The sequence below is a fragment of the Camellia sinensis genome, chromosome 2, assembly GCF_055761805.1.
Source record: "Camellia sinensis isolate YWXY chromosome 2, ASM5576180v1, whole genome shotgun sequence".
Classification (NCBI taxonomy): domain Eukaryota; kingdom Viridiplantae; phylum Streptophyta; class Magnoliopsida; order Ericales; family Theaceae; genus Camellia; species Camellia sinensis.
This window is the reverse complement of record NC_138962.1, coordinates 93,995,986-94,068,074: the sequence shown is the minus strand read 5'-3', so window position 1 is coordinate 94,068,074 and position 72,089 is coordinate 93,995,986. Positions and strand designations below refer to the sequence as shown.

General features: G+C 32.9%; 1 protein-coding gene across 1 annotated transcript; it reads left to right on the top strand.

The window, feature by feature from the left end:
- Window positions 1-42,011: 42,011 nt before the first annotated feature.
- Window positions 42,012-60,502, top strand: LOC114269336 (protein BONZAI 3). The gene is made up of 16 exons (XM_082915097.1): window positions 42,012-42,340; window positions 48,743-48,790; window positions 50,199-50,347; window positions 50,464-50,512; window positions 51,453-51,509; window positions 54,469-54,648; window positions 54,740-54,874; window positions 55,167-55,228; window positions 55,337-55,436; window positions 55,523-55,637; window positions 55,756-55,832; window positions 56,581-56,718; window positions 58,276-58,440; window positions 58,527-58,640; window positions 58,712-58,808; window positions 59,949-60,502. The coding sequence occupies exons 1-16, from the start codon at window positions 42,056-42,058 to the stop codon at window positions 60,080-60,082; spliced, it is 1,905 nt and encodes a 634-aa protein (XP_082771223.1). The 5' UTR covers window positions 42,012-42,055; the 3' UTR covers window positions 60,083-60,502.
- Window positions 60,503-72,089: the final 11,587 nt, after the last annotated feature.

Sequence of the window (72,089 nt, the reverse complement as noted above, 5' to 3'; positions counted from 1 at the left end):
TCTCTTTTTAACCCAACCTCAATTTCTTTTACCATACAGCTCACAAGTCTTTTTTTTTTTTGATAAAAAAATTCTCTTTATTTTCTTGCTATAATCCAAAACCACCCCATTACCACTTTAGTCCACCATAATCATCAATATAAGCGAAACCTTAAATGAAAATAATTTATTTTCACTTAATATATTCAGTTTTAAATATTGAAAGTAAAATGAAACACCGGTAAAAAAAATTAAAAAGCATCACATTAAATATTGCTAGCTACCATGGATGTTATCTATCTCATTTTAAACTCCTAAGAACAGTGTTCACATGTGAAAGGTATGATTTCGATTATAATACTAAAGAAATTAAAACGCAGAGAATGTTTCATTAAACATAGATAGACGACCACGAATCTTTCTTTATTAAATTTTTATGTCTTTGCTTTGGTCGTTTTTAATTAATACAACTTTATCTCTGGGAGCCTGTCTTCCCATTGGAGCATTTATCTCTGGGTACTTTTCTTGAGGATACCTCTAAAATAATATAATAAAAGGTAAACGACACTAATAGTGTCCACATTTTAGTTTTGCCTCATTTTGGTTTGTATAGTTTTAATCAGCTAATTTTTAATTCTTAATTTTTGTATCAATTAATTTGTTCAATTGATAAATGTCGTTAGAGTCTTTGACAAACAATAATAATTGATTTAGTTAAAATTAACTCACTGAATTAAACAAGTTTATAATTTTTTTTCCTAAAAGCATGATATATTCTACTCATAAACGCATTTTTCCATTTTTAAAAAATGCTAATTGTTATTATTAATTAAACCAAATTGAGACAAAATCAAATCAATTAAAATTATAGAGACCAAAATATAAAAGTTACTGGTATCATTGACCCTATATTAAATTATATAACATTCACACTCAACAATTTTCTTTTGCTCCGGATAAGATAATCTCGTGTTTTGGTGATCCATGCATAGCATTAGTGATGTGGTGATCAAATCAAAACCATTTTTTAGTAACATCAAAAATAAATAAATAAAAGAGTCATTTTTTAATAGGGTAAATTACAAATACACTCCCTGATATTTGTTTAAAATACAATTTGTCTCCCCGTGATTCTGAGATGTTTCGAATTTCACAACAATTGACCTCTTTTATTAATAAATTATCAAGTCAATTAACAATTTGTAATGATATCAAAAATTTACTTTAATTAATAATTCAGATAATTTTATTATTGTATAGAAAAACAGTTAGAAATTTAATTTTTCAGTTAATTCTGTTAAATGAAATTTTTTGACAAGAGAATATTTGTAATTTTTCAGACCACATGGGGCAATCCCTATTTTATGTAAATTTCAAGAGTGTATTTGTAATTTACTGTTTTTAATATTATCCATATATTTTAGGATAAATTACAAATACACCCCCTAAGGTTTGTTTAAAATATGGACTGTCCTCCTGTGCTTTTGAAAATATGGACTGTCCTCCCGTTGTTCGGTCAGCTTGCGCACATTTCGACTGATCCTTAGGAGACCAATCTCATTGTCCATTAATAGAGGCCCAACCAAAATCAGAGCAGAACTTTGTATGGACTGGGCCAACGTAGGAATTGATAGCACCATGAGGTTTCGAACCTGAAACCTAGAGAGAAATAAACTCCCAAGTCCCAAGCCTATGCCAATAGGCCAACCCCTTGGGGTTTCCTGCCCCTTTAAGTTTATAATTACATAACAAATGATACATTTTATTAATAAATCATCAAATCAATTAATAATTTTTAATGATATCATAAATATATTTTAATTAACAATTCAGATAATTTTATTATTTTATAAGAGAATAGTAAGAAATTTTAATTTTTTTATTAATTCTATTAAATAAAAAATTCTAATAAGGAGTATTTATAATTTTTCAAGTCACATGAAGTAATATGTATTTTAAACAAAACTCAAGGGGTATATTTATAATTCATCCTAAATGTTCTTATTTATGTGTTATTTATTGATAGGGATTATCCATATGGAACTTACTGATAAGTCCCATGTACCAAGTTCAAGATCCAGCTAATCCCAAAACAAAACACTTGCACCAATTAGTCCAATACATTTTTAATTGTTACCAAAAAATTCTTTTTTTTTTTTTAATTTACAGACACTGTTCACATCTTACTACCGTCGGATTTTCATTTAACGGTCGTCGAAGACTCACCGGAATGTCTAGAATATTGCCGGAAAAAAAAAATTAAAAAACATGTTATGAAACTGTAAAATTTTACAGTTCTAAAGAATGTTATAAAACTGTAAAATTTTACAGTTTTAAACCATGATTCATTCCAGCACCAAAAAAAAAATTTGAAACTGCAAAATTTTACAGTTTTCACCGCCTGTAACTAAAACTCGAAAACTACTTGTTCAGAATTCGAAAATTTTCTCTATTAGAACAGAAAAACAGAAGTGTATAGCAGAGGGAAAAAAAAGAGATCGAAGGAGAAAGGCGGATGTAGAGAAAGGATTATACTCCGATAACTATTTTTTGTTTAGATCTAGCCAAATCTGATGTAGATCTACTCAGATCTAAGTAGATCCACTCATCTTCTTCATCGAAAATATATATCTTCGCCATCGGTGAGAGTGAAATCACGAGTTGATTTCGATGGTTGGCGGTTATCAGTAAACCCTGATCAATGGAGAAAGACATGAACACTTGCACCATCGTCTATGATGAAGACGATGAGAGAAAAATGTAGAAAAAAAGATAAAGAAGAAAACGTACAAAGGGAGGAAAAAACCAGAGAGATGGAGGACAGGACTTTTGGGTGTACCCAAAAAGTTATGGGATTAAATGGTGTCTACATGTTCCACATGGGACCTGTGGGTAATTTCCCCAAATTTAAAGGGTACTTCGGTTGATTTGTAAAAGGGTCAACACCCATGCGAAGGATCAGTTTGACATACAATTCAAACGTCAACTAACGTCTTTTTTAGTTGGTTCGTTACAATCTGTAGCCCAAATTCCACATAATTTACATACCATATAATTGAATGTTTGACAAGGGCCTAGTTCCATCTTAAAAAAAAAAAAAAAACACATGGGCGTAGTGTGTATTCTTTTGGCCCAATTCCATGTATGTGAAAAGTAGAGGGAGAAAAAACTACAAACCACCGCATAAGTTTTTTTTTATTTTATTTTTAGTGAATAATTTTATAATTTTATAGCAACAGAGGTGAAAAGAAAGAAAATAATTACACATGGATGAAATCTACATCTCGTTTTTGTTTGCAACTTTGATTGCCAACTAATCATTCAAACAAATTAAAATTTGAGAGACAAAAATTTATTCAATCATTCACATTTCAAGAACAAAATATTTTATATACTAAAAATATTTTTGTTATATTTTTAATGATAAAATTAAATATTTACTAATGAATTACTATCCTTTAAGAGTAAGAATTTTCGTTTTAAAAAGTAAAACTATACTAAAGAAATTAAAACGTAGAGAATGTTTCGTTAAACATAGATAGATGACCATGAATCTTTCTCTATTAGATTTTGATGTCTTTGCTTTGGTCGTGTTAACATATTAATATAATTGTTAATATAATATGTTAATAGTATGTACATAATAGGATTCCTTTAATATATTATAGTATGTATATAATAGGATTCCTTGTCCCTGCTTTCGGTCGCCCGCCTTCTTTCGGCCTCCTTTTCCTTATTATATTGAATTATATCATAATGATGTTTTGTATCCAGCTCCTATATTATGGAGCCTCTATTTGGTTTCTGAATACAGTTTCAATTACAGAGAGTTCTCTTTCAATATCACTCTCTCAACTCTCTCTCAACTTGTTTTACATGGTATTAGAGCACAGGTGTTTTTCCTAAGTCTCTGCATCACATTCTCTTTGCTTGGCAGATTGCTGCGTACCTTGTCCTTACCTAATATACAGATTGGACAACACCAGCACCTTCGTCTCTTCACGACGAAACCAACGCCACCAGATTCATCATCATCTGAAGTCTCACGCGCCTCCACGCGCCGCCAGAACATTAGGCAACGCGCTTCCTCGTTTCAGATGCGCTCTACGCGCCTCCTACACTGTCCGGTGCTATTGTGCGCCACGGCCTCATCTGCTAACGTGAGCCACGTGTTTCTGACGTCAGCCCTGGCTGCTTCCGTGCGCCGCGTGTTTCTCGTCTGCTAACGTGCGCCGCGCAACTCTATGCTAACGTGCGCCGCGCCTGTGACATCAGCCCTGCATCATCCTTGTTTGACCAGATTCGTTGACTAATCCATTTTCTGCCTTTCTGGTCATATTTTTGGTCCGTTCACTCCTTTTCTGATTGATTTTGACCATCTGAATTCACTGGTAACCTCGATTTTTTCAGATTCTACCTCAATTGTGTTATGTTTCTCTCATGGATCGCCTGGACTCCTCTAACCACCCTATTTCCGTTATTCTTGACGGGACTAATTATGTCCTATGGGCACAAGCTATGTCTGGTTTCCTCAAAGGAAAGAAACTTTGGCGCATCATCACTGGGGATGTGTGCAAACCCATTCAAGGGACCACGGATTCCGCTGCCACGGACTCCGCTGCCAAATATGTCGACCGACTGGAAGATTGGGATAGTAAAAACTATCAGATCATCACTTGGTTTCGCAATACTTCTATTACATCTATCAGCCTTCAGTTTGGTCGGTTCCAACTTGACTCTGCTTCCTCTCCTGCCAAAGCCATCTGGGAATTTTTACAAGAACGCTATTAGACTACTGGCCTTGCTCACCAATATCAGCTTCTGAGTCATCTTCACCGTATGCGCCAAGAAACAACTCAGAACATTAATGATTTCCTCTCCCAAATGTATTATGTCTGGGATCAGCTTGCTCTTTCTGAACCTCCATGGGATTGTACTAAGGATGCTGCCTTGTTTACTACTTACCGTGACCAACAGCGCTTGGTTTAGTTTCTCATGGCTCTCACTCCCCGATTTGAGCCAGTACGCGCATCTCTCCTTCATCGCACTCCTTTACCCACCCTTGAGCAAGCAATTTTTGAACTCCTGTCAGAGGAAACCCGATTTGGTACTCTCCATCCGCACCCTGTGGACTCTGTTCTTGCCACTCCCCAGATTCAAAGTTCTCCTTCCCCACCTTCACCACAGAAGTCCAATGCCTGCAATTTCCAGTGGTCATTTAGGTCATGTAAGTTCTGATGTTTTAGATTGTGTGTCCTGTCAACTTGCCAAACAACCTGCCTTGTCGTTTAATAAAAGTGACTCTGTTTCTCTTGCACCATTTGATCTCATTCATTCTGATATTTTGGGACCCTCTCCTACTCCTACTATGGGAGGCGCACGCTATTTTGTTGTTTTTATAGATGATTTTTCCCGTTTTACATGGTTGTTTCTTATGAAAAACCGCTCTGAGCTCAAACAACTTTATTACAATTTTGCTGTCATGGTTAAAACACAATTTTCTAAAAATATTAAGCTTTTTCGCTCCGATAATGCCATGGAATATAAAGATTTTGACTTTCTTTTCTTTCTTCAGCGTCATGGTACTCAACCTCATCGTTCCTGTCTCGGTACATCTCAACAAAATGGACGTGCTGAACGGAAACATTGACATATCCTTGACACTACTCGAGCTCTCCTTCTGTCTTCCTCTTGTCCGGAACATTTTTGGGGAGAGGCAGCTCTCACTGCTGCTTACACTATCAATTGTATCCCTACACCTGTCATTCATAATCACACTCCTTATGAGCGTCTGCATGGCACCCGTCCCCCTTACACCAACCTTAGGGTCTTTGGATCTGCCTGTTTTGTTCTTCTCCAACCTCATGAACGTACCAAACTTGAACCACGTTCTCGCCTTTGTTGCTTCTTAGGGTATGGTATTGAACACAAGGGGTATCGTTGTTGGGATCCTCTCTCCCAGCGACTCCGTATCTCTCGTCATGTAGTCTTTTGGGAACACAAAATGTTTTCCTCTCTCTCTCTCTTCCGTTTGTCCGTTCCCTCATCCTCTCTGTTTTTTACTGACCCTTCCACGGATCTGTTCTCTGATGAGCTTACCCCACCGCCCTTGCCAGCCTCTCTCGAGTTCTCTGATGAGCTTACTCCACCGCCCCTACCAGCCTCTCTCGAGCCTGCCTTGCCTACTGGTCTGTCCCATGCACCTGCTACCTCTGATGGTCCTGCTCTTGCTCCCTCAGGATCCTCCCCTCCTGGTGAGTCTTTCCCTCTAGCTCCTCCTACCTCTACTCGACCGCACCGCCGACCTCCTATCGTGAGGCTCGCTCTAATCCTCTTTGGCAGCAAGCTATGACTGATGAATTGCAGGCTTTAGACAAAACTCACACTTGGGACATTGTTAATCTTCCTCCTGGCAAGACTGCCATTGGTTGTTAATGGGTTTACAAAATCAAAACTTGTTCTGATGGATCTATTGAGCGCTACAAAGCCCGCCTTGTTGCCAAAGGCTTCAACCAAGAATATGGTATTGACTATGAGGAGACCTTTGCTCCTGTTGCTCGTCTCACCTCTGTTCGCAGCCTGATTGCGGTTGCTACCACTCGACACTGGGATTTTTATCAAATGGACGTGAAAAATGCTTTCCTTAGTTCTTCTTGAGGAGGTCTACATGCAACCTCCCCCTAGGTCTACTTATCCACCTCATAAAGTCTGCAAACTTCAACGTGCTTTATATGATCTCAAACAAGCTCCGCGCACTTGGTTTGCCAAGTTCAGCTCTACTATTCATGACTGTGGTTTCACCTCCAGTTCTTATGATACTGCTCTTTTTATCCGGAACACTGCTCAAGGGACCACCTTGCTTCTTCTTTATGTGGATGATATGATTATCACCGGTGACGATCTTGATGGTATTCTATGCCTTAAACAGTTTCTTAGCCATCATTTCGAGATGAAAGATCTTGGTCCTCTCAGCTATTTCTTGGGTCTTGAAATCTTCCATGATTCCACGGGGTCTTTTCTCTCTCAGGCTAAGTATACCTCTGATCTTCTCACCCGCGCTGGTCTTACGGATTGCAAGACTGCCTCCACTCCCCTGGAGCCTCAAAGTTATCTTACACCTCTTGATGGCACTTTTCTCTCTGATGCTACCCTATATCGTCAGCTGGTTGGCAGCCTTGTCTATCTCACTGTTACTCGTCCTGATATTACCTATGCCGTTCATATTGTCAGCCAGTTTATGTCAGCTCCTCGTACCCCTCATTATGCTGCATTAGTTCGTATCCTTCGTTATCTCAAAGGTACCTTGTTTCATGGACTTCATTATTCCGCCCGCTCCTCTCTCCAGCTTTGTGCTTTTTCCGATGCTGATTGGGCTGGGGATCCTACTGACCGGCGCTCTACTACCGGGTTCTGCTTTTTCTTGGGTGATTCTCTTATTTCTTGGCGCAGCAAGAAACAATCTCTTACTGCTCGCTCCAGTACCGAGGCCGAATATCGTGCTCTTGCTGATACTACTCAGGAGCTTCTTTGGCTTCGTTGGCTTCTTGCTGACATGGGTGTTTCCCCCTCTGGCGCTACTACCCTCTTTTGTGACAATCAAAGTGCTCTTCAAATTGCTCACAATGATGTGTTTCATGATCGCACCAAGCACATTGAGATTGACTGTCATTTTATTCGTCAACACGTCACTCGTGGTACTGTCCATCTCCATCCAATCTCCTCTGCTGATCAACCTGATGATATCTTCACCAAAGCTCATTCTCCTGGCCGCTTCGTTGAACTTGTCTCCAAACTCCAGTTGGTTGATGTTTGTCCTCCTTGAGTTTGAGGGGGGCTGTTAACATATTAATATAATTGTTAATATAATATGTTAATAGTATGTATATAATAGGATTCCTTTAATATATTATAGTATGTATATAATAGGATTCCTTGTCCCTGCTCTCGGTCGCCCGCCTTCTTTCGGCCTCCGTTTCCTTATTATATTGAATTATATCATAATGATGTTTTGTATCCAGCTCCTATATTATGGAGCCTCTATTTGGTTTCTGAATACAGTTTCAATTACAGAGAGTTCTCTTTCAATATCACTCTCTCAACTCTCTCTCAACTTGTTTTACAGGTCGTTTTTAATTAATACAACTTTATTTCTGGGTGCCTGTCTTCCTATTGGAGCATTTATTTTATTATAAATGTCAAAAAACTACTTTTCTTGAGGGTACCTCTAAGATAATATAATAAGAGGCAAATTATACAAGTAATGTCTACATTAGTATTTGTACTACATTAGTATTTGTATCATTTTGATTTGCACAATTTCAACCAACTAATTTTTAACTCTTAATTTTAATTTTATATCAATTTAGTTCAATTGATAAATATCGTTATAGTCTTTGACAAATAATAATCATTAAGTTTGTTGAAATTAACTCACTCAGTTAAGTAAATTTATAATTTTTTCTCTAAAGGCATGATACATGCTATTTATAAATGCATTTTTCAATTTAAAAAATATGTTATTTGCTATTATTAATTAGACCAAATTAATATAAATCAAATTAATTAAAATTATACAGATCAAAATAATGCTATAATTGACCCTATATTAAATTATATAACATTCACACTCAACAATTTTCTTTTGCACCGGATAAGATAATCTCGTGTTTTGGGGATCCATGTAGAGCATTGACGTGGTGATCAAATCAAAGCCATTTTTTAGTAACATCAAAAACAAATAAATAAATAAAAGAGTCATTTTTTTAGTAGGATAAATTACAAACACATTTCTTAATATTTGTTAAAAATATGATTTGCCTCATGTGATTTTGAAAATTATATCATATCCCTTAACGTTTCAAATTTTATAACAATTGGTTTCTTTTATTAATAAATTATCGAATCAATTAATAATTTTTAATGATATTAAAAATAAATTTCAATTAATAATTCAGATAATTTTATTATTGTATAGGAGAGCAGTTAGAAATTTTATTTTTCAGTTAATTCTGTTAAATAAAAATTTTTAACTAGAGAATATTTGTAATTTTCTAAACTACATGGGGCAATCCTTATTTTATGTAAACTTCAAGCGGTGTATTTGTAATTTGTTCTTTTTAATATTAACCATATTTTAGGGTAAATTATAAATACATCCTTGAAAATTTGTTTAAAATACGAAATGTTCCCCTGTGGTTTTGAAAACTACATCTTGTTCCTTCAAGTTTTTTTTTTTTTTTGATAACTTAGAGTGTTCGGTCCAGCTTGTGCGGCTAATCCCTAGGGGATCAATACTATCGTCCACTAACGGGGGGTCCAATTAAAACCAGAGTAGAATTCCGTATGGATTGGGTCAACATAGAGATTGATAGCACCATGAGGTTTTGAACTTGAGATCTAAAGAGGAGCAAACTCTTAAGTCTCAAACCTACACCACTAGGTCAACCTATTGGGGTTTCCTGCCTCTTTAAGTTTATAATCGCATAACAAATGATATCTTTTATTAATAAATTATCAAATCAATTAATAGTTTTTAATGATATCATAAATATATTTTAATTAACAATTCAGATAATTTTATTGTTTTATAAAGAGTAGTCAGAAATTTTATTTATTTTTGGTTAATTTTGTTAAATAAAAAATTCTAACAAGGGGTATTTATAATTTCTCAAATCACAGAGATTAATCTGTATTTTAAATAAATCTCAAAATGAATATTTATAATTTATCCTATATTTTTTATTCATATGTTATTTGTTGATTGGAATTATCATATGAAATTTAAAGCGTACTTTGATTGATTTCATTGCTTTTGTAAAAGGGTCAAAACCCACACGAAGTTGAATGTTGTTTCGTTACAGCCCACATTCCAAATTCCAGATAATTTACATATACCAAAAAAAAAAAAAAAAAAAAAAAGAGCGTAGTTTGTATTCTTTTGGCCTAATTACATTCATGTGAAAACTAGAGGGGAAAAAATTACAAACCAATTCATAATCTTTTTTTTAATTTTATTTTTAGTGAACAATCTTTTAATTTTATAGTAACAGAGGTAGAAAGAAAGAAAATAATTATACATGGATGAAATATACACATTCAATTAACCAAATTGCCCCCTTACCTCCCCCCTCTCTTGTTTTTGTTTGCAACTTCAATTGCCAACAAATCATTCCAACAAACTAAAATTTTAGAGATAAGAATTTATGGAAAAATTCACATTTTAGGAAGAAAATATTTTATATACTAAAAGTACTATTGTTATATTTTTAATGACGAAATTGAATATTCACCGATGAATTACTATCTTTTGGTGGTCAAAATTTTCGTTTCAAAAAGTAAATCTATTTTGCACAAAATTATTGTCTCTAAAAGTGTATTTAGTTGCAACATTTTTGAAGTTTTGTTGCTAAATGCTATTTTTTTGACTTTTCGAAAAGAGCTTTTAGTGAGGACTCTCGTGATGACATAAATTGATTTTCTAATATTTTTTGTAACAAATTTTTTACTTTTAGGGACAAAAAAGTTTAGACCCTAAATTCATAAATGTTGCAGTGAATATTGTCATACATTCCTTGCCATCTGCACCACTACTGCTACCCTCAGCACCACCCTTTGTCACTTCCTTGCCACTCCTAACCTTTGTCACACTCCAGATTTACAAGATCCAATCCACGAGAACAAATCACAAATAATAAAGAAAAGAGATATGACCAAAATACCTCTCATATATATATATATATATATGCATATATATTGATGTAATAATGTCATTCAGTATATGAGATTCTCTAATTACATACATCATATATTCAACATCTAAATGAAGTGAATATACAGTATGTAATTCAAAAGCAACAACATCATATGTAATTAAAATGCCCTAAGGCTTAAATCTTACAAAAGGGTGTATCACTTACAAAGATGGCACTCGACCTACAAGTCAAAAGAGCTCTCTCAGCTCATGCACATATCTTATGCCTTGCTTCAAGGTCAGAGCACACCATCAATACCTGAAAAAGATTTCAGCCACGTAAAGTGAACATATAGTCCAGTAGAGTAATCTTTCTGAAGATAATATGTTTCTACACATGTACATGATCGTGATACTATATATGTCCAGTATGTTGAAAACATGTTCCCATTTAGTTAACATTTCCCAATATCATTACTAAAGACCCAGTGAATCCTCTCAAATACACGTATCTGCCAATGGTCATTGCTAAGTATCACCTAATCTAGTGTGCTATTTGAAGCAACACTTTGTCAGTGACTATTGCTAAGTGTCATCTAAACACCACCAAATTTACAGACTTCTAACTGGCAGGACCTTGGCACCTATACTGCGCAAATTTTTAGTCTTTCACCATGGACTATCAAGCTAAATTATCTTATCCTCAACTGTACATGATTCGGATTCACTCTCATTATTCAATTAAAAATCATGATATTTTAATGTAATCGATGCAACGATGCAAATGTTTAGTTCTCATAAAATGTACTCCATGCACTTCAATTCTACAACGGGTTTTCATTTTCATAAATTCAACAATTCAATGGTATAACGAATATGGATTTTCGTCATCCTATTATATCAATGTCTACAACAATGATATTCTCCACCAATACCGAAAACAATTATCTCTAACAATAATATAATTTCATAAGTTATATTCATTTCTCTTCAATTTCAATAAGACATCATTTTTCTCCAACTAGTATCATTAATTTCAACATAACACAATTAATTTCTCATTTTGTGCAACATCACAAATTAGAGTTTTTCACAAAATTGAGGCTTTTTCATTTCTAGATACCCTCATGCAATTTTATATAAAGAAAATAGATTTGATAATAAAAATATAGAGAAAACCTCAACCAATTCATAAACCCTAACCTCATGTCATGCATTTCCAAAATCTCTATCAATAAATCTAAAGTTCTCTATCAAAATACCACACATACATCTGTAAACCCATATTAAACTAATGAAAGGAAACCCTACCTCAAATGGAGAAGAGGAGGAGGGAGAAAATGGAAATGTTGACGAAATGAATATTGACTTTGACCAAATCACAGCCTTTGTCATGGTCTAAGACTTTAATGCTCGAACTTTTGAATGATTTCCACTCTAGAACACCTAATCTAGCTTTTATGTGTAGTTATGTTGGAAAAAGAGAGAGAGAGAGAGAGGAGCTCTCTTTGCAAAAGTTGAAAAAAGGATTAAAAAATGCTAGGCTGAGAGGCTGCCACGTTGTAGCTTTTCCGCGTTGGCCGCTCGTATGAAGCTCAAGTAGAAAGGTCCCCAGACTTGGCCGCTCATGTGGAGCTCATCGCCGCTCATACAGTGCACCCAACCGCTTGAGCGGTGCCTAACTCAGGCTCCATTGCTTCTCGGCCGCTTGTGCAGCTAAATTCCAGGCCGGCTCAAGTTCAAAAGTGTTTCTAAGTCCCTGTTTTTTATCCTTATACTCGAAATGAAATATTAATAGTGTTACACGCTAAATAGGAATTAACGCCAACTCAACAAAAATACAATTCGTCAAATCAATGGTCCAAAAGTGTATTGGGACATCCATACAAGTGAGTTCAAATCAAGTTTAAGACTCGAGACGCTACACTTACCACTATAACCATTTAACCCCCATACTCCTTCTGTTCATGATCCTACATTCTACCCCTACTGTTACGCAGTGCAAGTGCTAAATGTATTCGTTACAAAGTAGAGGTGTTCAAAAAATTGATGGAATTGGTAAATCGATCCAATCTAATCCAAATTGCCAGTTTTTTAGTCTGATTTTTATTAGTTTCTGTTCTTGTTCTAACCGTGACATATTTATTTATTATTGTTTTTTGATATTTTTATATGTAAAAATTAAAATATATAAGTTTCTTATAAGATTTTAACACTAGTCTTTATCGTAAAATTGATAAACTCTAACCAACTTAACTAAATTCATTATTGTTAGTTTGATTACTAACATAGAATATATGTATCATATTTATTATTATATAAAATTTCTTAGATTGTAAAATCTAACCTAATCAAACCGGTTTTTATAGTTCAATTCTAGTTCAATTCCAGAGATTTATCGATTCGGTTATGGTTTTAATTTTTCTCGAACTATAGGAATGGTTCCTAGTTTAGTCTAATACTAGAATAATCTGATTTGTAAACACCTATTCTGTTCATGACCCCACATTCTACCCCTACTGTTACACAGTGAAATGTATTCGATACAAACACAATGATGGTGTTTGGGAAGTGAGTTTTTATGTAGATTTTATTAGATGTAGGTTTTTATGAGATAAAAAATTTTTGGTGTTTGGGAAGATAGTTGGGTTTTTATGTGCTTGGATGTGATATTTGTGGGAGAAAAAGTGAAATGATTATGGGGTTGGATGTGATATTTTGTTTGGATGTGTTTTTTTTGGTTTTGCAAAACTTTTGTCTTTTAGTAGAAAAAATGAGAAAAAAATTTGAAAACTTGCTTCCCAAACACCACCATTGTACATGTGTTAAGTGTGCCCAGTACAAGTGCAAGTACAAATTTCATGAGGTTGCATGCAATTGTTGTTGCATAATACATAACTAATACTTGCACTGTGCAAATATTGCACTTGTATCGAGCACATATAATACTTGCACTGCAAGTTTTGCGGTAACTAGAGTTAATAGTGGTGGTAGTGAGAAGGAAAAGTGGAAGAGGAACTAAGGGTGGCAAAACAGTGGTGGTCGATAATTAGAATTATAGAGGGAAGAAAAAGAGAGACAATAGAGAAGAGAAGATGAATGATAGGTTGGTTAACAATAAATTTAAAGACACTTTTGAGAATCACTTAAAATAGTCAAAAAATCACTATCACAAAGTCAATCATTCTTTCTATTTTTTTGTACGTCTTTTCATTCTTTCTCTTTTTTATTTTTTAGAAAGCTTTCCCCCATTTATGAGATATTTAGGTCTTATTTTATAATTTTCATCTATGCACATTGCTGAATGGTCAATTTATGGGATAGATTCTACCTTTATGTAATTATTTTTCTTCTTCGTATTTCTATTACAATTAAAATAGATTTTCTACTCATTTTTTTTTTCCTCTGCTTTGCATGTAATTACCACTACAATTCTTTTCCTGTGGCACCCAAGATTTGACGTCCAATATATTCAACTAATAAGGAGAAAAATGAGTTCTGAGAATGCAGCAATAGTTCGGACTTGTACCTTAGTTGTATTTATTTATTTTTCTTTTAAATTGATAAAGAAAAATTATTTTTACCAATATTTATAGCATTAGATTTAAGGATTGATTTGTTTTGGCGGTAAAAATATAATAGTAAAAAATTATGTTAAAAATGATAAATTATTATTTTGAAATAATTTTCTTTTCATTTTTACCCTAGTGTAGTTACAATCTAAAAAATCACTACCATTGGACAGTCGTCAAACCATTATTGAAAATTTGTTGGTGCTAGATAAAATTATCGAAAAAATCGTCAGCGGTTGGCAATGGTGGTGGTGGTGGTGGTGGTGGTGATGATTTAGACAAATAGGAAAATTAGGTTTCATTTGGAAGTGGATTAAGTTTTTGACTTTGTGATTTTTTGACTATTTTAGCTTGGGGCTAAAAAATTCATTTGTGTTGACTTTTTTGACTTTCTTAACTTTTGTGAAAGAAAAAGTAAAATGATTATGATTTAGATGTGATATTTTGTCTTATTGACTTTTTTGTTTATTTTGTCTTTTTATAACTAATTTAGCCAAAAAGCCAAAAAAAAAACTCACTTGCCCAACGAGGGCTAAGTGAATAGATAAGTAAAACATGGATAAATATATGAGTAAATAAGTGACACGTGAATAAATAATTTACATGTTAACAAATGAATGACATGTTGATAAATTGATGGCAATTGAACGAATATAAATAATATAATTTTCACATTATTTCTATCTTTACGATCACAAAAAAATTTAGGAAAAATATCATTTTGCCGAAATTTGAAAAAAATAATTGTATATTAAAGAAAAACTTCGTAACATTAAAAGGTAATGTTATAAATTTTTCCATCAAATTGAAATTATTTTATAAAATTTTCACTTAAATGTAATTTTTTCAAATATTTAAATTTAGACTTGACGGCCCAAAAAATCTAAAAATAGACTTTTGGACAAACTTCTTTTTTCCCCATCAGCCATTCGTCACTCCTCTTACATGCATAAGCATACGTCATCATGCCCTACATCATACATGGCATGGACTTGAGTCTTTAAGGTCCGCTAACCAGTCAACACAGGAAATTTTTAGCCACGAAACCAAATTCCATGCTGAGAGCATCTCAATACAAATGTTATAATAGTATTGTCATCGTCCAATTATGACAATAAATAATAAAAAATGAATGAAAAATAATAATGGTGTTCCAATAGTTTATTTGTCATTTTGACATAGAAATTGGCGTGATTGGAAGTTCGGTCAGACGTCTGAACACATCAATTTTTATATTTCTTCTACAAAAATGGTCGGCGAAGGGAAGGAAGAGAGGGAGGGATATGGATGTTTTGCTGGGAGGAGGGAGGGATGGAGGGAGGTATTTCTTGATGATTTCAGACAAATAATAGTTGCCAAAGCTTGTGCCAAAGCTTGTGTCAAATTTTGACATTTCTCAAATATAACAGCTGCTATATCTTGTCATTAGAGTATACTGTTCTACTGAACCTGTCAAATTATGGCAATAACAGCTCCAATGACAAGCCATTGGAGTTGCTCTAAAGAAAATATTTTCTTATTTTTTAGTAGGGTAAATTATAAAATCTTAGGTAGATTTATTGTCCAATAGATCTTGTAAAAATTAATGACGTTTTTTATCAAACACTATTGAAAAAGTCACTAGTTAATTTTCAACAACAATTTAAATTTTTTGTCGCAAAAAATGTCAATTATAAGTTTGAGCGACAGTTTAAAAAAAATTGTCACAAAAAAATATCACTAATTTTTAACTTTTAAAAAATTCGTCATAAAAAAGTCACTAATTGTAAATTTTAATGACAAGTTATAAAAAATGTGACAAAAAAATCACTAATTATCAATTTTTAACGACATATACAAAAAATTGTCACAAAAAGTAATCTTCAGTGATGATTTTACTAGAACTTTTTTTTAATAAGATTGGATGGAAATTAAATCAAACTATTACAATCAATTGGTACTTTACTCAATTACAAATACACATTTTTAAATTTGTTTAAAATACAAATTATTTCTTATAATTTAAAAATTATAAATATTCTATTATCATAATTTTTTATTTAACAAAACTAATTGAAAAATAAAATTTTTAATTGCTCTCCTATATAGTACTAAAATTACTTAAATTATTAATAAATTTCTAACTTTATAAGAAAATGTTAATTAACTTAATGATTTATTGACAAGAGTCATTTGTTATGAAATTAAAATTTTCAATGGGCAGAATGTAATTTTTAAAATCACACCAAGAAAATCGTATTTTAAGAAATCTCAATAGATATATTTATAATTTACCTTTTTTTGTAGGGTATTATTGAAATGAAAAATTCTATAATATATATTTTTTTTGGCGTATACATGCCTACTTATAATATTTGTAATATTTAGTTATGACATACGTGTTATTTGTCATTTTAGTTACTCAAATTTTAATTTTGTTATTTTGATTTTCAAAGTTGTCAATTTGAGTTAAATTAGTCTAATTCTAAATAGTTGTTTAAATCATTAATGGAATGGTAACAAAATACACACAGGGTCCTTCAAATTTGTGTTTTGTGTGATTTTAGTCCCTAAAGTATCAATTTTGTTAATTTCGGCCTTCAATATTATAACGTTATGTTTCATTTTTTTTATCAATATTTTAGGACCAAATTGATAAAATTAAAAAATTTAGGGACCAAAGTGACAAAAACACATACTTTAAGGACCATGTTTATTTTGTTACCATTCCGTTAATAATTTAGACGATCCGATTGAAATTGCACCACATTGAGTCAAATTGAAAACTTTAAGGATGAATTTGACAAAATTGAAACTTGAAAAACCAAAATAACCAAAAACACATATTTTAAGGACCATAAATGTATTTTATCTTTTGGTTATGACTGAAAAAATCTTTGATTTTGCTTCAAGTCATTTTTGGCTATGGTCCTTAGTTTGTGATTATTATTTTGATTATTATTGAAAATGTCTTTAGTTACGTCTTAAATGGTGTTTGGTCATGACTCGTAGTAAATTTTTTTTTTAATTATGATTGAAAGTGATTTTTTTTTTTTTTTTTGTGATTATTATTTTCATTATTACCGAAAATGTCTTTGGTTATGCCTTAAGTGGTGTTTGATCATGACTCGTTGTAAATTTTTTTTTTTTAAATTATGATTGAAAGTGATTTTTTTTTTTTTTTTTTTAAGATTGGATGATTGAAAATGATTTAATTATGATATTTATGCTATAAATTACACTAACCTCTTTTTATATTTGAAGAAAATACAACAAATCCTATAATTTTGACATAATTACACTAACTTCCCTTTTAACAAAGTTAAAGAGACCAAAACTAAAACAGATTATATGAAAACATAAAGATACACAAAGTAAAATATATATTTTTAATATAAAAGAGATAACAATATCATTTTTTATTTATTTATATGACTAACAAATTTCTAATGAAAAATAAATTAAGTGTTAAATGAATTAAAACATTAAGACCATTCAATATAAATAGGTCAAATTTATAAAGTTTACTCTATTTTATTCAAATTTCAAGAAAAATTAGTGTAATCTACCTCATATTTTAAGTGCTCCGTCCATTTTCTGACACTAAAATATGTTAAGTTTATTTAAGTATTAATCAATTAGCATTAATTGATAAAGATACAATAAAATCATCACTACTATTTTTTTAAACAATTATTGAAGAGGAGAAAAGGGTACAGAAATCGCATTTACATCCTCTAAAGTTTAGTTTTTTAGAGTTTTCTTGAAGTTGTATGAAATGGTGTCGTCTCGGTTGAGGAGGAAAAAGCGATGGGAAAGGTGTTTGCGGTGGCGACTATGGTTGGTTGGATTTTCCCTCATTTTAGAATAAATCTCACATTATGAACAAATACGAATTAGTGGACGGGGAGAAAAAGGAAAGCAAAAGCATAATCCGCAGTGGAAGTTAAATTAAATGGTACAAACACAATATTATGTATTATTACAATGCAAATGCATTGCATTGCTACTTCCCTTCCTCATTATCCTTCCTTGAAGGTAACCCAAACCACGTTTTCGTTTAGTTTAATTTTTTTAAAATTATTTTTAGATGAAGGTAATCAATCTGTATACATTTTTCTTTGGATTCTTATTTATTTTTAGTAATTTTTTTAATATTGTAATATTTTTTTAAAAAAAATTTAGATACGTCTAATCTTTGATCGGACGGTCAGCTCTTTTGTCAGGGGTCGCTTTGATAATGGTCAACTTGCAATTGCTATTGACCATTGGATTTCTATTGATAGAACGGTTGGTTTCCTGCCAAAGATAGTGACCAACTTGTATCCTCTATTGATCGTTGGATTTTTGCTGATTGAACAAATACCCTTCTATGAAAGGTCACTTTAGTAGTGTAACAACCCTCGTCACTGTTTATCGATTAACCACTCATTACTGCTAAATTGAGACCGATTATGATTGGTAACTGAATTGATTGAAGTACTGAACTGATTGACTGAAATCTGGAACTGAATTGATTAAGTATATCTGTTTAATTGTATGTCTATCTATTGACTGTTTGATTATCTGTTCATGCCTTTGTGTTTAAATTGCGAATTGAAGGCCTTATCGGCGGCCGAATCTGAAATTGATTGATGATTTGTGATCCTTAGAATTAATGTGATTTTATGGCATATTTAGTTAAAATGTGATTTGGTATGATTAAACTAGATTAAATTAAGCTAAACTGCATTAGTTGGACTTAATTGTCATTTTGCCACTTAGTGGACTTTCATGAGCCTTTAGTTGATTCACATATGTGAGCCTTAACACTTTTCATCAGCCATTTGAGAGACACAAAACCGACTGAGAGAGAGAGGTAGAGAAACTTAGCTTCATCTTGAATTTTGCTTGGAAATTTGAAAGAATTGAAGGATTGAGTGCATATTTGAGCTTGTATATCTTGCATCCAAGACCTAAGGTAGTGTAATTACCCTCTTGTTTGTGAATTGAACTTGTTCTTACATGATTCATGTCAAATTTAGTGGATTAAGTCATGAAATAGCTTCACATGTTGAATTATAACTTAATTCATGCATACATGGTTGTATTGATGAATTTTAAGTTGTTTTCATAGCAAATTGTCACATGCATGTTCATAATTAAGCTTAAGTCCATGATTTCATCTTGTCTTGGGAACAATTGGCTCACTAGAGCATCAAATTGAAGCTTTGAAATGGTTTAAATTCATGCATGTTTGCATGTTTTTCATATTCATGAAAATTGGTTTGAAATTGAGTTGTTTGAAACACCATTGGGCTTTGATTTTACAATTGAGCTTTGGAATCATGTTAAACTATGAGTTTTGGGATGTTTTTTGGAAAATTGGCCCAAGAGGATCGAAATTTATGTTTTAAAACTTGGTTTTGAGCTTGAGGTTCAAATCTGGAATTTCCAGAATTTGGACTCACGCTCGAGCGGGGTGACTGGCGCTCGAGCGTGAAATTCGTGCTCCCAGTACTTTGCACTGTTTTGATTTCCGCTCGAGTGAAATAATTGACGCTCAAGCGGGACATTGTGTCTCATGCTCAAGTGGGTGTCGAGCGCCCAATCGAGCGTGATTTTCACCTATCCAGCACTTTTGACTGTTTTGCAAAACGCTCGAGCGGGTAAGTCTACGCTCGAGCGGAAACCTTTGTCTGCATGTCCGCTCGAGCGGAGTAACCTACGCTCGAGCGTGACCCCTATTTTCTGAAAATGCTTTTAAAGTGCATCTTTGCATCCTCATCTCATCCTAGGCATTATTAGGCCTAGTTTAAGGCATCTTAATGAGGATATAGATGTAGAACCACACCGAGGCAAATTAGGGATTAAGTTATTATTTTCCCAACTGTGTAGCTTAGTGTGTGTTCAATCTGTAAACTATGTAGGGTTGGCGACTGGGGACGCGCTCTAGCTTTACTGTAGCCCAGAACTCTGTGAGTAACAACTGTGTCAAGATATGTTCAAAATGATTATCTTCTGAACAATTGAACTGTACTGCTTTCTGAACTGATACTATTAATTGAAGGAATGTGTGTCCTATATTCTGAACTGTATTGTGGCATCCTTAGCAACTACTGTTTACTGCTACTGTTACAGAGATCTCTATCAGTTCCCTTGTTGGAACCACTACTGTTTACTGATTGATGGCTATCATTTACTGTTCGGTATTTTAAAACCTACTGTTTACTATACTGTTATGCTAATGGATGTACCACATATGACTGTACTGACTGAACGACCGAAATACTGATTTAATGAACTGTTTTCATTACTGTAAGGACATTCATTCTTAACCTCTTTACGCATTACGTTATTTACTGGGTTTTAGCTCACTGCTCATATATATATGTAGGTGTACAGGCACCAGACCGCGGCTAGAAGCGTCGGGGTTAAGCTCCAGTTTTGTCAAGCCAACCACTGTGCCTCACTGTGAGGTTCCGAGCCTGTCAAGATTTGGCTTAGGGGTGTTTTTAATTTCCCCGTCTATCTCTGTATCTGTTTTGTATAACTGTATAGAATGTTACCGTACTGTTTAATAGGGATTAGGTCCCTGAACTGAATGATTGTATATATGTACATACTGTTTTGTCACTGACTGCATATATGTATGAGAGTCTTTTTGGCATACAGACTGTCACAGCTCATTAGACATTGCTTATTTACTGTTTTGGCTTCCGCCATGCCCCTGTACTCTGGATTACTGTGTTACTGTTAAACAGGCCTTCGGTAATCTTGGATTACTGGCCGGTTACGGTGCTAAACCCATATGGGCGGGTTTAGGTCGTGACAACTAGTAGCCAACTTAGACCATTGGATCAAGTACCTTGTTCTCAACTAAACTATTATTTGCCAAAACATTTATTTACAAACAAATAGTGACAAATATTATTTAAAAACTAGATTATTTATTTTTTAGAGGACAAATGCAATAAACTAATGTGGTTACGGTTATCAGAGTGACTTTATTTTTTTTTTTATGAATGATTTATACATTGTGATCTAAAAAATTAACGATTCAAATCATTGAAGCGACACCCATGATGGGCTCTACAAAATCCAAATAGTACGGTCCAATCTATTTTGTGGACTGAAGACAATTTGCCTCCATTGTAGCGATCCCGGTTTCGATCCTTCTTTCATAATTTGCTACTTCGACTGGACCGGTCGGGGGTCCAGCTGCCCGGTCAGCTCGCGGGGGTCCATGGGGCAGCGCTCCTTGGCGGGTCCAAGGGTAGCGCCCTGGTGGGAGTCGAGCTACCCGGTCAGCTCGCGGTGGTCCAGGGGGCAGCGCCTTGGCGGGGTTGAGAGGCAGCGCCCCCAAAACAAAAATACAAAATGCATTCGAAGTTGCTTGTCTACTTGAGCGGCTGTTTATGCGCTCGAGCGGAGAATGTTTGGTTTCAGAAGTTTGACCTGTCTGCAAAAGTACTGGGTTAGTGTATTTGACGCTCGAACGGGGCATTCTACGCTCGAGCGGACCATGTTATATCAGTTCGTGAATATGATATTTCGTATCACTTTTTCAGTCCTCTCTCTCTCTAAAACTCTCAAGAATTTCAAATCGGGAGCTTCTCTCTCTAGAAGTCATATTCTCTCTTTGATTTCTCTAAATCTATTGGGATTTAGACCTAAGTTTTTCACCAAAGTTGGTTATCATCTCGAGGGCTTCGTCGTGTGCGGTGAAGATCGAGTTTCGACACCGTTGATTTTGGGGGTTTCATCTCATTTCTTCTTCAACACTTGAGGTAGAGATTTTCTTAGAGTTATATATGTGTTTTTCCAAGATCTAAATGATTTTCAAAATCATCCTTTGATTAGCTTTGAGAAATTGATTATTGATTTCAAGAAGATGAGTGATTTTGAAAGAGGGTTTAATTTCTTTTCCTTTTAAAATAGAAATTGAAGGTTTTTGAACCATATTGATTGAAGAAAGATGATTTTGGGGAGATTCTTCTAAATATCTTGGAGATGAATGGTTTTGGTGAGAAAACCTAGAAATTGGGTCTTTTCTTTGAAAGATGTTGAAAATCCTTAGAAGATGTTGTCATATTTATTTTGTGTACCAAAATAAATGGATGTTTTGAAAATTGTTTATTTATATATAAATGACGAATTTTGTGAAAAAAATGAGAAATGTTGTTTATTTTGGAAATTGTTGTCAAAATGTTAGTCTTGAATTGACTAAATTGTTAAGATTGTTCGAAATGTGGGAATTATGTTATTCTTTTGAATGAATTGGATATAAAAGTGTATATATATATATATATATATATATTCATCTTGTAGAATTGTGTTGAAAAGAGGATTGAGAATTTTGATCACAATGGTATATTGTGTGGAACAATTGAATATGGAAGTAATGTTGCATTGAGCATACATTGGCATTTCAATTCATTGGACTATGTTAAGTTTTGGAAATTTGCATTGAGAAAAGAATGTTGGGAAAGTGGGTTTTCATGAAATGGTTTTGGGGTAAATACGGTGGTAAGTCTTGATAAGTGGTGTAGATGAAATTATTTAAGTTGGCCTGAGTGTCCTTGGTGAAAGACCAGAAAGTCGCGCAGATAAGTGTCGAGCCTTCCGGTTAATACCGGTAAAAATGACAATTAGTAGTACTCGCATAGTCTATTTGCAGACACCGACCTAGGGATTACCATAGTTGTATTTACCACCCCCTTTAATTAAATTGATAATTTTTGAACAGTTGAAGTTGCGTGATATCATTGAGCATGATGGTTTTCAAAAGATGAAGATGTGTTTTATTTTCAAAAAGGCATGTCATGACATGTGCATTCATCTCTTGAGACTTGTATAAAATGTATATATTTTGTTAAGGATTTCCTACTGGGCTTTATGCTTACCCTACCGGATTTTTGTGCAGGAAAAGACGTGGTGAATCCGCCTAATTGGGGGCGTGGAAATGTGTGTGTTGAGAGCACTAAAGTTCTTATTTGCCGTGATCCTATTTGTAAGCCAAGAGGTATGTATGTGTGGGTTTGAATAACCATTTTATATACCGGGCTTAAGCCTTGGAAGATTGTAAACCTTTGGGGTGTTTAATTGGTTATTTACTTATTGTTGAATTAATGTAATATCGCATGAGGAACTATTATTATTATGTTTATGTAATGCAAGTATGAGAAATTGTATTTGGTTTTTCTTTAAAAGAGTCATGATTGTTGCATTATCATTTGGGTTATAAATTTAGGGCGTTACATCCATTATTAAAAAGCAATGCTACACAATAATTTGCATCTAAAAAAATTTGCAAAAATAATGTGGCTGTTTAATTCTTATTATTTAAAAATATAGTACCATTATTAACTTTCTCTTCCTCTTTCCTTTTTCTTAAAAAAGACAAGAATTTATGATGAAATTCTCCCAAATTAAGGTTCCTTTACGATATCACGCGAAAGACACGATTAAGCAATTCACATAAGAATGAGGAGAAATTTCATATCTGTGTATAATTTAAAAATTAATTACAAATAGATAGTAAAATTTATAAATATTAATAATTATAATTATAATTTAAAATTTATAAATATTAATAATTATAATTATAATTTATTTCATAAATATGTAATAAAATTTTCAATTTGCCACTGAGCAGTAATTTTTCCTAAAAACAATAGGGGTTATCTTGACCATAAGAGCACTTCTTTTTTTCTTTTTGGTGCTTTAGCCATGGCACATTATTAATCTAAATGGAAATTGCGTATAAAGGTTCATGTGTAATGTGCATTCCATTATTTGAAATTTCAAACAATTCACACTCGTCAAAATGTGGACTCTATTATAAATTTATCTTTTTAACCACATTTCATATTTATTTTATTTTATTTTAATTTTTTATGTACAAAGTAACAAATTTACAAGCTCAGACCTCTTCAGCGTCAAAAAAAATTAAAACAATATGTATGAAAGAACAAGTCATTGTTAGTTAAAGTTATACCCATCTTTCTGGTGAGTTGTTGAGTTTAGGTTACCATATCTGCATCTTCCACCAATTTTGTTGTTGAACTTTATTTTCATAACCAATCATATTTTTTTTTGTCATTATTAATAATGTATTATCTCTTCAGTAAAAAGAAAAAAATTATTCAATGTCGATTGTCGTAATGTGAAAACTATTTAAGATGAGAATGACTCTGTACTGCTATTTTTCATACTCTATATTTCATTTTTTGAGTCTTACTCTAAGCTTAAAATGATAATCCAAACCGTTCATATTGTAAATCCAATAATAAAGATGAATTATATAAAGAAAATAGGCGAATTACAATAACAGTCCCTATAGTTTAGGACTCGTGTCACTTTGATCCCTAACTTTTCAATTGTGACACATTTGATCATGAATTTTGAATCTTATTCCAAATAAGGACAATTGAAGATACCATTGATTAATTTCAAGAACAAAATCATCAATTTGATAAAATATAAACTAATTTGATAAAAATAAATGTCAAAAAAATATTTTTAAATTTTTAAAAATTATTTCCATCCACCAAAGATAAAATAATGTAAAATTAATAAATCTTTTAGACATTTTTTTTTTTTACCAAATTAATTTTTATTATGTGTTTGGATGATGATCATGTAATGGGTGAGTGTTAAGATTTTAATATGTAATCGATATATTTAATATATGAAATATTTTGAATTTTGAATTTTTTGATTTAATAGATTGATTTAATAATGATATCTAAGTTGTCGCCATATTTGACTTTTGGAAAAATAGAAACTAATTTAATAAAAATAAAAACAACCACCCATTACATGATCATAATCCAAACACATAATAAAAATTAATTTAGTAAAAAAATAAATAAACGAATATATAAAAGATTTATTAATTTTACATAATTTTATCTTTTGTGGGTAGAAATAATTTTAAAAATTAATATTTTTTGACATTTATTTTTGTCAAATTAGTTTATATTTTATCAAATTGATGATTTTGTTCTTGAAATTAAGCAATGATATTTTTTGGGTTGAATTTATCTTAAATTCAAATCTAAACTTGAGAAAATTTGAGTGACTCGGGAGGATTACTACTGGGGGCATTTCCCTAAATAAGCCAAAATACTAAATCAATTCCCAAACTAAGCTAAATCGTGGTTCACAACCACGATTTCAACATGTGTGCGCCTGTCTCGCGTGAAAATTGGAAAGTCTTAAAATCGTGGTTACAAAACGCGCTTTTGATTAAGAAATCGCGGTTACAAAAGGCGCTTTTAATTATTTTTTTTTTCTTCTGAAATCGCTGTTCTGAACCACGCTTTTATACAAAAAAAAATTTCTTCTGAAATCGTTTTTCTGAACCACGCTTTTATCTAAAAAAAATTTCTTCTAAAATCACTGTTCCTAACCACGCTTCTAAACAAAGCTGTGTATTGAAGAAAGCCTGGTTAGAAACCACGCTTTCAACACTCTCCCATCGCTAACACACAAACACCGTCTCTCTCTCACTCACACGCACAAACACCGTCTCTCTCTCACTTTGACTCTACACAAACACAAACAAACACTCACACACACAGTCACACTCAATATATATATATATATATAAATTTTAATATATATTTATAATTTAATATATATGTTAGAATTCACCTACACCTACCACCACCTACTACCACACCTACTACACCTACCACCAATTTACCCTCACCTACTCCTCACCTACTACCCAAACCCTCTCCTATATAATGAGCTACTCTGATTTGTAATATAACATACAACAATCTTGTAATACATCAATCAGATATCAATCAATAATACATATATTCTTACATGGTATCAGAGCAGGTTTAGAACCTAATATTTTCGCTTCCCCGGCGGGCGGCAACCTCACCTTAGCCGCCCGCCGGACCTCAACCTAGTCTACTAAAATTTTCTATACATACCTTCTCTACAGATGCAGCTCTGAAACAAGTCCCGACTCCAGACTTCTCTACAGATTGTTGTTCTTCGATTTCTTCATCTAAGGGGTTGGTGCATAGCCATAGCTTTTGGAATATACTAGACCAGTTATCTGGGTTCCGCTGAAATTTGCTGTGAAGATCAACTAGGGTACAAGAAAAGATGATGATCATGAGAAGGAGACTGGCTTGCTGTTCTCGGGACAGAGAGATTAGCCTTGACTTTGATGAACAAGAGAGAATAATGACATATAATGGCCTAGAGAGTTGCATTCTTAACAGTCGTTCTTACGAAAATGAAAGCGGCTTGTTCTTGAAAGCCAGTATTTCCCTTTCTCTCTCTTGTTTGGAGATGGTGAAGCAGAGCACATGGTTTTGTCCCCTCTTTTGCTTTATTTTATTGTCCCCTTTTTTTGCTTTATTTTATTTGGTCAAGTCATGAGTACACAAAGCCACACGTAAACAACTACACCACCGCCCCCAACATTATCTTTCTTTATTTATTTTATCTTCTCTTTTTTATTTTTAAAAAAAAAAAAAAAAAAAAAAAAAAAACCACGTTATTTCTCACTTTTCTATATATATATATATTTATATTTTTTTATTATAATATATTTTTCCTATCTCTGTTTATTTTATTTTATTTTCTTTTTTTTTTTTTTCCATCAATATTTCCTTATTCTACAACTCGTTAGTGAGCATCCCCAAATATTTTTATCTATTTTCTTTATCCGTTGTTTTATTTTATTTTGTTTTTATTCTTAAACAAAACAACAACACCAAATAACACCACAAACATTCCACACACTTGTCATTTTTTCATGCCGGGGATCAATCCCGATCACCATTTTACACCAAAAAAAAAAAAAAAAAACAAAAACAAAAAAAAAAACAAAAAAAAAAAAACGAAAAAAAAAACCAACAACACAAATCGAAACAGTGGGATTTTTCTTCTCTACTCTGCCGCAGGTCTCTTCTTCTTGCCTCCGTCCTGGGCGGCCCTTGCCGGTGTTGCCTCAGTGCTTCCTTGTCCACCGAGCACGTTCACTCCCCCATACTCCTCCACTGCAGCATATGGCGGCCCTCCAAAACGGAACATCACGGTGGCCTTCCGCTTCAGCTCCTTGTTTTCTGCCCTTAGCACGCTTATCTCTGCTCGCGCATCCTTATACATGCGTTGGAGCAGAGCCAGCTGGGAATTTAAATGCTGCACCTCATTTGTCCTACTCTGCAGCCGGTTCGACAAATTTGTGACCGCCGTCATGGTTTCCACGCATGACTTCAGAGTATACTGATTAGCCTCAATATCAGTTTGCACCGCCATTTTTTGCTCCACCGACCGCATCGGAAAGTTCAATGGAGCAAAACCAGAGGTGTTTGGTTGCGGTTCACTGGCCACCGCACCAGTTATTTCTCTTGTGGGCTCGTTCAGTTCTGGAAAGAGCGTGAGCAGGTTCTGGGTAGCTGGACGGGAAGACGAGGCCATGTTTTTGGGTTGCTAAGTGTTTCGGAGAAGGGTTGGTTTTAGGGTGTTTCAAGATTTGCAGAGACACGCTCTCCGAGCGTTCAGAGGTTTCAGACTAGTATGCACAGCCTTCGCCTCAACCTTGTTTTAAATAGCCAGGGCCAGCCACGCGCATCGCGCGCCTCTTGCCGCCCGACAAACTGGCACGCCTTTTCATGGCACATCTTTTGATAAAGTGGGCACGCCTTTTGATGGCACGCTTTTTTGAAAAATTGGGCACACCTTTTGAGGGTGCGACTTTTTAAGGGTCCGACAAGACTCTGTAAACTGTCCCGACATTGATTCCGGTTAGTTTCTACAAGGAGTCCGACAAGACTCTGTAAACTGTCCCGACATTGATTCCGGTTAGCTCCTTTATGGGTCCGACAAGACTCTGTAAACTGTCCCGACATAGATTCCGGTTAGTTTCTACAAGGGTCCGACAAGACTCTGTAAACTGTCCCGACATAGATTCCGGTTAGTTTCTACAAGGGTCCGACAAGACTCTGTAAACTGTCCCGACATTGATTCCGGTTAGTTTTTACAAGGGTCCAGCAAGACTCCGTCAACTGTCACAACAACTATCACAACATTGTCTGCTACAACGGTCCGACATGACCCCATAAACTGTCTTTTACTTCGGTCTGACACCACCATACAGTGTCTTCTACAACGTTATGACACCCCCATACAGTGTCTTCACCAACGGTCTGACACGACCATACAGTGTCTCCTATCTTTTTTTCTTTTTATGTATTTTCTTGTTTTGTTCCTCTCTTCAAACTCAAGTTGGTTAGTTTCTATCCTCCTTGAGTTTGCGGGGGGCTGTTAGAATTCACCTACACCTACCACCACCTACTACCACACCTACTACACCTACCACCAATTTACCCTCACCTACTCCTCACCTACTACCCAAACCCTCTCCTATATAATGAGCTACTCTGATTTGTAATATAACATACAACAATCTTGTAATACATCAATCAGATATCAATCAATAATACATATATTCTTACAATATATATATAAATTTTATTTCATAAAATTGAAATCAATATTAAATATATATAATAATTTATAATAACAAATAATAATCAACTATATAAAATGATTACTTTTTATTTTAATTCTTAATTGTTTTTTCTTATACTGTTTAGGGATACAATTTATTTTTTTTATTTTAGGGTTTAAGGTTTAATTCTTAAAATTTATTTTTTTTATTTTAGGGTTTAGGATTTATAAAAAAAAATAAATTTTAAGAATTAAATTATAAATTCTAAACCCTATATCTTAAACCCTAAAATAAAAATAAATAAATTTTAAGAATTAAACCCTAAATTCCAAAAATAAAAAAAATAAATTTTATCCCTAAACAGTAAAATAAAAAAAAATTAAGATAGTAAACATTTTGTTCAAGGCTAAAATTAACAAACATATTTTTTAGTTTATGTTTTAAGATTTTTTTAAACATTTTGTTCAAGGCTAAAATATTTATATTTATATTTATTATTTATGACAATGGGATCACACATATTATAATTGAAAAAAAATTAATTAAAAAAAATATTTGAAAAATATTTAATTGGAAAAAACATGGTTTGTAAAAATTATTGAAATTTTTTTTTGGAAAAATCGTTGGTTTATAATTTATGTTTTTCTAAAAATAAACAGAAACCAGTTTATAAAATTTTTATAAACATAATCAAAAAACGTAAATGTTACCAAACGTTACCTTAGTGTTTAGGGATAAAATTTTTTTTATTTTAGGGTTTAGGGTTTAATTCTTAAAATTTATTTATTTTTATTTTAGGGTTTAGGATATAGGGTTTAGAATTTATAGTTTAATTCTTAAAATTTATTTTTTTTATAAATCCTAAACCCTAAAATAAAAAAAAAATTTAAGAATTAAATCTTAAACCCTAAAATAAAAAAAATAAATTTTATCCCTCAACAGTAAAATAAAAAACAATTAAGAATTAAAATAAAAAGTAATCATTTTATATAGTTGATTATTATTTGTTATTATAAATTATTATATATATATTTAATATTGATTTCAATTTTATGAAATAAAATTTATATATATATATATATTTTAAATATATATATATATATATATATTGAGTGTGACTGTGTGCGTGAGTGTTTGTTTGTGTTTGTGTAGAGTCAAAGTGAGAGAGAGACAGTGTTTGTCTGTTAGGGACGGGAGAGTGTTGCACAACACAGCTTTGTTTAAAAGTGTGATTAGGAACAGCGATTTCAAAAGAAATTTTTTTTTTTAATAAAAATGCGATTCAGAAAAGCGATTTCAGAAGAAATTTTTTTTGGTATAAAAGCGTGGTTCAGAACAGCGATTTCAGAAGAAAAAAAAATTAATTAAAAGCGCATTTTGTAACCGTGATTTCTTAATCAAAGCGTGTTTTGTAACCACGATTTTAAGACTTCCCAATTTTCACGCGAGATAGGCGCACACATGTTGAAATTGTGATTGTGAACCACGATTTAGCCTATTTTGAGAATTCTTTCAAAACTAGACTTAGTTTGGGAATTGATTTAGTATTTTGGCTTATTTAGGGAAATGCCCCTTACTACTGATCCCATTATGATTATTTGAACAGTTCATTTTGTAAAATTTGTTTTGTATATTATTTATAAAAAAAATTAGGTCGATTTGATTAAAAATAATTAAATAATCTATTTTTTAAAATATATTTATTGTTTATTTTTTAAAACAATAAAAAAAATTATGATTACGAAATCTTTAACAAATTAATAATTTCAAATGTTAGGACCACAGGACTAAAAATCTAGGGTAAACTACTAATAGGTTTTAATAGTTGAACTTAATTCTCATAAAGTCCTATTGAAAATAAGTCTTAATAAAATCATTGCTAAAATAATTTTTTGTGACAATTTTTTACACATGTCGCTAAAAATTGACAATTAATGACTTTTTTTAGTCACGATTTTTATAAATTATCGCTAACTTACAATTAAAGATTTTTTTTGGGTGACGAATTTTTCAAACTATCGCTAAAAGTAGAAAATTATTGACTTTTTTTTTGTGACAATTTTTTTAAACTGTTACTAAAACTTATAATTAGTGACATTTCTTGTGACAAATTTTTAAACTGTCATTGAAAATTAACAATTAGTGACATTTTTATAGTGTTTGATAAAAAACGCTATTAATTATTATAAAACTTATTCAATAATAAATCCACCTATTACGACCTATAGATAATTCCCCCCAAAATCTACTCCTCACATACCAGCCTTTTTTTTCATATAACATATTTAAAAATTTTCTTAAACATTGTGAGTAGAACATTCTTTTAGATTAAGATAATATGTTTTATGATCACAAGTTTCAGTTTTGGATACCATAAAGTAGAACAGGTTGAATATTATTTTGGAAAATGTTAGAACTCTCAAAATTTTTATCAAATATTTTAGGATCATGCTCCGGAGCTCTAATTAGAGCTGCAAAAGGACAGCTCTAATGAGCTGTCAACCAATAAAAAAAAAAAAAAAAAAACAGTGAAGTAAAAGACAAAAAAGAGGGAAGAAAAAGACAAATTAGTGCTCTATTAGAGCTCTTCTTTTAGAGGTCTAAATCATTTTTGAATATTTTATTAAAATGTTGTTTGGCAAGGGCTTTTGTGACTATTTTAGCCATAAAAGACAAAACATGCTATTTTAGCCACAACAAACAAAACATCACATCCAACCCATAATCATTACACTATTTTCTCACAAAAAAAGTTAAAAAAGCCAAAAAGTCCTTCCCAAACCAAGTTTTTTAACTCAGGCTAAAATAGCCAAAAAGTCAACCCACTTCCCAAACGGAGACTAAATGTCTCACATGAATGTGGACCCACACTTATGTGAGACCCATTATATATGAGATATTTGGTAAAATATTTGATAAAAATTTTAGGTTGCGTTTGGTTGTGTTTTGTAAATGTGATTTGAGAGTATGAATTGTATTTTGAATTTGTGTGTTGTAAAATTATGATTTGAGTGTAGAAAATTTGTTTGGTAAAGAGTTTTGAAAATAATTTTGGAAAAGATGTTTGATTTGAGTGGGGAATTGTTGATGTGATATTTGATATGTGATACAAAAATTTACAACTCATAACTAAATATACAACTCAAAATTATTTTAAAGCACATTAAAAATTAAAAAAATTTCAGAATTTTTTTTTTCCAATTATATAAATCAATTGCAAAAAAAAAAAAAAAAAAAAAAAAAAAAAAAAAAATTCCTGTACAGCAGAGGACATCCAGGTGGATGTCCCCATGGACGTCCGGGCGGTAGTCCCTAAGGACGTCCGGGTGGTCTTCCCCTGGCCAAAATTTGAACAAAAAATGCGGCTGTAATACAGAGCTCTCTGCAGAAGTTTGGAAAGTTGATTCCAAACACACAACCAAACATCATACTGAAATACACATGTGGAATTACATTTTGAATTCACAACCAAACAGAGCCTATCTAGCATTACTCTATTATTTTGACTTGGCAAAAAATCTTCACATTTATTCAATTGAAACTAGCTTACCTCTCCTATAGATAATAGTGTTGGAACAATCTTCTGTGTAAATAAAATAACTAGAAATAAACTCAAACAAAATAAATAAATAACATACCGGATTTATTTTGTCGAACCAAATAAAATTACAAGACCAAGTCGAGTGTGTGACACTCTGTCCTTAAGACAGATTCGCCCCGCTATGGTACTTACGGATGAGTGGCGTCTATCTCCCAGGATACAATGATCTTCACAAATTGTAGTAGTACTCCAAACAATTTGTTCGGCGAACCAAACCTGTGTTCTAACTCTCTGAATTTTGTTCTAAAACTAAAATGAAGAATAATGCACAAATAAAATCTGGACAGCAATTTAGACAATCTACAGACTGATTTTTCGGACCAAAAATACTGCTGGAATGATGGTATTTATAGGCACAAAATTCTGTCCCAACAGGTGTGTAAACTGCCAAACAGATATGAAACTGTTATAGGACAGATACAAATTGGGAACTGGACAGATCTGCTACTATGCAGATTTCAATTTTCCGAAGAATTTTTTCCTGGATGTTTTTATTCACCCCACATCTGTTGGAACAAGTCTTGTATTAATAGACCCGAACAGGTACATAAAAAGGTGAACAGATTATATTTGAAATGAACAGATGTCATTCAAATTTCAAACAATTTGCAACTGTTTCAATATATTTCAAGCCGTTGTACAGGAACAGTTATACATCTTTCAAACAATTTGAAGAAGTAGTCAAAGGAGACTAAATTCTAAAGTGTTGAAATATAAATATTATTAAACTATTAGACTAGATAATCAAAATAAAGCCAATAGTATAATAGATTTAATAAAACCTGTTTGGAATATAAATATTAATCTATTTGACAAACTTTAGGAAACTACTTTAGGAATCCAAAAATTTGAATTTAGATTTAAATTAAATTCCCACACTAATTTCTTATTGAAAAAATTCAAAAGAATTTTATTAAGAAATTAATGTTAAACTTGAAAACGATGTCAACTTCCCATTCACTCATAAATGGTTTTGACATTCCGTATTCACCGTGTGACTTGCCACGCGGCAAGGAACACTTCACCTCGTCGAACCCACCCCAAACGTTGTTTGGGGTCCACCCAAATTGGGTTAAAAAATATGCCTATATAAAACCATTTTTTCCAGATTCCATAGTAGACCTAGCAATACAAGTCTGTTTGGAAGATTTCCAAGATACAGCCGCCCCACCAAGAGTAAAGACATACCCACTGGTGGACTTCGAGTCTCTTGTATCCGATATCCAATTTGCATCACAGTATCCTTCAAGTACTGCTGGATATCTAGTATAATTCAGCCCAATGTTACGAGTAAATCGGAGATATCTTAGAACCCTTATAATTGCTTTCCAGTGTTCTACTCCCGGATTACTCGTATATCTACTTAATTTACTTACTGCATAAGCTATATCTGGGCGAGTGCAGTTCATCAAGTACATTAAGCTTCCAATAATTTGGGCATACTCTAATTGAGAAATACTTTCCTGTACATTTTTAGAAAGATACAAATTAACATCTACAGGTGTTCTAGCTAGGTGATCATCATCTTTGCTGAACTTGTCAAGTATTTTCTCAATATAATGAGATTGTGACAAAGCATATCCTTCTGATGTTTTGGTAATTTTCATACCAAGTATTACATCAGCAATGCCCATGTCCTTCATGTCAAAATGTTTATTCAACATTTTCTTGGTAGTTTTAATCATGTCATTATTACTACCAATGATGAGCATATCATCTACATATAGACATACAATGACATAACCTTTATCTGTGTTTTTAATATAAACACATTTGTCACACTCATTAATTTTAAATCCATTTGACATCATTGCCTTGTCAAATTTCTCATGCCATTGCTTTGGCGCTTGTTTTAAACCATATAATGATTTAACCAATTTACACACTTTCTTTTCTTTCCCTGGAACAGAAAACCCTTCTGGTTGTTCCATGTAAATTTCTTCATTTAACTCACCATTTAAGAAAGCGGTTTTAACATCCATTTGATGAATTTCTAGATTGTATAGAGATGCAATGGCAATTAGCATTCTAATGGATGTTATTCTAGTAACCGGTGAGTACGTGTCAAAGTAATCAAGACCTTCTTTTTGTCTAAATCCTTTGACTACAAGTCTTGCCTTGTATTTGTCAATTGATCCATCCGCTTTCATTTTCCTTTTGAAAATCCATTTATATCCAAGAGGTTTACAACCTGGAGGTAAATCCACTAATTCCCAAGTGTGATTTTGTAAGATGGATTCAACTTCACTGTTGACAGCTTCTTTCCATAAAGGAGCTTCAGGACTGGACATAGCCTCTTTAAAAGTTAAAGGCTCATTTTCTACCATATATGTTAGAAAATCTGGACCAAAAGATTTTGAGGTTCTAGCACGTTTACTACGCCTAGGTTCTTCTTCCTCATTTTGATCTAACTCTTGTTCTTGATCATGTTCTTGATCATTACTAGTAATAGCATCAAAAGATCTTTTCTTATTACTAGTCTCTTGTCCAATCTTATTCGGAAATACATGTTCAAAGAACGATGCATTTCGAGATTCAATAATAGTATTTACATGCATTTCGGAATGTTTTGATTTATGAATCAAAAACCGATATGCACTACTATTCTTGGCATAACCAATGAAAATGCAATCAATGGTCTTAGGACCTATCTTAGTCTTTTTAGGACTAGGAATAGCCACTTTAGCCAAACACCCCCACACTTTTAAGTATTTGTAGGATGGTACTCTTCCATGCCATAATTCATAAGGTGTTTGATTTATTTTCTTTCGGGGTACTTTATTTAAAATATAATTAGCAGAAAGTATTGCTTCCCCCCACAAGTTCTGAGGTAATCCAGAACTAATTAACATGGCATTCATCATTTCTTTTAAAGTCCTATTTTTCCTTTCAGCAATTCCATTTTGCTGAGGTGAGTAAGGAGTAGTGGTTTGATGAATTATTCCATGTTCTTTACAAAACTCACCAAAAGGTGATTCATATTCACCACCTCTATCACTTCTAAGTTTCTTGATTTTCTTACCAAGTTGATTTTCTACTTCATTCTTATATTGAATGAAAGTTTCCAAAGCTTCATCCTTGGTTCGAATTAAATAAATATAACTATATCTAGTATAGTCATCTATAAAAGTGATTACATACTTTTTTCCACCTCTGGTTTGAATTGATTTAAAATCACAAATGTCACTATGAATTAATTCAAGTGGTTCCGTACTTCTTTCAATTGAATGAAAAGGAGTTTTAGATAATTTTGCCTCAACGCAAATTTCACATTTATGATTTGAATCAATGTTAAATTTAGGTAAACATTCCATATTAATTAATCTACGCAAAGATCCATAATTAACATGTCCTAGTCTACCATGCCATAAATTTGAAGACTTAAGCAAGTAAGAAGAAGATGTAGTATTATTAATAACTGAGGGTACAACGGTCATTACATTTAACTTGAAAAGGCCATCAGACATATAACCTTTTCCTACATACATCCCGTTTTTGGTAAGTACAAACTTGTCACTTTCAAAAACTAGCCAAAACCCATTCTTACTCAACAAAGATCCGGAAACTAAATTCTTGCGAATGTCCGGTACATGCAACACATTGTTGAGAGTGAGTTCCTTTCCAGATGTCATCTTGAGTACAATCTTTCCTTGTCCTTCAACTTTGGAAGTTGAGGAATTGCCCATAAAAAGTTGTTCACCATTGTCCACTAAAGAATAAGATGTGAACATCTTTTTGTCGGCACAAATATGGCGAGTAGCACCAGTGTCCACCCACCATTCTTTAGGATTTCCGACAAGATTTGCCTCGGAAACAACTACAGAAAGATTTATGACATCTACACCATTGGAAATTATATCCATTTTGGTTATATCGGCTTTAGTAACCTTCTTACTTGTTCTTCCTTTGCCTTTGCAAAAATTAGTTCTTAAGAACTTCTCTGCCTTTTCACTATTATTCACTGGCACAGTCCCAACAAAAGGAGAAATTGGCGTAATGGCAATTACCATACCAGTACTGGTTTGAACATAAGTTTGACCAGTTTTAGTAGCCATAAATTCTAAATTATAAAAACAAAATTATAATTAGAATTTATACTACACAGAAAATTAAACCAAATTCACAGAATTAAATTCTGTAAAAATAAAAGAAACAAGAATGTAACTTTTATTTTTCAATTAATTTGAAAATAAAATAAAATTTTATTTAAACAAATTAATTCCACACAGAAAATTAAATTCTGTAAAATAAAAGAAATAAAAACTATAACTTTTATTTTTCAATTAATTTGGAAATAAAATAAAATTTTATTTAACCAAATTAATTCCACACAAGGAAATTAAATTCTATAAAAATAAAAGAAATAATAACTATAACTTTTATTTTTTAATTAATTTGGAAATAAAATAAAATTTTATTTAACCAAATTAATTCCACACAAGAAAATTAATTTCAGTAACACTTCAATAATTAAAATACTGAAACAGAATTTTAATTAATGAAAACTCAGAAAATAATTTCTAAAACCCAAAATTAATTTCTGAAAAAATTCCACAAAAATATATTCTGAATTGTTAATGACACCAGTATCGTACTACTAGTTGTTGTCAAAGAAAAGAGACAGTATATTACTACTATCTGTCAAATAGCATATAATCACTATTTGTTTTTCCAACCAGAATATTATTTTGTAAATTCACAGAAAATAACTTTCTTCCGAAATTATTTACGAAGAAAGGAAAAAGGAAAACAAACGAAAAATTCTGTAAACAGAATAATTCGAATCTGTCTTAAGATTGTTGAAACAATCTTCTGTGTAAATAAAATAACTAGAAATAAAGTCAAACAAAATAAATAAATAACATACCGGATTTATTTTGTCGAACCAAATAAAATTACAAGACCAGGTCGAGTGTGTGACACTCTGTCCTTAAGACAGATTCGCCCCGCTATGGTACTTACGGATGAGTGGCGTCTATCTCCCAGGATACAATGATCTTCACAAATTGTAGTAGTACTCCAAACAATTTGTTCGGCGAACCAAACCTGTGTTCTAACTCTCTGAATTTTGTTCTAAAACTAAAATGAAGAATAATGCACAAATAAAATCTGGACAGCAATTTAGACAATCTACAGACTGATTTTTCGGACCAAAAATACTGCTGGAATGATGGTATTTATAGGCACAAAATTCTGTCCCAACAGGTGTGTAAACTGCCAAACAGATATGAAACTGTTATAGGACAGATACAAATTGGGAACTGGACAGATCTGCTACTATGCAGATTTCAATTTTCCGAAGAATTTTTTCCTGGATGTTTTTTATTCACCCCACATCTGTTGGAACAAGTCTTGTATTAATAGACCCGAACAGGTACATAAAAAGGTGAACAGATCATATTTGAAATGAACAGATGTCATTCAAATTTCAAACAATTTGCAACTGTTTCAATATATTTCAAGCCGTTGTACAGGAACAGTTATACATCTTTCAAACAATTTGAAGAAGTAGTCAAAGGAGACTAAATTCTAAAGTGTTGAAATATAAATATTATTAAACTATTAGACTAGATAATCAAAATAAAGCCAATAGTATAATAGATTTAATAAAACCTGTTTGGAATATAAATATTAATCTATTTGACAAACTTTAGGAAACTACTTTAGGAATCCAAAAATTTGAATTTAGATTTAAATTAAATTCCCACACTAATTTCTTATTGAAAAAATTCAAAAGAATTTTATTAAGAAATTAATGTTAAACTTGAAAACGATGTCAACTTCCCATTCACTCATAAATGGTTTTGACATTCCGTATTCACCGTGTGACTTGCCACACGGCAAGGAACACTTCACCTCGTCGAACCCACCCCAAACGTTGTTTGGGGTCCACCCAAATTGGGTTAAAAAATATGCCTATATAAAACCATTTTTTCCAACAAATAGTATTCCAAGTATATCCTTTGACACGGCTTGGATTAAAGTGTAGTTTGCGTATAAATTTGATATATAATAAATGTCAAGATATTCTAGTTATTTCTTAACAATTTCAGAATAAATTAGCAATTGATCGTGCAATGCACAGGATAACAGATAAATTTTTATAAAATAAATATATTTTTATAAATGTTAGCTAAATTATCATGCATGTATAAGTATGTATACATTCTTACATGTAAATTACCATAGCTAAGTCATAAAGTTGTTTGCATTTGTAGCAAGATCACGAGCAGGACGAATTACGTAACGGTTAACTTTAGTAATAGCCAAAAACCTAAAAAACCTACTATAAATTACTATATGATGAAATGATATAAGGTATGATATGATAGGAGGGATGTCCTTCAAAGTTAGAGAAATTTCAAACATGAGATAAGATATTTAATCTTAAGAGATTGTTAATTTAAGACTATTAATGTTAAGATTTTGTTAACGTGTATCTTTAATGTACATGTTAAAGAGTTTAAAAAGATTATATATTATGTATAAAAGTACATATAGTAAAAAATAAATAATATTTATGAACTTTCTTAACCTGTGCCATAAAGATAATATTTACATTACCTTGATGAGAGATAACATTTGTGAACTTTCTTAACCTGTGCCATAAAGATAATATTTACATTAACTTGACGAGGGATGGACCTAATATTTTGACATAGAGAGCGAGAATATATATTTATATGGACTACAATAATAATTTTTACCGATAAATAATATGAAAAAATATATAAATAAGTCTATTTTCTTGTATCCGTGTTGGGTTACAAAATATGACAATTGTAGGATAATCTATTTACTAAAATGAGACATTGGCATGAAGGTTTGGGTTGGGTTGGGTTGGGCTATTTTAGTTACAAAAAGACAAAATAGACTTTTTATCTCAATAAGACAAAATATCACATCCAAATCATAACCATTTTATTTTTTCTCTCACAAAAGTCAAAAAAACTAAAAAATCAAAAAGCTAACCTACATCTCAAACAAAAGCTTTGAGTTGTGCTTGATGGTCTTTTATGTTATTGACGACATCTATGGCAGAATTGAATTAAAATCCATAACTATTTCTTTCTCAATAAATTTGGTGAAAGTCATTTGTTGAATCATCCTTCATCATCTTCGTTGCAGGCTAATTGGCACTTTAGTATGATAAACCATTCTTTTCTTATATATTGTCCAAAATTTTTAATGCCATACTTTAATACCCATGTTTCATAGATACAATAAAGTGGCCATTTAAAAGTTTTGAAAAACATAGAGGGACGAGCCTATACAACTTAAAAATAATCATTAACTAATATTATTATAATAAATAAATTTTTTTGAAATAACATGACCTTAACACTAATAAACATGCCAACTCAGATTTTGAACTCTCGAGGTTTGAGACTACTAACTCTCTAACATTCTCCTTTGTGCAAAAAATAAAAGGTGTTAATTTTATTTTTGTTCATTATTTTTGCATCATTTTTAAACTATCAATTTCATTTACTTTGTTAATTGTACAAATCTGTAACTTTTGAGACCTAATTTGATGGTAAAAATGTCATTCAAAATTTTGAACGACTTAAATTAGAGAATCAAGAGTATCAAATTAGTTGTGAGATGTATTTTGTTTAAAATAGTAAGAAAAATAATGAAGGGTGTAGTTTGTTTTAAAAAAGAAAAAAAGAAAATGTAATTTGTTCAGAATAATAAGAAAAATTAATACTTGGCTGTATAGTCTAAGTTGTTTTGAAAAATACCGTAGACTCACAATCTAGATCCCAAATTCACCACAAGGATGTACCAAGAGAATTTGACCTTATATGATTGAATATGACAAATTAGAAGTTGACACTTATTATTAAGATGATACAAAATACCGCTTAATCTATTAAAATTGTTTAATCTGTACCGATCTGCCTGCTAATCGTGGATTGGTTTGAATCGCAGTTTGAAATTTATAATCTGCCTTTGAAACTGCCATGTCCCGCCATAGTTAACACACACACACACACACACACCCATATATATATATATACACATTCAATCAAATATCAAAGTAAAAATTAATGTGAGAGAAATTTGAGATATGGAATTTGATGTAAATTAGTGTTATATATATGAAAAATATTATATAAAATCAATTAATGTTATATATATGATATCTATGAAAATATTATACAAATTAGTTTTATATATTATGTAAATACTTGATAATTGTTTAATACTTCAATCAGATAATAGGTTAGAATTGTCTAAATTGTTCAAATCATGACTTGGTTACAAATAGCAAATTTGTTAATCTGTCATCCATAGTTTGATATTAGTTTTATCCTCATATCACACTGAACCACACCATGCAAATCCTTACTTATTATAATGTCACAACATTATAAGTTAAATTGTAAGAATTGTTTTAAGACTTTTAAACATTTTTCTTACAATTATCCTTCTATAAAATAGAAAAGATTTTATTTTTTATTTTATTTTATTAATGTGTATCTTTACCACAAAACTTAAAAATATTTTATATAATAAAAAATATGTATAAATTTGAAACTTTCCTTCTTAAAAATTAAGAACAGGCATTATAAATATATGAGAAACGTTGGTGTTTACATGATTATTTATGATAGATTTTTTATAATTGTACTTAGGAAATTAATAAAAATAAATAATATATTATCACGTATCCAATGATATGAAATGCTGATAAAATCAAGTTATCTATCTATCTATTTATAAATTAAAGGTCAAAATTGGTGTTTTGAAACGTTTACTTTTCTTTATGTCAAGTGAAATTTTATGTTCTTAACATATTTTCATCTCTTTTTTTTTTTTTAAAAATCCATTCATAATCTCATAACCAACACGAAAATTAATCCACAAGGTAATAACTATTAACAATTGCTACTTGAATTTTAAAATTTTATTTATTGACAGATTATAAAAATAACATTCTATTTTATAGATAAATAAGTAAAAAATAAAAAGTAAGATTAGGGTACATACATAAAAAACTGAATTAGTAAATTTAAGAATATATATATTTTTATATTTTAATTAGTGAAAGAATATATATTTTTTTATATTTTAATTAGTGAAGAATAAAAAATATGTTTAGAGTTGTTAAAAAAATATTGGTCTTGTTTGGCAACTCTTTTTATTTTTATTTATTTATTTATTTTTTTTGGCATTAAAATATATAAAAAGATAAAATAGATTAAAAGGGTTAATAAAATAAAATATCACATCAAATTCATAATTATTTAATTTTTTCTCTCATAAACATCATATTCAATTATAAAAAAAATTCAACTATCTTCTCAAATACAAATATTTTAACCTACTAAGGGTTAGTTTGAAATGTGGGTTGGCATTTTGAATTTTTTAGCATGGGACTAAAAATTTTCGTTTGGAATAAGTTTTTTAGTTTTTTTTGATTTTTGTGAGAGAAAAAATAAAATGATTATGGAGATATGACATTTTGTCCTATTTGACTAAAATAACCTATTTTATTTTATATGATTATTTTAGTCCAACTTTTATCTCAAATGAGGCTTAAAATAGTTAAGTTCCCAAACGAAATCATAATATAAAATTAAATTAGCAATAGTCAATTTATTGATTTTTTAATTTTTTTAGATTATATTATCTTTTTATTTTTTTATATATATTTTTTAAAAAAAAAAAACTGACTTTTCATTTACGTCTTAAAATAAGACAAAAATCAGAATAAAACACAGAGCACCTGCTATATCTCTATATATAGATGGGTCGGGATGCGGGATTCGATAGAAACACAAACCAACACCACCTCTGTGTCAAAGGTGAATATTACGGAGTTTCAGAATTTTAGAGAGAGAGAGAGAGAGAGAGAGAGAGAGAGAGGAATGGGGGCTTGCTTTTCGGATGTGAAGGGAGGGCAAATGGCAGTTGGAGGGGCCCAACAACAGACAATGAACAGTGGCGGTGTTAGTACTACTACTGGTGGAGCCGCACACAACGATGCTGTCGACTTTTTCTTAAGAACCAAAGGTCTTAACGCTCTTTTCACGCAAATTGAGGTATATTTTGCTTCTCTTTTCTCTGCAATTAACAACCACCACACAAACAATGACCCCTTACCAATCACACAAAACCCTAATTGTCATTGTAACCCTCCCTTGTGTTGTGTCCACTTTCATCACCACACTTGGTCAATGTTTATCCTCTTTTCGTTCGCCTGATCCCATGGCAAAGAGATCAAAATTTCTACCTTGGATGGATGTTAAATTCTCCACAATTTTTTAACAATTGCATATCAACTGTAGCGAGTAGATGTCACAGGTTGTCTAATTTTTGCGCAATTTTCTCTGTTTTTTCTTCCATCTAACCCACTTTTGACTTAACTTAGTCCTATGTAATTTTATTTATTTATTTATTTATTATTATTATTATTATTATTATTTATTATTATTTTTTTTTACCAACAAGATTGCGAATAAAATTCGAACCTAAAATACAATTTCAAAAGACAAGAAAAGGGAGAATTGCAAAAAATGGTATGCATTTAAAATAATTACAAAAAAGTTAACCACCTTTCCTAGTTAACCACCTTTCCTAGTTAGAATTTGAGAGTTCTGATCCACTGGAAACTGATACATAATGGACAATAAAGGAACAGTTTGTTGAACTGCACAATACGATAAAGTTAACCACCTTTCCTAGTTAGAGTTGGACAGCAATATTATTCTCATTTGTTAAAACAGAAAAGAAAGAGAAAAGCAAAAAGAGGTATAAGCCAAGTGAATCAGATGAATCCAATGCAGCGATGTTGACAGACAATGTTATGGAAACACTGTAGTAGGGATTTCTATCTGTTTGCTTAGATAGGTTGACTGCATTGCCATTGATCTGCTGATCTAACCCAATACAATTTATAAAAGGTGGCAGTGCTCCCCTGAATGAAAACCAAGCAAGATTCTCTATGTTATTGACATAGTTGACTTCTAACAATAAGACAAAGTTGCTGGTTCCAGACTTAAAAGTTTGTCATAGGAATGAGTGAATCTTCTAATGATTTTTAGATTCTTTTGAGTTGTAGCAAGCCTGAGATAAAAAAAGGTACATCTTGAAACTTTGACAATGATATTGGTCCCACTACATAATATTCCTTAATTTTTGCTACTTGTGATATATTTGGACCTGGCCCTAAGGTCTAATTGGCATAATAAATTAGATAGGTTCTTGTATTCTACCGCAAAAAATGTTACGGATATAAACAGACTATAAAGCTAACTTTCGAACAAGCATAAAATGATTCAAATCTATAGGTACGAACCCCCTTGGCATATTTTTTCAGTGGTGTTGTTGGTTCCATGTTCGTAGCATTTTTGTTCTACCATTGACTTTGACCACGAGAATAATTGCTATTGGATTTTAAAGGTTGCTTTTTGATTTTGAACAATGATATTCATATTCCACTTTAAACCACTCACAATATTTTGTCTTTTAGCCTCTCACAGGGGGAGTATGAAAGGCTAAAATTGGAGTGTGAATATCATAATTCTTAATTGTTGGTTTAAAAATATAATTTTTTAGTTTTAACCTTTAGATCATAATAGTACTGAATGGGTCCTTAATTTGTTATTCAAATACACCGATATTATGATATGATACACTATGTACAGTACAAGACAACGCAGACTATAAGGTCATGTTTGATTCACAATACTAATAGTGAGGTATTAATAATCCTATCAAATTAGTGTGGTATTAACTATCCCACCCCTACCCCATTACTAATAATCCTACAAATTTGTTGGATTAATTATCCATTGGATTAATAGTCCTAAACCAAAATGTCAAAACAAACATAGCATGATTGGGCCCACGGATTAATAATCCTAATCCTATGCTTTAATCCTTCTAATCAAACATGCCATAAGTGAATAAGTTCTAAAAGGAGAAAAAGAATTTGAAGGGAAATTACTTCTAGTTCACAACATACTGCTACTGTGGGAGACCTTATTTAGATGAGAAAGATGGCGAGGGTTACAAATTTTGTGATGACAATGTTGAGGATGATAATTATAAACTGTAGGATTGCATTTGCTTATGGTAGGCATAGAAACTGCCACTTACCATTCTTCTGCTTTGTTGTCTTTGCCTTTTGGGCATATTGTGATTCAATCATGTATTTCATTTTGACCATGGCTATCAAATATCATGGCTGTGAATACTTTTTAAAACACAAATTATATAAAAGCTAGGTCTAAATGATATGATTAGTTGGTCAGTTAATTGTCATATTATTCATTAATAATGGTTTTTAAGTTTACTTCATAAAATTTTAAGAAATTGAACAAGTCTGTAAAATTTGCACCAACAACCTCTCTAGAAATGTATAGGACTAACCATTATATTATTTTTTTTAAAAACGTGTCTTTTAGTTCAATCAAGCCGCACTTTCGGTTGCACTTTGTGTTTGGGCTCCACGAGGCCTTCGCGCTTATGTGTGCCTCATGCTTTCACCAACGCCTCCCGAGCAACAATAATACACCACTGGAAAGAAAATACATTGAACTAAACTATATTATCGTAGGGTTCTTTCTTTCTTTCATTTTTCATTTTTCTTTTGGGATAAGATATGTCAGGACCCCAAACCACCCCAAGCTAGAATAGGGTAATGACTGGCTAGTAGTCATAGACTAACAAAGGCTTAATCAAACAAAACATATGGTACTATTAATTTGGAGTATATCCTGATTGGATAGCAGAAGCTTACATATATCCATTTAGAACAAGTGCACAAATTGAAGAAATGGAATCTTATACTACCAACTTAGGCTCATTTACATGGGACCGCAATTGACAACATAAGAGAAAGTACAAATTGAAGTATCAAGCTGGAAATATACAATGACCTCAAAATGTCAAAGCTCTTCCTTCTCTAGGGGATATGCACATATACATGAAGCTTGAATCACATGGTCTTCAAGTACCGTCATCACCTACATATATAGGGAAGAGGGATGAGCCAAAAATCCAATGAACAAAGAGATATATCAAAAGCCATTTTAGAACAAACAAGGATATCTCTAAACAATTTATAATACCTAAACAAAAGTTTACAAAAGCTTAACTAACATTTGAACTACAACATATTATATACTTTGCATTTCAATCATTGTGACAATGTCCATCTAGAGGGTACTAAACATAACTGGGTCAACTCTAGCTATATGTCAAAGCCACAATGTGGTAAGACCTCTCAATGACAAAACTATTAGTATATTTTACGGCCCTAATAGTATCTTGGATCAAAACCATGGATGTCATCTTTATACATTGAACATAGCAGACATATGATATTCTTGAGTGATAAAAAATTTCACATCACTCACCTTAACCCTACAGAAGTATGTTAGTCCACAAGATAATTAACCTACATAAGCATAAGTACAATGCATATCGGTACATGATTCAAACATAACAAAATCAGGGCAATTCACTTTGTTGAAGAACCCTACCCCCAAAATTAAGTCATCTAAGATAATTCAAGGTCCAAAAATCGTGTTTAGAGTTTTAAAAGTCTTACATTATGTTTTAGGGCTAAATATAAGATCAAAGAGGGAAAACAATAAAAATATTGGTTTCCAGAGTCTTGCTTGAGTGGCCAACTCATATGAGCTAGCAAACTTGGTGGATTAATTTCAAATGGGCGTATCTCCTTCTTTAAAATTGGAAAAAACTTGCATCTAAATTGAGGCCTGGAAGTCTAGATTCCAATGGTGATGGTCTCATATTGAAATTCTAATAGAAAGTGATATCGTCAAAAGAAGACAAGGTGCTGTTGGGGATTTTGGTCATTCTTGAACAACTGGCTACTATAGGCCATCGTCAAAAGTCTAAAAACTCATTCTAGGATCCTCTAAGGTATCTAAGAACATGAAATACAATACCTAAAAGTCATAAAGAGAGGAGGGCCTCATTATTCTTATTAAATCTCTTAGAATTAAGGATTTCTCCCAACAAAAAAGGGTAAATCCAATTCAGACATGGTGTCCAACCCTAATTCCTTCAATATATGGAGCATGGGTACTTTGACAAACATGCCTTACCAGTACTGGGTACATATCGGGTACTGGTACTTCGTATGGTACTTCTGCATACGTACTAAATACACGAAAGACATATCCAACTTTTTTTTTTTCTTAATTTTTGGCATACTGAGACATACTTAGTATTAGGGGTGTAATCAAGCCGAGCCGAGCCGAGTCGAGTTTATCAATGTTCGAGCTCGGCTCAATTTATTTCGAAGATGTTCGAGCTCGGCTCGAGCTCGAAATGAGCCCAAGTATATCGGCTCGAGCTCGGCTCGCACAAAATTTGTCTAACTCAAGCTCGGCTCGTTGTGGCTCGTTAGCCAAGTCAAACTAATGGAAGACATCAAGCCTACTACACTACACATAAATAGAGACGATGTGGGACAAAAATTGCTTGACATTTGATACACTAAAATGACGTCGTTTTGTTGTTGAGAGGACTTGCACGAGAGTCCCACATCGGTCCAAGACAGGAGTGTGGTCAAGAATGAGTGCTTATAAAACTCCCCCACATGGCCATTGTTTCTCCACTTAAGTAAAGCAAATAATTCCAAAATTGTTATATATATATATATGTGTGTGTGTGTACGCATATATATTATAGAAAATAAACTTGTTTAGTTTAAATTTTATTAATTAAATTTACACATATATAATAGAAAAAAAATTTGAAAAGTAAAATATTTTGTTAATTATATTTACGTATATATTATATATATAATCATATATATATATATAATATATAATACAATTACATATATATATATATATTTGAGCTCGCGAACCTATCGAGCCGAGTATTATTGAACTCGGGCTCGGCTCGTTTGTTAAACGAGCTTAAAATTTAAGCTCGAGCTCGTTTATTTAGTAAGTGAACCGAGCTTAAACGAGTCTTAACGAGCCGAGCTCGAGCTTGTTCATGAATAGTTCGGTTCATTTGCAACCCTACTTTATATATACCTAAGCCGTACCCATACGTCAATTTAAACAATATTTTCTTCTAATATAAAGATAAAGTTAAATTTATTGGACTTCTTTTTTATTTTTATTTTTATTTTTATGCTTAGCATGGTCTTAAAATTGAGCTATGGTTTGTAAATTATTTAATATAATGACATTTTTAGTTTATACTTTTACTTTTGGCATTAAATGTGAATTGTAGGTTGGATTTTAACAAATTAAATCATGTAACTATTTTTTGCATTATTCCAAATTAAAAATACATATTTGTTACAAACGTATCTACCTGTACGCGTACCCTACTTTTTTTAAGTTTTATTGTATTGACGCACTCATATTGTACCAATACCAGTTCTTGTACCTGTGCTTATAGCCTTCAATTAATCAATTTGAATTCACTTTAATCATGTTATTTTGAGATTACAGAAGAGATTAGATTACAATTAATGAATTTTACCTTAATTTTTAAGTTTGTTGTAGAAACCTTGAGCTGTACTGTTTCTTCCATTTTACTTCACTTTCTCTTTAACTAAACACTACAAAATTCTGCACAAGTTCCTCTCCTCTCTCTCTCTCCCTCTGCTTTTATAATTTCGGAGTTTTAAGTTTGTTTTAGAAACCTGGACTCTTTCTTCCATTTTACTTCACTTTCTCTTTAACTAAACACTACAAAATTCTGCACAGGTCCTCTCTTCTCTCTCTCCCTCTGTTTTTATAATTTCTAGTTTAATTTTATAATTTTTGAAATTTTTAGAGAGACAAGTGTCTCTCACTCCCTCTTGAGTCATGCCTCCTAGTAGGAAGTGCGGTGTGTGCTTTATCTTCCAACTTCTTAGTCACTATTTTATCTTTATTAATCATGGTTAACACTTATTAATTGAGATCAAGTCAACTAAGCATGTTTAGCCTTGTTAATTATGCTCAAGGTTAACGAATTCCAATTAAGTCCACTAATCATGTTTTGTTATCAGTAATCTAAGTTTTATACAATGAATAGAATCTAGCAACATTAGACCAAGGCGTTTACGCATCTTAATTAAGGGAATAAAAGCATGCAGACTCACGTTATGTATAAAAGAGTGTCTCCCTAGTTATTGTCTCTAAGTTCTAATTCATTTCATATCAAGTGAACATGTAGAGAACCCTAAACAATAAAGATAACATATTGAGTCTTACTTCTCAAAACAAACAATATAGCATGCCATCCAAGATTCTTATAGCAAACAAGAAGGCATAACTCTAAATGTAATAAACTAGTAATGAAAATAAGAAATATGGAGATGTAAAGGAAATGTTAACAACTAGGGTGTTACACATAGTTGATTTTTCTAAGGAACTTGTGGCTCTCTCTTTTGTAGAATCTGTCCATGCAATTTTATTGTTCATGATGTGATAATGTATCTCAATTTTGAACCGCAGTTATCTCTATCCGCTTCCAAATTACTTGATCGTGACATTGTTTCCAAGGTAAGCTTTTCTTACTACTAAAACCATATGAGAACTGTATCTTCTTTGTGCAATGATTCTGTTGAATTATTTTTGTGGATACAGTTGTTTTTGGTATGGTTAATTTTTTTATTGCCATCTCATCATGGATTCATCACTTTTTGTACAAGATTGTCATCATGTTCGTGGCTGTCCTTATCATGATGCTAAGGATAAGCTCAGCTATTATTTATAACTTCTGCTGTTTTGGTTTTTGTGTGATTCTCAGTATATTGACCTTTGAGAAGCTAATATTAGGAGTCAAATGTGAAAGGTACTAAAAGATTGTTCAAAAGAAACCTAGACAAGAGCTTCTAATAGTTGAATCTCGTTTTTGAAGATTGATGTTTTCTACGTCACCTAGTTGTTAGTCGGGAAGCTCACGGGATGTGGTAGTAAAAATGATATGGATTATTTAATTTAATTGAGTGTATAATCTTTGATAGAGTGGAATGGCACCTGTTTGGGATGCAACCTAGTTTGGTTTGGTAATGATACCACGTAAGCCAATTAAGTAGGGATGCTAGTTTCTTTTGCTTATTAAGCAACACCAGGCTGTTTATTTTGATATGAATACAGTTTAGAAGAATGTATGACCCATTCTTGTTATTCTCCTTTTGGGGAATCAATAAAGAGCAGCTTTCACCTTGCGCATTGTGTCTTTCTCGTCCCTGTGACTGATATAAAGCTGTAATTGAAACCCTAGAAGCCATTATCTTCTTGTCCCAACTTTAAGCCAATTCACTCTTAACTATATCTACTTTACTAACTGTTGGCTCTTTCTCTAGTTTCCTCACAACCATCTGTCATAATGTCACCGTATAATTATGTTTATCTTCTCAAATTCACTCTTTATCTCAATGCATGAATTTCAATACCAAAATCTGAACATATGCAATAAGTTTGAAACAATATATCCAAATATATGGTTCAAATTTTTAGAAGTAATGCTAACCTCAATTTAACATCTTTGGCATGACATAGCTATGTTGACAATTCTACATGTAAAGGAAATAATGAGATGATAGCATGCCTTTAGCTCATGTAAGGAGATAAGTATGTTAGATTGAATATAGTCCTTTAGGTTCTAACATCTCTGGAGATGTTTCCCTATGTATACGGAGGGTGCGCACTGCATATTTGAGTAGCCTCTCTTGCCTCTCAAGAAATATTGGGAAGTGGGGCTTGGACCGTAAAAATTTTGAGTTCAATTTACAGCTAAGCCATTTATTATTAAGTACTTACCAGATTTAACAGCAAATGACTCAAGTGTGCAAGAGACAGCGCATAGTTACTTACTCAGTAATGTACTCATTGATATGTACTAAGGTGTTATGCCAGCCCTTATCCTAAGATGGTTTAAACTGAAGTATTATCTTGTTCAATGCAGAGTGATCCTATTGCAGTAGTTTATATAAAGAAAAGAGATGGAGCGCTTGAGGAACTTGGTCGCACCGAAGTGATAATGAACTCTTTGGAACCTGCATGGATTGAGAAAATTAATGTTGCTTATCAGTTTGAGATTGTTCAGCAGTTGGTGTAAGCTTTTTGTACTTGGGATCATCCGATTTATCTTGCTCATTGCATTTAATAGTTATTTTTGTTTATAAGCATTAACAATTTATCTCAAATGTCTACACATTTTGTTTTTTCAGCTTTCATGTGTATGATGTTGATACAAGATACCACAATTTGCATGTGAAGGTATGTTATGGTTTTTGCTTGAAATTCAATTAGCTTCACCGGGTGTAGCTGAGATTTGTTCTCCATTTTGCTAATGCCTCAAGGTTTGACTATGTGATGCCCTAGGTTATCCGTGTCCTCTGTTTGGACACTCAGGACAGTTTTGTGGGTTTTTTTTAAAAATAATTTTAGAATGCTAATTTGGGAGCAAAGTATAATATATGGAAACAAAGAGGGAAAAGGTGAAAAAATAATAATAATACACTCATACATAAATGGACGCTTTTTATTTGTGCGCTAAATATATATCCATATACAAAGGCAATAAAAATGTATAATATATATATTTTCTGTATCATCGATGTGTCCATATCCTAATTTTTTCACAATCAGTATGTCCCGTGTCCATGCTTCTTAGGTTCCAAAGGTGGATTAGTGATTATATTCTTTACTAGTTTGGTGATGTTAAATTTTAGCTAGAGCCAAACTATTACTTATTTAATAATTGAATAATGTCAGTGAAATTTTATCATTGTTTTGACACTCTTTCCAATTTTGTTTTACTCTCTCTCTCTCTCTCTCTCTCTCCAAAGAACCATTCTTATTAGCATATATGAAATTTTAGAGTTGCTTTTCTCTAACATAAATATATTCACACAACAAGAAAGCAAGAGAGAGCTTTTTTTTTCTTTGTATTTTTTCTGCTTTTCATTTTGATTCTTAAGCTTATTTAGGAATGCTACTATTATTAATTCTCGTAACTCAAGAGATTCATCTTGTATAATGAAGGGGTCAACTCTGAAATTTGAGGATAAATTAAGTTCACATGCTTATGAGTATAATGAGTTGTGCCCAATGAGTAGCAACTTCTCTCTAGATTAACAAATTGTTAGCAGCTTTTCATCATAAGAGATGGGAAAAAATTGCAGATGATGAAGTTTCATATTTTGGTATCCTGCAGACACTGAAGTTGAAAGATCAAGAATTTCTTGGTGAAGCCAGTTGTGCTATATCTGAGGTAAGTTGCCTTTGATCTAAGGGATTCACTTAATAATTATTGTGTTCATGTGCTTTTGTGACCATATTAACTCCACATATATTCCGTTAGTTTCCTGTTTATGGGTAGAGCTATGTAATTCAATGTTGGGTCCAATTTTTGCAACATGTTTGGTTACTTCCATGATGTTCAACCGAAAGTGGCAAAGAAGTAGCATTACATGCCCATGAAAATGCAGAAAATATTCTTGGCATACATGTATTGACAGAAGTTTCTATTCTTAAAATTGTATGGATACAAACACGAGGCACGGATGTGATTCGATAGGAACACCCAACAAATTTCAAAAAAATTTAAAACACCACTTGTGGCAGGAACATGGAAACAAAATAAGTAGAGATTTATATATACATGAAAATAATTACAATTTATTTTTTTAACATTATAAATATTTTTATATTTATTAGAAGTAAGAAATCATTTTCACAATTTTTCTGTTTGAAAAGAAGTGTGAGCAAAAAGTTGATTTTTTTCTTAATTAGTTTAATTCCCAAACAAATTGGAAGCTTTAAGCATCTCATAGTCCTAAATTTAAAAAGGCCAAAGGAGGAGAGATAGGTAAGTATACATCCATATTATTTTGATTTTAATAGTTGACTTTCATTTTATTTTCTTTAATTTGTCAAGTGTTTCATGTGTGTTAATAACACATGACTTCAATTGTCTGAAGTATGTGGAGTTCTAAAAAAAAATTGAAATATAATAGGATTTGGATGTAAATGAAATTTTAAATTTTTTAGGCCGAACATGCTTTGGATACTTCACACATACATATCCTTTACTTAGATATGCATGAAACATTGTAAACTTGAACAAAAAAACTTAGGATACAATGATAAAAGAAAACAATTTAGATTTGTAGGAATTAGTGTTATGTTGCCCTTTTTAAAAAAATTATCTTTAAATGATATTTTCATATATATGATATATAATTAATTTATCAAACTACATATTTTGTGTGTTCCCATGTGTCGTGTCTTGTATTTTTTGAAGATTAATGTGTTGGCATGTCTGTGTTGTGTCTCATGTCCGTGTCCATGCTTCTTCAGTAGAGTGCTTACTATTCTATTTGAAAATTTGTCTTTGCACAAACTACAGTTTGCTGCCTTATTTTGTGGTATAGTTCACCAAAATGCTCAGTTTCAATAACAACAATAGGCTGCCTTACCCCAATTTTAACGAAATATTCACTTGATAAGCATTATCATTAGGAAAGCACCCCAGATAATATTGCCGCTTGCCTGAATCCTTTGATTTGTTTTAGAGTGTCAATGTCGGCATAACAGAGCATGGTCATGAATTTTCTTACCTGACTTTTCAAACTACCAACTATTTTTAAAAATGTACTAGCAAATGACTCTCATATACACACCTCTAATAGATGTTTACCAAGGAACCATACTGCTACCAAACTGTTTGGCCGGAGATTCCTTTTTATGGTGTAGGAAGCTATGAAGGTATGTGTATTGTAGGAATGGCAACGGGGCGGGGCGGGGCGGGGCCGGGGACTACACTCACCATCCCCGATCCCCGATGGCTGAAAAATCCCCGTCCCCGTCCCTGATCCCCAGCGGGGGAACCCATCACCTCCCCATCCCCATCCCCTAACGGGGATCGGGTTTCCCCGACCCCAAAAAATCCCCGAGCTTCAACACAAGAACAACAAATCAATATATATATCACTATGTTTTATCATCATCAACAAATACAGATTTAAATTTAAAAAAAAAAAAAAATTTAATCACAGATTAGATCACGCGTGCACACACACACACACACACAGATCTAACAGAGACATATCCATCGTCTGGCATAGATCTGAGCGACGCCGTCGGTGGGTTCGGTGGTGGTGACGGAGATCGAGATCGAGAGTGGTTGGCGGTGGCGGTGGGTTCGGTGGTGGTGACAGAGAGACAGACCTTGTGCGGCGGTGGTGGTGATGTCGCCGTCGGTGAGAGAGAGGAGGGGTCAGGGCCAGCGGTGGTGGTGATGTCGCCTGCGAGAGAGAGAGTTAACAGAGAGAAGAACGAGAGAGTGAGAGAGAGAGTTGAGATGAGAGTGAGAGAGAGAGAGATAGATCTGAGTTAGAGAGTGAGTGTAAGAGCAACACAGTAAGTGATATATAAATCTAATACACTGGTTTGGTTTATTATAAATATAATATACGGTTTGGTTTATTATTATTATATATATATAAGGGGTATAAAAGTAATTTCACTTTGGGGAAATTCGGGGATGGGGCCGGGCCGGGGCTTAAACACTGATCACCGTCCCTGGTCCGAAACAGATCGGGGATTGATTTTCAAATACCGTCTTCTCCCCGTCGGTGGTATTTTTCGGGGAAAAACCGCTCAAATCAGGGTCGGGATCGGGGATTCCCGTCGGGTCGGTTTCAAATTGCCATCCCTATTTGTCAGTGTGGTTGGTAGTGTCTCTAACAATGCATGTGTCCTGCCACATTTTAGGTCCATCATTTCATGCATTAAGTATGGGTACAATATTGGTCAAAGTTATGAATCAGCCTCATATAAAAAACATGAGCAAACTCTAATTGGGGAGGTATGGGGAGCCACATTTCAAAGCATTTGGACGTGGATTTTTTTCTGGAGGACAGGCTTGTTACCTCCCATAAATTGGAAAGGCATGCACGTCCTTCCAAATTGTGCAGTAGATTCTAAGACTAGGTGTTTGTGATCAAAATATGGTGCGTCTATAATTAAATATATATGCATTTTGTTTATTTTCAAAAAGAGGCATTTCCTTGTGATTATTCTATCCGAAAAATTCTTGCAAATTTCATATACGGGAGGCTAATAAATTTTACTTCCCTCTTTTCTTTTCTTTTAAACAAATTGAGATTGTCACATTCCTGGGCTTACACCAGTATATGTCTGAATTCCCCTCTATTAACTCATGGCAGATAGTGACTAAACAAAGTCAAAGTTTGACCCTAAATCTTCACAATAAAAATGGGCAAAGAGGTCTGAAAAACTTGGGGACACTTACTGTCCATGCTGAGGAAACTGTTGCTTCAAGGAATGCTGTTGAGATAACATTTCGCTGTTCGCACTTGGACAACAAGGACCTATTTTCCAAAAGTGTATGTATATGAAGCAGCTGTGCTTATGAGTTCTATTTTTACTCTTTGGTTTTTTGGCTCTTATTTGTTTCTTTCCTTTTACTCCTTTCAGGATCCTTTCTTAAGAATATCTAGGATTGTTGAGAGTGGAGGTTCTGTTCCGATTTGCAAAACAGAAGTTGTCAACAACAACTTGAATCCAATTTGGAAGCCCGTATCTCTGACTATGCAGCAATTTGGAAGCAAGGTAAGCTTGTGAGCCTTTTCTGATCAGTGGCTAGACCTTGTTTTAGGTTTGATATCTGTGGTTTTCTTGTGTCTTTGTACCAGTAAGGAACTTAAGAACTGCCTGAATGGAACGACTATTGGGATTTTGCATTATTGACTTGGAAATGAAATGCCCACTAGAGATCATTCTAACCAAAAAGAAAACCGTGTTCAGAATCCACTTATATTAACCAATATGCTATGATGATACAAATGCAGGTTATTAATTTTTCTTTTCTACATGTTGATTGGTAACAATTCACTTGGTGCAGGATAACCCATTAGTTATTGAGTGTTTTGATTTCAATAGCGATGGCAATCATGTACTTATCGGGTAACTATTCCCATCCTCTCTTTCCGATTAAGTTTCTTGTTTTATATATTTTCATTTAGTTATTCTGGTTGGGTCATAAATACTAAATCTGCAGTTTGTTGTTAACAGTAAACTTCAGAAATCGGTGGTGGATCTAGAAAAACTTCAAAATGAAAAAATTGGTGCAAATTTTATTTTTCCGCCTTCTCGTAACCGTGCTCATGACAAGGTATTTGTTTCTTACTTGGAAATAGTTTTTAGCTACACATTACATGTACCTGATGCCTAAAAGCCCTTCTATTTGTCTATCTATAGGTTCTAAAGGGCCAACTGTTTGTTGATGGCTTTTGTGAGAAGAAACTGTACAGTTTTCTTGATTATATTTCTAGTGGATTTGAGCTGAACTTCATGGTAGCTGTTGATTTTACTGGTAATCAACTTTCAACATTCTAGAAAACTACTTTATGGAGCCCGAAAAAGAAGAAGAAAATAATTACTTTGTACTGCAAGTTGCTTGTTTCATACACTGAAGTTTATATTTTTTCCAGCTTCAAACGGAAATCCTCGAAATCCAGATTCCTTGCACTACATTGATCCTACTGGGCGGTTGAATGCTTACCAGCAGGTAAGGTCGTGTGACCATGGATGTTCTCAAATCTGGGATATAGTTTTTTCTTCATGTAATTGGCATAATTAGTCCAACCAAACACGATAATTTAGTCAGATCGGAGATACCTTATAGTGTGATCTTTAGCATAAGTTGCATAACTGATATTTTTATGGCTGTTGCATTCAATAGAATTTTATAGACTCTTGAATTTTTCCAATGGGGATAACCACCACACCTTGTGGTGCGAGAGGTGACGGGGTGCCAACCCATATTGGTTGGTCAAGGGGTTGACTCCCATACCCCTTCCTACAATGATTTAAGGATTGGCTCAAGCAACCTATCTTACTAATAAGAAAGGCACTATAAGTAGTGATCATTTCTTCCAAGTGGATTCCCTTGTGTGGAATATAGGTGCCCACATTATATTATACAGCAATGGTAGGGACCCATAAAATTTATCCAGAAGAAGCGCATTATGTGGTTGAGATTCATTTCAAGTGTGGATCCCACTATACAAAAATTGAATTTAGACCACATCACTTTTCGGGGTAACTATTTTGGCATAATATACAAAGAGGGGATGCCTCAAATATATGAGAGGGAAGAAGAAAATACAACGGTACAACCCAATCTAATAGAAAATTATATAATGACATTACAAATATTATAAATACATAAATCTTGTAACATCCAAAGTATTTTGTTTTTGAATTTAGTAGAAATACATCTTGGTTGTATATTGTATTGACTGAACTCCTTATAGGCCATAATGGAGGTTGGGGAGGTTATACAATTTTATGATTCTGATAGACGCTTTCCTGCTTGGGGCTTTGGTGGAAGAACATATGACGGTTCTATATCTCATTGTTTTAACTTAAATGGAGGTGCAAGTGGCTTTGAGGTAAAATTCTCTTCGCAAGGAATTAAGAGATATTGTGCTGCCATTGTCTTTTAATTACTGCTAGATGTTATATCTTCAGAAACTCTTCCTATGTTTATTCCCCTTGTTCTGTTTTTGATTTATTGCTAGTCCAATTTTTATGCTAAAGAACCAAGTGTAGTGAACCAATGTTTTTGAAACTCTGATATTGATTCAAGAATAAATGAATTGGGATGTTTTTTGAAGGCCAACAAGTATACAAGTCAATATGTTGTTTAATATTTCAAGTTAATAGTAATAGCCAGAACAAAGAAGATATGAAGCAATTAATATGATGTTTATCGTAAGAAGAAAAGTTATGGCAATCAATTTCATGTTTGTTGATGAGGTTTTTTGATATCTTCTCTGATTTCACGGATGTCAATAAGATTCTTTGATATCTTCTCTAATTTCATGTTAAGGTAGATCCTTCCAGCCTACCAAAGAGATTGTGGACTGGAGTATTATTTCTTTTGTTCTTATCATGCGTCTTACATAGTTCTCAATTATTCAGCTCTAAAGTGAAAATGTTACGGCATCAACTTTTGTCCCTGTATTTTATGTGGTGTATTCAATTGGAAATATTTATGACCTGTTGTGCTGGTCAATATACTTTAACACAAACCATTTATATAGACTTTAGAAATATGGGAATCAGATAAATAAATAATAAAAAAGGCCATCCCCTCTAGTGTTTGTTATTTTATTTTTATAAGTTAAATTATTTTGGACAATATATAATAAAAGAAATTAATTTCTCATAACAAGTGTCTATTAATTTCTCATAACAAGTGTCTATTACAAGTCCTAACATGTAGAGAAGTGTAGAATGTGGTGGTGAAATCAACAATATACTTGACCACATTCATTTAGAAAGACGTTAGGTTTTTGATATCGATTCTATTATACATGCTTTTAATGACATGAAAGAATGTCAAACACAATTCAGTATGTCTCGCTTTAGCATATAACTTGTCTATTACATATGCTTTTAATGGCATAAAAGAGCTTTGAACACACTTTAGTATCGTCTCACTTTAGCATATAAATTGTCTTACAATTGTTATCTTTTGTAACTCTATGTAGATACAAAGAAAAAAAAAAAAAAAAAGGAAAAAAGAAAAGAAAAAGAAAACAGAGAAGCTTATGTTATTTTCATTTTAAATTTTTTGTTGGTCTATATGTTTGCCCCCTTTGTTAGAATCCTAGGTCCATTCTGAATATAATAGGATGAAATCAATGTCGTTATTTTAATTTCTTTAACTTTTAGCATTTTTATCTGCTGCCAGAGACTAAAGGAAAAGATACCACTTTTTGAATTGCTATGTTGAGCAGATTTGTCATGCTGTTTCATTTTTCTTTGACTTGTATGTTTCATATGTTGTAATACCAGACCCACACATGGGGAGGTAATCTTAATTCCCAGCTATTGATTTATGTGGATAATGATGCTATTGTCCATAATGAAATCATAAAAATCTGTGATGCTTGCTTGTTATATATACAGAGGTGATGGTCAATTCCATCTTCTTTTTACAGGTCGAAGGACTAGAAGGCATCATGGCTGCTTATGCTAGTGCTTTGAGGAACGTTGCACTTGCTGGACCCACTTTATTCGGTCAAGTGATCAACACCGCTGCAGAAATAGCTGGTCGTTCGCTCTCCCAGGACAGCAGCAAGTATTTTGTCTTGCTTATTATAACGGTGAATGATAAATTTTCATTTTCTGTTTTTTCCTTTTTTCTTATTCTTTATTTTTGCAATAAAATGATTTTGAAACAATTTTACAGGATGGAGTCCTTACTGATCTCCAAGAAACTAAAGATGCTTTGGTGATGGCATCTGATCTACCCCTATCCATTCTTATTGTTGGAGTGGGTGGTGCAGATTTCAAACAAATGGAGGTATATTCTTGTTTTCTGTAACAAATTATTTGCATTACATACTCCTGGACTATTTTCTCATTATTTGACAGATCCTTGATGCTGACAATGGACATCGATTGGAGAGTTCTACAGGAAGGATAGCTACACGAGACATTGTACAGTTTGTTCCAATGCGTGATGTACATGGTGTGTTCTTACTTAATTTGATTTACTATTTCAAAGTCTGTAGAATATTTTGGTTTAGAGTTTTGGCCAAATTTGGGCAGGACACATACTGGAATCGAGCACAATTGGCTTTTTAGTGCTCTTGAGAGTTTAGTATTTCTGGTATTTATTTTCTTTTGTTAAGCTCAGAACACCTCTAGGATAGGTTTGGATGACAAGAAGGTTGAGAGGGAATGGGAATATTATTCCAGATTCCCATGATTCTAGTGTTTGGAACACATCAAAATGGGAAAATGATTATTAATTATCAATTTCAACAAGTATCACTCCCCAATTTAATAGGAATCTGATTCCCCCACTTTCCTATGGGAAATCTCACATACCTAAAGGAATTTTGACCATTTAAGAGTACAAAATAATAATTGGGCTCACAATATTTAAAATTTTATTATTCTCATTGAGGATTCCTAATGAAACCAAATGAATATCATTGATGCAATGACACAAGATTTTTATTAGTAGCAATCATATTACTATTAATGAGATTCTCATTCCCTCTCAAGATTTTTGTTTATGAAGTGCTTCTAAAATATTGTCGTACAAGTTTAAGGTACTTACCTTGTATGGGTAAGCATACCAGTACGGCTAGATGCGTGCAGGATATGCAAAATACATGTCCGGTGGGCAAAATACTTTGGGTGTATGGTTTTTTTGTTGGTACTTCGGGCCATAAATGTAATTTAAGATATAGAAATACTGCATTGTGTCTATTTTTTCAAAAAACTAAAATATAAGCTAATTTTATAAATTACTTGTAAAAAAATATGAGAGATACATAGAGTAAAAAGGAGGAGAAGAAGAAGGCATAGATAGGTTTTTATTGTTGGCTCCCATGCTGTCACATGTAAGTTTCACAACCTGAACTGGGTTTTGAAACTCAGATGATGATGAAGTCAGCTTCATTTCTGTTCGTAAAAGGGACCTTGGTGCAATTCACAAGATTCTAGGTTTCCATACCAACATCTATAATATAACCTGTTTCATCTTCTCTCTCTCATTTTGGAGGTTTTCGCCATGCACCAGGAATTTCTTTTCTGGTCTTTTGCCAGTTGTGCTTCTATTAGCACTTTATCTTGTAAGTTTTGTTTTGTGTTTCTGCAGGTGGACACATATCAATTGTTCAGAGTCTATTGGAAGAGCTACCTGGTCAGTTCTTGACTTACATGCGGAGTAAAGACATCAAACCGCACATTGTTAATCTCACCCAAGCTCCTGTTCAAGATCATCCTGTCTAGAGCTCTTAAAAGAACTTTGGATAAGGAGTAAATATCTTTTTTTTTCTCGTCATGCTTATGAACACATGGTATATAAATAGAATAGAATAGAGAAAAAATTGTACATGTTTAGTAAGGACAAAATACTCTTTTGGCTTGGCAAGCAGTGTTTTGAATTCTTTTAAGCATATGGTATAAGATAGGCAAATGGTGGTTTGTACTCATTTTAGGGTTTTCAGATTGTTGTGGGTCTTGTTAAGGTTCTCAAGATGGGGGTTTTAAAAATGGTCTGTATATTGGATATCATATATTCATGTTGGCCAAGAATTGGTCTTGCTCTACATGGATTTTAAGTTGTATGACAAGCTATGTAAATGGAATGGTCATTCCTTAACAATAATTATTCCTTTACAATGATAAATAATGCTTCTATTTGCAAAATATTTTATAATTTTTATTGAACCAAATATGAGAATAACATTATAATGAAATGATGATTTCATTCCAGTTGATTCTAACAAACCGTACATAGCATAAGGACCGTCGTCATCTTTTCTTTTTCTTTTTAATTTTTTGTATGGTGTGTTAGGGTTGGGTGGTGAACAAAGCTCTAACTTGGGGGAACTAAAATCTTAGGACTGTAACATTGATATTTTATAGTTTTTATTGAATCAAATATGAGAATAACATAATAATGATATGATGATTTCATTCCAGTTGATTCTAAAACCGTACATAGCATAAGGACCATTATCATATTTTCTTTTGTCCTTTTTTATATGGTGTGTTAGGGTAGGGTGGTGAACAAAGCTCTAACTTGAGGGAACTAAAATCTTAGGACTATCGTTTATGTTTATAGTTCTTTGTTTAATGTTTACAAAAAAATAAAAAAATCAATAAATGTTTGGTATCTATTTTCAATTTTAAAAAAATGTGAAAAGTTTATAATAGTTAATAAAATTTTTTAACCCAAAAAAGAGAAGGTTGGTTTCATATGTGAGTAAATTTTCATTCTTTTCCCTTTCTCTCTCCCACCTTTTTCAGCAAATCATCCACCGTTCATCACCACAACCATCAACCACCTTGGGCTACCTCACCTTTAGCAACGATCGCCAGCGACACTCATTGACCACTATTGTTGCACATCACTTTCGTCCACCATTTCCCATGGTTAGGAATCACCCGTGGCACCGACAAACCACCACCTTTAGCTATAGAAAATTACATCTAGAAACCATCTTCAACCGGCACCTCCCAATGGGGCCATCTCTAGTCACCATTTCACACGAGAAATCATCTCTTGATGGTGGCAATTGTCTTCAACTATTATCTCTTTCTAGCAACACTTGCAGTCGCCCTCTTTTCATCTATTTTCAAAATAAAATTTTAAAACATGCTCAAGTACCAAATATATTTTTTGCTTTTATTTTTATTTTTTTAAAGCATGTTTGGTACTTCAACTATATCCTTGATTTGAATACCTTTTTTTTTCCTTTTTTTTTCCGAGAACTTTATTAATTTATAGAAGCCAAACAAACAAAAGAGTTAAACAGGAGGACACCCATCAAACACTAGAGCGTCCACCAGCCACACAGGTGGTATTGCATCCCAAGCACACACCAAAACCTGTGACCAGCAAATTTAGATAGCCTATGTGCCCCACCATTACCATCAAAATTAACCTTAACCCATCCCCAATTTGGTGGCTGCCAAACATGATCCACACTACCTGCTGTTGTCAGTCCCTCCTCAGCCACCATATTAGCAGTCTGATATGCCGAAGCTCTGTCCACTTAAGACAATAAAGTTAAAGTTTCTCCAGAGATCCTTTTTGTTGTGAAGTCTTCATTGCTCATCTTATCGAGCTTGGCTCTACCAAGTAGAGCAAAGTCCCATGGTAGAGTCCTAAGGCAAAGCACCAGCTTGGGCATCCTCACCCTTACTCTACTAGGTGGAAAAGTCTATTGCTCTTGAAAAGGGGAAAACCCTAGCAGATGCTCCAAAGCTCACAACTACTCTCCAAAAATAAGAAACCTTGTAGACGTTTTAGGCAGTTTTGTCCTCTCTTTTTTTGGAATGAATTTAAATACGAATTTGGAAAGGGAAAGGAAAAAAGTGGATGCAATGTAGTTACATTCCATCAACATTTTCCCTTTCTTTTTCAAAATGTCTTCCTAAATCCATAATCCAAACATCGTCTTAATATTCCCAAGTTGGATATACATGTTTTCTGGCAGCTATAGCAACCATTCTACAAAACTCAATGTACCTTTTAGGCTTCTAATGCTGGCAACCAAATACAGATAATATAAAACACCTCATTGTCTTCATATTTTCTATCCACAAATGTAGACAGCTCCTAATAAAATTTGTACAGCTTCCCATCGTCAGCCTCGCCATTTCTTCTCATCCTTTGAGCTAAGTGATAACCTGAGAAAGTGCTCTTCTTATCAACTTACAACTACCCGGGAATGAACTGGGCAAATGTCATGCACTAATTTTTAACAGATTAATTAGGTGAAAACTAATTAACCTAAGTCAGATTATTCAACAAAAATCCTCATTTTTAATCTCACTAATTATGTTACTTAAATTCTGAAACCATTTCCTCTTTGTTTACATAAACTTCAAAATAATACCGTTTGCCTCAAAAAAATGTTTTTACTACCATCCATGCACTTAGTTTTCTGAAAATGGAATCCAAAGTCATTAATGATACAATTCAAGTGTTGGTTTATCAAAGATGCTTCTTTTTTCTTCTTCTTTTTTTCTTTTTTTCTTTTTTCTTTTTTTTTTTTCTTTTTCTTTTTGTGTGTGTGTGTGTGTGTGTATTAAAAGGTCTCCATGACTGGGATAGTTTATATTGAGAAACTGGGTTAACTCCACTGTTTTTATGGAAGTTCTATTGTTCCACAAAAATATTCCTTTTTATTTTATTTTCCATGAAAGTGCTAATTGAAGCCATAAACACCCATTTAATTATTTATTCAAGCTAGTTCACACATGCTTTGGCATACTCTCACCTTGACATCCAACATCCCATATACATGGAAATGAAATGCAAAAATTAAATGCAGTCTAATATATAAATATCACAGACCAAGATTTACACAATTACAACAAAAAAAGGAAGCTGTATGCCCAAATTAACACATGGTCTCCAATCACTAACAAAAAGGATGGTGGCACACACAAGTCAATTAAGGTTGTGGTCTCTTGTCCATACCTATCAGGTAGATGAATGAGCAAACCAACACTTTCACCATATTTTCTACTACAACTTGGAGTTTCTCTAGTAAACACAGATAAGGGGTTGCTATTGTTATTGATAAGACAACCACAACAGCAGCTTCAGCTCCAGCATCTCCAGCTCCAGGTTTAGCTTCAGCTTCAGAATCAGTTGCATCAGTTGCAACTGCTACAGCTCCAGCTGTACATTCAGAATCAGTTACATCACATGCATTGTATAGTCAGTTAGGAAACCAGTTAGGAATTGGTTAAGTGGTTAGGAATTAGTTAAGTAGTTACAGTGATTAGTTATATTTCAGTCTCAGCATTGTATATAAAGACTGTTATGTAATTCATAATTGATAAGAAATATGAATATCCTTTTCTTCATGGTATCAGAGCATCTATAGCTCTCGCGAGCACTCTAAATTTCTGATATCAATTTCTCTGTAGTTCTTCATCTACAAGAAGCTTCACAAATCTTCAATGGCTTCTTCCACATCTTCAATGACTACCTCAAGCACTCTTCCTCCAAATCTCAGTCTTCTCATCTCAAATCTCAATTCCTTTATAACTGTCAAGCTAGATTCATCAAATTTTATCATTTGGAGAAGTCAAGTTCTCAATATTCTACGTGCTACAAATCTGATAGGGTTTGTTGATGGTTCTTCTCCTCCTCCATCATTAACAATCAAAAATGTTGATGGAGCTGAAGAAATCAATCCAGATTATGCACAGTGGAAACAGATTGATGCACATCTCCTGAGTTGTATTACAGCTACACTCACACCTGTGATATTTTCTTCTATTTTGCATCTGCAACACAGTGCAGAGGTCTGGAATGTTCTTTGTAAAAGATTCACTACTGTGTCTCGTAGTCATATTCATCAAATGAAGAATCGTTTGAATAATCTGACTAAAGGCTCTCAGACAATTGAAGAATACTTGTCTCAGATTAAAACTCTGGCAGATCAACTTGCACTTGTTTCTTCTCCTATAGAAGAAGAAGATCTAGTTCTTCTCACCTTGAACGGTTTACCAGATGAATTTGATGCTTTGAAGACTACAATTCGAGCAAGAACCGAAGCTATTTCAATGGCGGAACTTTCTTCTCTCCTCTGTTCAGAGTCTCTGCATATTGATTCCAAAACAAAGAAGATTCAGGCACATGAATCCCCCATTGCATATGCTACTACTCGTGGCTCTTTTGGCCGAGGCAGGTCTTCATTCAGAGGTAACAAAGGTGGTTCTAGATTTGGCTTCCGAGGTCGTTACTCTCCTAGAGGGAGAGGTAGACAATTATCAGGAGGACAACACCACAACAACTTGATTTGTCAAATTTGTGGTAAGACTAATCACTCAGCCTTGGATTGTTGGCATAGGTTAGATGCTACTTATCAGCCACAGCCACAGTCTCAGCAAACTGCCTCTCCATCTTATCAATCTTCACAATCATCAACTGGAACATCAACTGGACTGTCAAACTCTCAAGCTTATGTGGCCTCTGCTCCATCTCACTATGACTCTTCTCCATGGTATCTTGATTCGGCTGCATCTGATCATATGACTAATGATCTGTCAAATCTGAGTCTTCATCAACCCTACCAAGGTTCTGATCATATCACTGTTGGTAATGGTAATTCTATCCCTATTCTTCATACTGGTAAAGGTCTTTTGCCTACTCCACATCATACTTTCAACCTCAATAAAGTTTTGCACACTCCTATTACTTCTAATCTTGTGTCTGTGCATAAACTCACTAAAGATAATCAATGTACCATTACATTTGATGATTCTTCCTTCATTATTTAGGACAAGCACACGAAGGGCATCTTACACAAGGGCCTTAATTCCCATGGTTTATATCATTTTCATGCACCATCCAAGCCTGCCTATTCTTCATCAGCTGCCGCTGTTTCTCCTTCTTCTATTTCTCATAATGCTTTCTTTCATTCCACTGCTACTGCTGTGCCTGAAACTGTTTGGCACCAGAGGTTGGGTCATCCATCACCTCTCAAGTTTAATAAACTGAAGTCTTCTCTTTCTGTTGCTTGTAATAAAGCCAAGAATAATGATTTCCCGTGTGTTCACTGCTCTATGGCCAAAAGTCATAGACTACCTTTTAATCTTTCTAACTCCACTGTAAATAAACCTTTTTCACTAGTTCACAGTGATGTTTGGGGACCATTTTTACCATCTGTTTCTGGTTACAAATACTATGTAATCTTTGTTGATGAATATAGCAAGTTTACTTGGCTTTTTCCCTTATGTTACAAGAGTGAAGTTTTTGCTAAATTTGTGGAATTCACAGCTTATGTTGCAAATCAATTTTCTACTCATCTGAAAATTTTTCGCACTGATGGTGGCACTGAGTTTATTAATTCATCTATGACTCAATATTTTCGCACTCATGGTATTCTCCATCAGATTTCTTGTCCACATACACCTCCTCAAAATGGAGTTTCTGAAAGGAAGCATAGGCATATCACTGAAACTGCTATTGCTTTGCTTCATCATTCATCCCTTCCTATCAAGTACTGGTTTGATGCCATTTCTACAGCTATTTTCTTGATTAATCGTTTGCCTAGTTCTACCACTCCTCATGCTTCTCCTTATGAATTGTTGTTCCATCAATCTCCAGATTACTCCTTTATGCGTGTGTTCGGCTGCCAATGTTTTCCCTGGCTCAAACCCCACACATCTCATAAACTACAACCTAAATCTACTTTATGTGTATTTCTTGGGTATCATCCTTCTTACAAAGGCTACAGGTGCTTAGATCCTTCCTCTGGGAAGGTGTGTTTGTCTCGTCATGTCATCTACCATGAGCAAATCTTTCCATTTCGTACCACCTCTGCCACAGCTACAGCTACAGCTACAGCCTCTGCTGCTCCCCTGTCTCAGACTTTGTCTCAGCTCCAGTCTTTTTTCTGGTCACCTTCTTTAAATTTTCAGTCTTCCTCTCTTCCTAAGTCTGTTTCTGTCCCTCTTCCGACTGTCCTGTCTCAGCCTACATCATCATCTGCTCATCCTTCTCCGTCTCCTGTCTCTACTGATCAGGTTCTTTCTGCTGGTGTCCAGCCTCCTTCTTCTATTCCCATTTCTTCTATTTCTATTGATCTTCCTCTTCCTCCTTCTATCCCTAACACACACCCTATGCTCACTCGATCTAAAACTTCTTCTCAAGCCTTATTGGCCTCTTCTTCTGCTGCTTCTTTTGCCTATTTTGACACTGAACCATTGAACTATCAGCAAGCTCTTCAGTCCTCTGTCTGGCATAAAGCAATGTCGGAGGAATATAATGCTCTTCTCGCCCAGGGTACTTGGTCATTGGTTCCTCTACCTTCTTCCATAGCTTCCAACCCTGTGTTTCACACTCGTTCAAAACATATAGAGGTCGATTGTCACTTTATTCGCGAAAAAGTTGCCCGCAAACAGATTTTACTCCGTTATGTTCCTTCTCTGGATCAGATTGCTGATATCTTTACAAAACCTCTCTCTGTGTCTCGTTTTCAATATCTTCAAGCCAAGCTTCTGGTCTCTCTTTCTCCCATCAGCTTGCAAGAGGGTGATAAGACAACCACAACAGCAGCTTCAGCTCCAGCATCTCCAGCTCCAGGTTTAGCTTCAGCTTCAGAATCAGTTGCATCAGTTGCAACTGCTACAGCTCCAGCTGTACATTCAGAATCAGTTACATCACATGCATTGTATAGTCAGTTAGGAAACCAGTTAGGAATTGGTTAAGTGGTTAGGAATTAGTTAAGTAGTTACAGTGATTAGTTATATTTCAGTCTCAGCATTGTATATAAATACTGTTATGTAATTCATAATTGATAAGAAATATGAATATCCTTTTCTTCAGTTATAGCATGAACAACAACCTTTCGTTCTCCTATGATCAGCCAAATTTGATACAATATCTATCTAAACTTGGCAGCACAACAACATTGTTCAGATTTATTCACACATCAACAATTTCAAGACAGTTGAAAAATTTTCAAAAATAAATTCACAAATCAACAAATTCTAGACTAAAAAAAAAAAAAAAAAAGTTTTGAGAAATTTCGAAAAAAGAAAGTTCAAAATGAAAATTCAAAAATTGCCAAACATCAAACTTAAAGATATTCAGACTTTAGAGTTTTATTTAGGTAGACTTTGAATGGTACATTTCAATTGAAGGATACCTCTAAATTCTTTTGTGATTAACCTGGGTTGGACCACCCGTTATCTCCTAGTTGGACCATATACAAAAAGATCCATGAAAATGTAGATTCAATGATGATTCTTAAACAAAAAATTAAAAAATTAAAAAAAAAAATGATTTACCTGAATCGTTGGAACAAGATCATCACTAAAAAGATCTGAGAAGCCGTTGATTTGGACCGATTTAAAACAATGATTTTCTCATTCGTTACAATCCAATCACTACGTCAACGATTTGAAACCATCTATTATCGATTTACCTTGATTGGCACACTAGACTAAAAGGTAAGTTTTATAGAACGACTATTAGACCAGTTATGTTGTATGGGACGGAGTGTTGGGCAACCAAGAAACAACATGTAGATAAGATGAGTGTGGCTGAGATGAGAATGTTAAGGTGGATATGTGGTAAGACTAGACAAGACAGGATTAGGAATGAGTGTATTCGGGAATGGGTAGGAGTAGCACCGATAGAAGATAAGTTGAGAGAGAATCGTTTGAGATGGTTTGGTCATATTCAACGGAGACCAATAGAGGCAGTAGTGAAGAGATGCGATGCTATAACGGTAGATGGAAGTGTTAGGGGACGGGGTAAGCCTAGATTAACGTTGACTAGCGTTATAAATAGAGATATGAATCTACTTAATTTGACTAATGAAATGGCCTTTGATAGGGCCGCGTAGAGAAGAAGGATTCATGTAGCCGACCCCACTTGATGGGACTTAAGGCTTGATTTGATTTGGTTTGGTTTGGTTTGGCACTGCCAAAATGTGTGTGTGTGAGAGAGAGAATTCTATCATAAGCACCTTATGCATTTTTAGTTATAAAAATGTTTGAGAGGTCTAAATAACAGCTCTAAAGATGGGATTCATCTATTTTTGAATTTTTTTTCTTTTTTACCACATCATTAAAATTTAATTAGAGCTCTAAAATTTTAAAATTATGTATCCTTGTTCTTCTAGTTATGGCTTCATTTGACATTAGTTTTTTTGGATTAAATTAGTCACCAAAAAAAATAAAATAATAATAATAAAATAAATTAAAAAATTAATAAGATAAAATGTCACATCTAAATCATAATTATTTTATTTTTTCTTAAAAAAATTAAAAAAAAAGTCAATCCAAAAGAACTTTTTAGCTAGAGTTAAAATAGTTAAAAAGCAAACTAAAAAAGTCATGGCAGTAATATTATTTTCTGTTTTTAGTTATGATTAATTTCCATTTTTAGTTATGATATTATTTTGAGATATTTGGTTATCCATCATGTAGTGTTTACTTATCTTCTTCTTCTTCTTTTTTTTTTTTTTTTTTTTTTTTTTTTTTTTTTAATTATGATTTAGAAAATATAAAATTATGTCATTTTTTCTTTTGTTATAAAGTGTGCATGCTCAATTGTTATATCATTGTAATCCTGTAAATTGGTCCAAACAAGGGGTTATTTATATAAGGACTCCCTAAATTATTGAGCATTTTGGTCTCCTAAACTATAAAAGTATACAAATAGATCCTTTAAACTATGAAGAAGTATTATTTTGTCTCCTAAACTATAAAAGTGTGTAAATTGACTACCTAAACTATAAGAACGTATAAATTGGACTCTCTAATGAAAGGGGTCAAAGTGAAACAGGCCAATAGTTTAGGGAATCTATATTTACATGTTTATAGTTTGGAGGATAAAGTGATACATCTCAATAATTTAAGGTTGAACTTTTATAGTTTAGGGTGTTAAAATAATACTTCTCAATAATTTAGAAGTCTCTATGTAAATAAATTGCCATTTCCATTTGAATATTGTTTGCATGAGTTAAGAGATCAATTAAAATGGTGAGAGGAATATAGCTTGAAAAAAAAAAAAAAAAAAGTGGCGACTCCCGGATAAAATGATACTTCTCAACAGTTTAAGGTTGTATGCTTTTATAGTTTAGGGTGTTAAAATAATATTTCTCAATAGTTTAGGGGTCTCTATGTAAATAAATTGTCATTTCCATTTGAATATTGTTTGCATGAGTTAAGAGAACAACTAAAATGGTGAGAGGAATATAGCTTGAAAAAATTACAAAAAAAAAAAAAAAAAAAGTGGCGACTCCCGACATTTGTTCTCCTCATATACCATATTCAATCAATTTAGGAGACAACGAAGCTTTGCATAATGACTATGTAGACTTGGAAAGACCATTAGGTAAGAAGGCTAAAAATGATCATCTTAATAAAAGAAAGAGCATTGTGGACATGACGGTAGAGTTCTAATATTATTAGAAGAGTTAAAGGAAGATAAAAAGAAAATGAATGACAAGAAAATAGAAATGTATGAAAGGTTTCAATCTTCAAGAGCAAAAAAAGATTGATAATGAAAAAGAAAAGATACGAATGAAACAATTGGAGGAGAAAGAGTGAATAATTTCATTGGATACGAGTGCGATACCTCCATTACGAGCAAAATATATTCATTGTCACAAAATGAAAATTCTCTCTCTCTCTCTCGAAAAAAGATTTAGTTGTTGAAACTATGTATTTGATTTATTTTATTGTTTTCTTATTCTCCAAGCATAATTATATTTTTTTATTTAGGTTACGTTAGAACTCGTTACTTTATCCTAAAACTCCGTTGGAGTTAATTTTTAAACATTTAAACTAGTAGTAATTTAATGACTGGGTTGAATTTTTGTTGAACAGGGGCGACGCGACCATCAAGCGGATAGGGTCCTAAGCTCTCATCAAGTAAAGCCAAAACTTTTTTAAAAAAAATTTATTTATATTATACATATTTTATTTTATATAATTTGATTCTTCTAATAAATTAAAGAACCTCATCAAATAAGAAAAAAAAGTTCAATATGGTTATGGTATCACCATCCAATAAAATCTTGTCATATGTGGTAAAGTCATTATATTCCAGAGAGTAGTGTTCATTCGCAACATATAAGTTTATTGTTGGTCGGCAATATCATGCGTTAATGGTATTGCCGTGATATTGAATTTCTACTCATCAAAACGGTGCACACTCATTAGAGATCTACTATTTAAAAATTTTAAATTATTTTGTTTGGTAAATAATTTTTGAGTTTTTTTATTTTTCGTATTTCTTGTATTTGGTGAATGTTTTAAATATTTTAAGTAAATTTTTTTACTTTTTAAATTCATTTAATCTAGACACACTTAAAAGTTTTAAAAAAAATTGTGATTTTTTAAATAAAAAAAATTACTAAATACAAAAAATATATAAATTTAGTATATTTTTTAGAAATATTTTTTATTTTTCAGGTGCATCTAAAAAAACAAATAAAATATATTAAAAAAACAAAATTTACTAAAGACAACAAAACTCAAAAACAAAAAAACTCATAACTAAACAAAACAAATTGATTTTAGTTTAAAATTTGTAAAACTTAAGCTTATTAGATGACCCCATCTATAAAAATTTCTAGGATCGCCACTTTTGTTAAATGCTTGCTGAAGTGCTCCATGAATGTAAATGCTTCTTAAATGCTTCCTGTATGCTAGACTCTGCTTAAGCCTCTTTTGGTGACTAGGAAAAAAGCTAATTTAGGCACTGTTTGGGAAGACAGGTTTGGGCTAAATTAGCCACTACCATCCAAAAAAGGCTAAATTAGCCACTACCAGACAAAATTGATTCACGTGCATACACACAACCCAGGCTAGGGTGAATTTACCAAACTACCCCCTCATACTCTGATTCATACCAGCATCGCCTCGCCACACATACAACACTGAAATTTTCTAGGGCACACAGACACGCTAAAGCAAAGGAGGCGATTCGTCGATGTTGAACAGTGAAGACATCTCATGAAGCTTGGCAAAGCCGATTGCCACCAAAGTACACATCATTGGCGTCGAAGCAGACTTGCGAAGCTTGCCAAAGCCGAACGCCACCGGAGTGCACATGTAATAACCCGACCCTCGTACATGTTTTCTGGTATGCTTTCAGCCCCTTATTGTGTGCATTTATATGTTTACTGTGAAATTCCATGTAAAATTAAGTTTAATTGAGTAAATCTTATGGATATGGATTTATATCTGTCAATTATGAAAAATATCTGTTACAATCACGATGTTCGGATCAGAAATTGGAAGCCTTAGAAACTTGATAATCTGGAATTGACTGGATAATTGAGATCAGCATAAGTTTTAGATCATGATACGAATTTTTGTAAAAAAATCTGATTTGGAATGATTAAATTGATTAATTTTTGTCTTATTCAACTTTTATATATTTTCTCTAACTTGGTAAGTCTTTCAAAAATATCTCCTGAGAGAGAGTGTAGAGAAGTTGAGAGGAGAACTAAGAGGGAAGAAGGTCAACAAGGAAGAAGGTTGGGAAATTGAGAAGGATTGCAGAGATTAAGGCTCAAGGTATGTATAAGCCACCTTAAATAACCTCTTTCTAGGACTTGAGTAAGAATGTCCTTTCATTTGTGAGAACTAGGGTTTGTAATTGGGATTAAGTGTGTGATAATTGCTTAATTGGAAAAGTATTCTTATCATTTAGTTGTTTTGGAGTTAATTTGAGTTATAGGGAGGAATTACATCTCATTCCTTCGTTTTTCATGTTGAACTCACATGGTTAAACATATTTATT

What these genes read in the sequence shown, in the direction of transcription:
- LOC114269336 (XM_082915097.1), top strand. Translation starts at nt 42,056, where the DNA reads ATGCGGGATTCGATAGAAACACAAACCAACACCACCTCTGTGTCAAAG. An exon ending in ATCGTGACATTGTTTCCAAG is followed by an intron (nt 48,791 to 50,198) that starts GTAAGCTTTTCT and finishes TGTTCAATGCAG; the next exon opens with AGTGATCCTATTGCAGTAGT. An exon ending in GAGGTGCAAGTGGCTTTGAG is followed by an intron (nt 56,719 to 58,275) that starts GTAAAATTCTCT and finishes TTCTTTTTACAG; the next exon opens with GTCGAAGGACTAGAAGGCAT.